Source organism: Nerophis ophidion, unplaced genomic scaffold (genome assembly GCF_033978795.1).
Source record: "Nerophis ophidion isolate RoL-2023_Sa unplaced genomic scaffold, RoL_Noph_v1.0 HiC_scaffold_83, whole genome shotgun sequence".
Classification (NCBI taxonomy): domain Eukaryota; kingdom Metazoa; phylum Chordata; class Actinopteri; order Syngnathiformes; family Syngnathidae; genus Nerophis; species Nerophis ophidion.
In genome coordinates, this window is record NW_026907005.1 from 11469 (window position 1) to 83557 (window position 72089).

General features: G+C 40.9%; 1 protein-coding gene across 6 annotated transcripts; it reads right to left on the reverse strand.

The window, feature by feature from the left end:
* Positions 1–32629: 32629 nt before the first annotated feature.
* LOC133547254 (zinc finger protein 239-like) lies at positions 32630–59252 on the reverse strand. 6 transcript variants are annotated; one of them, XM_061893020.1, is made up of 4 exons: positions 58808–59252; positions 57506–57592; positions 34210–34283; positions 32630–34094 (listed from the first exon to the last, which is right to left on the reverse strand). In XM_061893020.1, exon 4 carries the CDS (start codon positions 33832–33834, stop codon positions 32788–32790), a length of 1047 nt encoding a protein of 348 aa, XP_061749004.1. In that variant the 5' UTR covers positions 33835–34094; positions 34210–34283; positions 57506–57592; positions 58808–59252; the 3' UTR covers positions 32630–32787. The 6 variants fall into 5 exon arrangements, with proteins under 6 accessions (XP_061749004.1, XP_061749006.1, XP_061749002.1 ...); XM_061893018.1 differs by adding an exon at positions 34375–34473 and having other exon boundaries at positions 32630–34283; XM_061893021.1 differs by lacking the exon at positions 57506–57592.
* Positions 59253–72089: the final 12837 nt, after the last annotated feature.

Genomic DNA, 72089 nt, shown 5'->3' on the forward strand with positions numbered 1-72089 from the left:
CTAAAGGATAGTTCTAGAATGTGCAGTGTGTGTGAGGAAAGGTTCTCTAAAAACTCTCCAAATCTTGCAAACAAAAAATGATTTAGTTTAGGAGCCCCGAAGCCAAACATCAAATATTAAGTCTTGAAAATGTGAATGATTGTGCCCCTCGCCCCAGATTCACGTATCGCCACCAACATCACCAGCGGCGTCTATCATGACAGGAGGAACGTAAAAGTCTCAAGAAGCCATATTTGAAAGCCAAAAGGAAGTCGGCCATTTTGGTTTCCATCAGCCATGTTGAAGTCAAAAAGGGGTGGTACTTGAACAAACTCCTCCTCGGGACTTTGACCAAACTTTGACCTGATGGCTCGCCACACAACTTGACACATTTATAACTCGGCTCCACAAACTGAGATTGTACTCAGAGTTGGTACAAATGATGATGATGACACCCTGTCGTGCAGAATGGGTCAGTACCTGTTGGTACCCATTGGTGGTGGGCGGAGCCTGGCAGCCAAAACTGCCCCTCGCCATCAACCATCAAATTGTCTTTACTTCTCTTTAGATGATGGGATCTCATTGCAAACTGATATGAGACCTTTAATTCGGGGTCTGATCATGACTGGTCATTGATATCGACACAAACATCGCCCCTTGTGGTGGAAAATGATAACAGTCATAACTATCTTCCTGTTTTGTTTATTTATAGTGGGTCGAGATCATTGTCATTCTACATCCTGTACGCAAATACAAAATGACTTTTTCATACTTGGCACATTTTCTAAAAGAATCTTGTTAATATGCTCAATAAGGTTCTATTCAAATGTAATACAAGTAATACGTAAGACTTTATTTGCACACTTAAGTAGATAAGTTTTCAGGTGAAAAAGATGCCACCTCACTAAAAAGATTAATTGTTTAACTATTTATTTTCCATGCATTAATTTAGATCCAGAACACACATTGTTATATATCTTATTATATTATAATCATTACTATAATTGAATGTAAGTTTGTGTAAAATATTTTCACACAACAAAGTGTGAATACATGTTGTAAAGTGTGGGGTTGAGTTATAATTGATATAATACAATTAGGTATGGCAAATGCATTTTGTTTACTTGCCAACTATTCAAATTATATTTCATATACATATTTATATAATGTCATCTAATATGACTTCAACATTATTTATGTTAAAATAAGACTTTATTTGCTAACCAGTTCTACTTCTGAGTATTTATTTATTTTTTTCATTGAACAATTAAACACACATAAACAATGTTTGGACACATTAAGGTACTTTCAATACAATATAAGTCAGTGTTTTCAATATTTTACTCAGCAATATAAAAAACATCACATTAAATCCAATCCTCTTACAAACAAAACCCGTTAAAGAAAGTAAAAGTAAATATGAGAGACCATTCCAATAAGATTAAAATAAAATGTATATAATTAAATGATAAACTTTTGCTTGAATGTGCTTATTTAAAACGACGTAATATATTCCAATAAATGTAATAATGTAAGTGTTTTCTATTTTATACAAATCTTCTAAGACTGAATGAATAAATTGAAATCATTAACACAATGTGAGGATTTGGATTTCACTTTAAGAAAGAGACTTTTGTTTAAGAGAGCAAATGTTTCACACTTTTTAAAAATGGATATAAATTCACGACACGATCGATCCACGCATGCGTGAATATACGTCACTTCCTGTACTTTTTTACAAAGGAGGTCCTGCGTCGTCACTTTCTGTGATATTTCAATGTTTTATTAATTTTTCGTATAAAATAGATTAAGACTAAAAGGGTACAACAATAAAAACACGTGGAAGGGTAAATTTAAAAAAATCTGGCAGTAATATCGCTACAATTTCTAGCACTTTCACTCTTGTCGTTGCAATGAATGTCGCACGGGGGCGCCACTGAACCCCAACATTAAAGCTTTGTTTGATATACTTTGAATTTATTTTTGAAAAACAAGACACTCGTTTATATCACATTGTTTTTCAAATAAATATTACGTAAAAGAAAAGCATGGTAACAGTGACAGCAGGCAATATCTTATATAGAGCTACCTCTTCGTCCACTCAGCTGTGACGTCATTTCCAGCTTCCGGGTAAACGGAAGACAGCAGAACAGGAGGAGAAGGAGAAAGAAGTGTGCAGGACGCTAATAAGTCAGTCTTATTATTTGTTATCCAGTTTATAATATTTACGTCGTATAAAATACATATGGGATTCGTTTTTAAGGATAAAGTGGTCTCGATGCGCTAGAAGCACTGTGCCGCTTCTCGTGCTATCTTTGCTTGTTAGTTAGCTTAGCTGGCTAGTTAGCTTAGCTTGTTAGCTGCTAACAGAAGACACAGAAGTTATCAACACATCGCTAAGTAGAGATCAAGTGTGAGAGTAAAGTGTTGGGATTGTGTGAAAATGTGCCAAAGAAGGATAGCAAAGTATGAGGAGGAACTTTGTCCAACAAAAGAGGAGAAGGAGCGACAACATCAACTACTGGACGCTGTTTTCAAGAAACATCAAGTTGTGTTACACAGAACAGGTTTGTTGACTTCTTACTCTCACATCTTTATTAACACTATATTTCATTATTAACACTTTTCTGCAATATATTGTGTATAAGAAGTTGTGTTGTCTTGTGAGGATGATGCATTCCGTCTGCTACTTGCAACGTGGTCTTGCAACCACGTGGTTGTCTGTGTTCTGTTGAATGTAACTACTAAAGATGAGTTACATATCCCAGTCCATTTGTACAATAAACTGTCAGTGGTGGAACAAGTCAGAGTTGGGCTGTGGACGAGCTCCATGACATGGCCCCCTAAACCCAAATAATAAAGGTAATTCTACCATCATTTTATAACACACACATGCCTTTCTGGGTTTACCACCAACAATCTCTAAGCAGGTTTTAAAGGGGAACATTATCAGCAGACCTATGTAAGCGTCAATATATACCTTGATGGTGCAGAAAAAAGACCATATATTTTTTTAACCGATTTCCGAACTTTAAATGGGTGAATTTTGGCGAATTAAACGCCTTTCTGTGTATTGCTCTGGTGGCGATGATGTCAGAACTTGACGTCACCGAGGTAATACAGCCGCCATTTTCATTTTCAACACATTACACACACGGGTCTCAGCTCTGTTACTTTCCGTTTTTTCAACTTATTTTTGGAACCTTGGAGACATCATGCCTCGTCGGTGTGTTTTCGGAGGGTGTAACAACACTAATAGGGAGGGATTCAAGTTGCACCGAAGATGCGAAAGTGGCAAGAAATCTGCCGCCAGACCCCCATTGAATGTGCCGGAGTGTCTGCACATTTTACCGGCGATGCTAACGCAGCTAATCGGCCATGCTATGGCTATGAATAGCGTTAATAGCTATTCGCTCAATAGCTTCAGTTTCTTCTTCAATACTTTCATACTCCAACCGTCCTTTTCAATACATGCGTAATCTGTTGAATCGCTTAAGCCGCTGAAATCCGAGTCTGAATCCGAGCTAATGTCGCTATATCTTGCTGTGCTATTCGCCACTGTTTGTTTGTATTGGCAGCACTGTATGACGTCACAGGAAAATGGACCGTATCTTGGCAGCTAGTGGAAAAAAGGCACTTTAAAGCTTTTTTTAGGGATATTTCGGGACCGGTAAAATTTTGAAAAAAACTTCAAAAAATACAACAAGCCACTGGGAACTGATTTTTATTGTTTTTAACCCTTTTGAAATTGTGATAATGTTCCCCTTTAAAAAGTTTGTCAGCCATTTTTCTTTAAATTTGCATTTTCCCAACATGTATTTATTTTCTCACTTTCACCACAGCATCAACCCGTTCACAGGATGTAGAAAAATGATCAAAGGGGATCTGATTTGTTTTATTTTGCCTGTCATTCACAATCCATATGTAAGACAATAACATGTTTTTATTTTGTATGCATTCTAAGTCCTAAACAAACGTTAGCAAAATCTTGACCATCCTAATTTTACCATTTGAGTCAATGAGAGCGCCTCTATTCTGCTCACTAATAAGAATTAGTTGAGCAATATAATATACCCAGAAGTCATTTTTTTAATCGCTATCTCTTTAAAACATGCTGTAAAAATGCATATTCTCTGGAAATATGTCTTTTAATAGCCACAAACTGGAGGATGCATTTTTAATTTGGATACAATTTAAATAAATAGTGTATAAAGGTTTTATGGAATTTTCCAGGGTGTACCCCACCTTCTGCCCCCTTGTGAGTCCAAAAGGGACAAGCGATAGAAAATGGATGGATGGGTGGGAAAAAGGCACATCATCGACAGGCCTCAAAATTTTACTTTTTAAGGTCAAGACAAGTGTTGCCTTAAAGGAGGGTTCATATTTTAGGGCACCAAGGCAAATGTTATTTTCTTTCCAGTTTGTTAATTAAATGTAGAATTGCTCACATTTATTTGTGCAATAAATATTTAGACAATTTTGACCCTTACTTTGGATCAAAGCATAATAATTGTGTAAATGCATCAATAAGTTCATTACGCTTGTTTAAGGTGCTTTTTTTTTTAAAACCTTTATTTTGTTAGCGCAGTCAGACCTATTATTGTGAAGGGGGAAGTGTGTTGCTGTTCTCAGAACGATGTGTGGAGGCGACACTTGCGACTGCTGTCCTCTTTGTACATTATTCCAACATTGATGATGTCGTTCACAACAACACAAGCAGATGAGATGTGTTGTGGGTGTATGGATTTTCCTTGCCAGCTTTAGCTTCGTAGTTTTGTCGCTATTTCGAATGACCGTCTAAAAGGACGGGACAATTGGGTGTTTAAAGGATGAATGAGTGGTCCAGAACAAATTATCTTCCATCCATCCATCTTCTTCCGCTTATCCGAGGTCGGGTCTTGGGGGCAGCAGCCTAAGCAGGGAAGCCCAGACTTTCCTCTCCCAATCCACTTCGTCTAGCACTTCCCGGGGGATCCCAAAGCGTTCCCAGGCCAGCCGGGAGACATAGTCTTCCCAACGTGTCCTGGGTCTTCCCCGTGGCCTCGTACCGGTTGGACATGCCCTAAACACCTCCCTAGGGAGGCGTTCGGGTGGCATCCTGACCAGATGCCCGAACCACCTCATCTGGCTCCTCTCCATGTGGAGGAACAGCGGCTTTACTTTGAGTTCCTCCCGGATGACAGAGCTTCTCACCCTATCTCTAAGGGAGAGACCCGCCACATGGCAGAGGAAACTAATTTGGGCCGCTTGTACCCGTGATCTTGTCCTTTCGGTCATAACCCAAAGCTCATGACCATAGGTGAGGATGGGAACAAAGATCGACCGGTAAATTGAGAGATTTGCCTTCCGGCTCGGCTCCTTCTTCACCACAACGGATCGATACAGCGTCCGCATTACTGAAGACGCCCCACCGATCCGCCTGTCGATCTCACGATGCACTCTTCCCTCACTCGTGAACAATACTCCTAGGTACTTGAACTCCTCCACTTGGGGAAAAATCTCCTCCCCAACCCGGAGATGGCACTCCACCCTTTTCCGGACGAGAACCATGGACTTGGACTTGGAGGTGCTGATTCCCATCCCAGTCGCTTCACACTCTGCTGCAAACCGATCCAGTGAGAGCTGAAGATCTTGGCCAGATGAAGCCATCAGGACCACATTATCTGCAAAAAGCAGAGACCTAATCCTGCTGTCACCAAACCAGATCCCCTCAACACCCTGACTGCGCCTACAAATTCTATCCATAAAAGTTACGAACAGAATCGGTAACAAAGGGCAGCCTTGGCGGAGTCCAACCCTCACTGGAAACGGGACCGACTTACTGCCGGCAATGAGGACCAAGCTCTGATCATAGTGGGAGCGGACCGCCACAATCAGACTCTCTGAGCACTCCCCACAGGACTTCTCGGGGGACACGGTCGAATGCCTTCTCCAAGCCCACAAAACACATGTAGACTGGTTGGGCAAACTCCCATGCACCCTCAAGGACCCTGCCCAGAGTATAGACCTGGTCCACAGTTCCACGACCAGGACGAAAACCACACTGTTCCTCCTGAATCCGAGGTCCGACTATCTGGCCTAGGCTCCTCTCCAGTACACCTGATTAGACCTTACCGGCAAGGCATTATTTTCCCTAACAAATGTTGCTTCTCCTTAGAATGACAACATTGCTCTTACATTGATGTCAATTTCCCTGATATCGTGCAATAAAAAGCAGATTTTGTTATATTAGCCAGTTCTGTGACACCGGAAATTATTGTTGAAATAATCCATCCATCCATCCATCCATCCATTTCCTACCGCTTATTCCCTTTTGGGGTCGCGAGGGGCGCTGGCCCCTATCTCAGCTACAATCGGGCGGAAGGCGGCATACACCCTGGACAAGTCGTTACATCATCGCAGATTGTTGAAATAATATGCCTTTTTTGTGTTGAGTTAAGTGATTATTGATTGGATTATTACTTTGGGAAGGTCAGAGAAGAAGAGTTGTAAAAATGTTCTCACAGGTCATAAAAGTCTTCCTTTCTTCAGTTTTAAAAGTCTCACTGTCTCGATGGAGATCTCCCTTTATTACCTCCTGCTTCGATTGAAAGTCCAGTTTAGAAAATTGTTTTATTTTAGATATGTAATCCTCCATGTTAAAAGTGCAAGCGAGAGGAAAAAATAAACACACGCTGCTCACTCTTGCTGCTTGTTGTCACTTCTCCTGCAGCCGAGTAGTCGCAAGAGGGATCACTTGCGCCCTCTACCACCAGGAGGCGGGAATCATTTAATGACTCATATTTGACACACGCAGCTACGGTATATTAATAAAACATAGCTGCTTAGTGTTCTTTTTGGCGTATTCAATAGCTTGGACCTTAAATCCTACTGAATAGGTCTTAATCTTTTTCCCTTTATGCGATTTCATCCATCCATCCATCCATTTCCTACCGCTTATTCCCTTTCGGGGTCACGGGGGGCGCTGGCGCCTATCTCAGCTACAATCGGGCGGAAGGCAGGGTACACCCTGGACAAGTCGCCACCTCATCGCAGGGCCAACGCAGATAGACAGACAACATTCACACTCACATTCACACACTAGGGACCATTTAGTGTTGCCAATCAACCTATCCCCAGGTGCATGTCTTTGGAGGTGGGAGGAAGCCGGAGTACCCGGAGGGAACCCACGCATTCACGGGGAGAACATGCAAACTCCACACAGAAAGATCTCGAGCCTGGATTTGAACCCAGGACTGCAGGAACTTCGTATTGTGAGGCAGACGCACTAACCCCTCTGCCACCGTGAAACCCTTTATGCCATTTCAAATCATTGAAATCAGCATCCTCCATTTTGAAAATGATGACAGGTGAAGTGTCACTCGTGACGTGATGAGTTTGACCCGGCCGAAATTCTAGACATGCGCTAATAAAAATAATATTTTGCGAAACGAGTTTGACCCGGCGTTAATCCTGAGCCGGCGGTAATGCTAAGCATGCGCTAATTATTTTGCGAAACGAGTTTGACCCGGCAGTAATTCTAGGCAGGTGCATACTATATACCCGGCGGCAATTCAAGGGAATACGGTACGTCTGATACTGATTTTGATTGAATGTGTGGACTGCATGAATGATGCCTTCTCAGTTCTCACTCTAACGCAATTTGAGTGTCTGGAAACGCACTAAATTAATTTAATCCATCATTACTAATATTAATAAGGTAAACAGTTATCTTTTGAAGGTGTAGTCGGTAATCTGATTACTTCTTCCCGGTTTAACTGTGGTGACACTATCTAAATGAAAGTAAAACAGATGTCATCTTTCTTGGCCAACATGTTGACTGTGCTCATGCTTCTTTTATAACAGACATGTCTCTAAAGATGAATAGGAAAATGACTAATTATTGTCCACCAGCAGGGGGAGCTCATCACTAGTACTACTGTGTGGAGGCTGGCATGTGGTACATTATTTCCTGTGTGTGTATGACTTATTCAGAGGGACAACAGCACACTTTCATGTATGGCGTCTACCATTAAGGATTGCAGGAATGACTTTAGGATGTTTTTATATAAATAAGGTGGATTGGCCGTTGGCCTGGGAAGGCATTCCCCTGAAGGTATTTTTATGTGTCAGCTGGAAGTACCCTGACTGCTGTGAGGGGACACTGATGAGATTGTGAGATCATATGTTGGTGCAAGACAATGTCTCATGTGACTGAGCAAAGCTGGACTTTTCTAAAGAATGTTTGTTTTTCCTGTCCCACAGATCTCAATGAAGCACATCGTCCTCGTGAGCAGGAGGAGGAACGACAGTCCCCCCACATACACGAGGAAGAAGAGGTACCACATTCCCAACACATCAAAGAGGGAGGAGAGGAGCCACATCCCCCCCACATTAAAGAGGAAGACGAGACGCCACAGACCCATAATGTTAAACTGACCCTTCACATTAAAGGGCAAGCGGAGGACCCACTCATCTTACACATCAAAAAGGAAGAGGAGGACCTACTGACCCCTTACTTTAAGAAGCAAGAGAACCCGCTGACCCCCTATTTTAAAAAGGAAGTGGAGGACCCACTGACCCCCTGCTTTAAAGAGGAAGAGGAGGACCAAGAGCCGCCACACATTAAAGAGGAAGAGGAGGAAGAGGGCATCAGTCAGCCTAAATGGTTGGAGGAGTTCCCAGTGACTGTGAAGAGTGAAGATGATGGGGTCAAAGGTGAAAGTGAGGAGAGGGGAGGGGGGGAGCCTCCAAGCAGCAGCTCAACACAACACATGACAACAGAAGCTGATGGAGACCACTGTGGAGGATCACAAGCAGACAAGCTCTTAGCTCCACTATCAGATAGTGAGGACACAACGTCACACTCTCCTGACACTGATGATGAAGACTCTAAAGATGATAAGACATGTCACACTGACAACACTCACTTCACATCTTCTCTCTCTCACAAAACTTTTAAATATCCTAGTAAATTGAAAAGACACATGAGAACACACACTGGAGAAAAACCTTTTTCTTGTTCACTCTGCAGTAAAGGTTTTAGACAAAGTATCAATTTGAAAGTACACATGAGAACACACACTGGTGAAAAACGTTTTTCCTGTTCAACCTGTGGTAAAGGTTTTACACAAAGTCAGAGTTTGAAAAGACATATTAGAACACACACTAGAGAAAAACCTTTTTCTTGTTCACTCTGTAGTAAAGGTTTTACACAAAGTATCAATTTGAAGGTACACATGAGAACACACACCGGTGAAAAACCTTTTTCCTGTTCAATCTGTGGTAAAGGTTTTAGAGAAAGTCAACATTTGAAAAGACACATGAGAACACACACTGGTGAAAAACCTTTTTCCTGTTCTACCTGTGGTAAAGGTTTTGTTGAAAGTCAGAGTTTGAAAGTACACATGAGAACACACAATGGTGAAAAACCTTTTTCTTGTTCAATCTGTGGTAAAGGTTTTGCACAAAATCAGAGTTTGAAAAGACACATGTTTAATATGCGCCTACATTTATAGATAAAACATTTTATATTAATGCTTTTTTCAGTCAAGCACATGCATTAATATGCAACATTGTGTACTTTTGGACAGAACAATTTGAGTAAAAAAGTGAGAGTAAACAGTAAAATACATATTTTACATGCAATAAACATGTGTGTATGTATACACATACACACACACACTCATATATATATATATATATATATATATATATATATATATATATATATATATATATATATATATATATATATATACTGTATATTCATCATACAATTTTAGAACTATTTATATGAAATATTGAAATATTACATATTTGTATTTGTAATTGTTAATAATCCCATAGATTATCACCTTTATATGATATACATATGTACTGGTTCACATCTGAAATATCTTCTGGACCACTTCAGGAAGCATATTTTTGAATCATTTGTTGGGTCTCTATAATCTATTTTATTCATTATTGTTATTACTCTGTATTATGATGATTGTGTTGTGATTATTTTATATGTATGTCCCCAGACCTTTATGCAATATAAAAGTGAGAGAAAATGGCTGAGTTGTTTGTGGAAGGATGGCTTTGTTTTTACAAACTTACATTTGTGGATAAATCAAATAAATCCAGTATTGTGTTTTAAACTTTTTTTCAATGTTTTTTTTTTCTTTTTCAACATCCCCAAAACAACATCAATATCAGTCAAAGTTTGGAGTGTCAGACAAAAGCCAATATTGTACATCATCCCACAGAGATTTACTCTGCATACATTCTTAAAATAAACTGTTTATTGTGATTCACAGTCACAGAACCAACAAATATTGTCTTCAATTGCAAAACAACATCCAAAATATTTTAAGTGGTCAATTCCGTCTTGGAAAGAATGGAAACTTTAAGTCATGAGTATTTTTTTGTTCCAGATATAAAAAAAATAAGAAGAAGAAGAAATAGTAAAGAATTAAAAAAGATGCAGTAACTAGAATATTTTGAATGAAAGACTTTTTAAATGTTGTAATATTTTGTTTATTTGCAGGTCCTACTTAATGAAATCTTCAAATATTAACATATTTTTATCAGTCAATAAGTGCATCAGTGACCAAATGCCTTTTTCAAACCATTGCTGTACAAAGATGGATTTGTTTCTCATTTTAATATAAGAACAATTCCATAGTGGAGTATTGTGTGTGATGAAGTTGTGTTTGTAAATTAGTTTCCAGTACAACAACACTTGCTGGTAGGGATGGGTACTGTTCACTTCTAATTCCATGTTTTATGTGTTATATATGTCAATATATTGTGTGTTTGTATTTTGCCAACATGGTAGAATCACATGATAGGCAGGTTGTATCATGTTTTTCTGTCACCTTGAGGAAATGGCATAAAGAGGAAGATGACAATATAATGTCACTTGGACAATGATGTACAGAACAGAGGAGATTTAGTTCATTTTTATTTATTTTCTTAATTTCACAAAACCTCTCCATTACCCAGCTATGGATTTCTGGTAGCTGGTTAAAAAGAGATGGAAGGGGATAAGGAAGAGATGTATGAGGAAGGTATGGACATGGATAGGACTAGAGGGCAGAGAGGAAAGAAGGGGACAGGAGGTCATGAAGGAAAGTAGCGCACTAAAAGAGTAGAAAGGAGGAAAAATATAGTGGTGGACAATTGCAAGATTGAAGTCAGATCAAGACATGAAGGATATTAGTTTGATGACACAGGTTAAGGGATTAAAAAAGGACATTGGAGAGGTGGAGATGGCCAAAGTGCTAAAGAACGGAAGTATTTGGATTAAATGTAAAAATAAAGAGCAAAAGAACAAAAGCAATGCGATTGCAAAAGCTGTGCAATAAGATACTAAAGGAAATAATGGAAGTGGGAGAATGAAAGGGGGCAAGAGGAGTGGTGACAGGAATCCCAAGAGGAGAACATTTAGATGATCTGAAAAGAGAAATAAAAGGGGGAACTGTCACAATGATGAAAAGATTGATGGCATATAGAAACGGAAAAAAGATGGAGAGCGAATCTGTGCTACTGCAGTTTGTCCAGGAAGTCCTCCCAGAGAGAATCATGTTTTCTGGTTTTTAAGTTTTTAAATTGGAGCTTGCATGCCACCCCCAGTATGTCGTTTCCACCCCCAGTACGTTGTTTCAAGTGCCAACACTCTGGGCACATAGTAGTGTGTGTCATGCCAAGATGAGATGTGGAAGGTGTGGAGGGGAGCATGAATATGGACAATGTGGAAGTCATGAACAGATGAAGTGTTGTAACTGTGGGGGAATCACACAGCAGCTTATGTGGGCTGTGTCATTAGGAAACTGAAGTACAGCAAATGAGAGGAGCAAATGTAATAAACTGTACAGAACAGGCAAGAAATTAGACTGAGAAGATCAATATAATGGTGACTGGGAACAATTTAGGGAAATTTCAAACATGACATTAAATAAAGAGAATATAAATCAAGATATTGAGCAACTTAATACAGATATTACGGGGTGCATAATAGAAGCAGCCAAACAGAGCATACCAAGGAGTAGAATCGGGAGAAGAAGGACGATGGTGGACACAAGAGTGCACAGATGCAATACAAGAACGGAATAGAGCATTTAGAATATTGAGAAGAACACATCATTTCCAAGACATGATCCAATATAAAAGGCATCAAGCTAGAGTAAGGTATGTTATTAAAAAAACAAGAAAACACCATTGGAGAACTTTTTGTGAAACACTAAATAGAACTACTCCTTTAAGCCAAGTGTGGGGAATGATCAAGAGAATGTCAGGGCTCAGAAAAGAACATAAAAATCATGTGATGAAAGATGGAACGCGGTTTGTGGTAGAAAATAAAGAAAAAGCAGAACTTTTAGCAAAAACATTTGTTAAAGTGCACAGTAATGATCATTTGAGAAATGTAGAAAAACAAGAAGAGAAACAATTAGTTTAAATATTGGGGAAATGATGGAATATAAGGATACAAAATGGATATGACTATTTCTTTGAATTAAATGGTTCCAATATTGAAAAGGGTTAAAATACAACACACACACACACACACACACACACACACACACACACACAACCAACACTAGGAAAAGGCCAGGTGGTCAAAAACTTAGGTAGTATCGGCAAATAAGTGGTCTTGAAATGATATAACAGGAAATATGAAGAAGGAAAATGAGCATCTGAGTGGAAAACAGCTGTAATAATTCCAATATGCAAACCAGGGAAAGATCCGGAAGAGGCAGGAAATTATAGGCCGATAGCATTGACCTCAAATTTGGGCAAAGTAATGGAAAAAATGATTAATGAAAGATTAATATATTATTTAGAGTCAAAAGAAATGATAAAAAACTACCAAAGTGGTTTTGGCAAAGCAAGAAGCACAAATGACCCAGCAGTGCAGCTGGAAGAGGAAATTAGAAAGGGACAAATAAATAAAGAAAGTATAATTGCGGTATTTTTGGACATAGAGAAAGCGTATGATATGTTGTGGAAACAGGGGTTGCTGATGAAACTAAATAAGATTGGGATTAGAGGAAGAATGTACAGATGGATAAAAGACTTTTTAACAAGTAGAACATTATTAGTAAAAATAGAGAATGAATATAGCAGAGAATACAAAGTGGAAAATGGGACCCCACAAGGGAGTATAATAAGTCCAGTACTATTTTCCATCATGATAAATGAAGTTTTTAGTGAAGTGGAAGGGTTAGTGGAGGTGGCATTGTTTGTGATGATGGAGTGATGTGGAAGAGAGGTAGAAATACACATCATATAGAAAAGAAGATTCAAAAAGCGGTAAATCAAGTTGAGAATGGGGAACAGCTCGGGGTTTAAGATTCTCTGTTGGAAAGACAAAAGTCATATATTTTACGAAGAGGAAAGTACAAAACAAGCTCCAAATTAAAATATATGGAGAAAATATAGAAGAGGTACAAGTATTTAAATAAAATATTATAGAGTTGGGTTCCATCTCGGTCCACACTCCATATCAGAAGGTGGCGCTATTAAAGCAGAAAAGAAGAAGAAGCAGAGCAGTCCTGCCTTGTAACGTCAAGTGTGCTAACTGTCGTGAAAGCACAACGACACAGAAAGACGTGAGCAGGACGCTAATAAGTCACTATTATTATTTGTTCTCCAGTTTTAAATATTTACGTCATATAAAATACATCTTTGATTCTTTATTCAAGAATATATTTGTCTCGATGCGCTCGAAGCACTGTGCCGCTTCTCGTGCTAACTTTGCTTGTTAGTTAGCTTAGCTCGCTAGTTAGCTTAGCTTGTTAGCTGCTAACAGAAGACACAGAAGTTATCAACACATCGCTAAGTAGAGATCAAGTGTGAGAGTAAAGTGTTGTGATTGTGTGAAAATGTCTACATTACAAATGTTGAGAGCGTTGGTGGATCAGCGACTAACTGCTGCCGTTGAAGAAATATTTGTAGTGTTAGACAGAACGATAGCAGAATACCAGGCGGAACTTTCTAGAACAAAAGAGGAGAACAATCAACTACTGGACGCTGTTTTCACGAAACATCAAGTTGTGTTACACAAAACAGGTTTGTTTACTTATTGCTTTCAAATGTTTACTCATTTGATATTTGACTAATAAGAAGAAAATGATATTTGGAATATTTAATAGATGGCGGAGTAGAGCAAGTTGAAAACTGAAGCTCCCCTGTGCATGCTCTAAAAAAACTCTAAGCTACTTGGATTTCTGCCATAACTTTTTTTATCTTTTATGAACAACACTTTCCTCATTTTTCGCACACATGCTACAAATTTCAATGAAAAAGGCAACAATGGAATCAGGATCGTCCTCGTCTCAAACATCCGTCGTCACTGAGGCCTACCTTGAGACTCTACTCAGGAAATGTTTCAATGAGGCTGAGGTTAGATCCCAAAAGCGATTCCAGCGATTGGAGGATCAACTTGGGTCAATTCAAGATACTTTATCCAAGCACGCTGCCGACATAGAAACTGTCCGCAATGAAGTGTCTTCTATTGAAACACCAGTCCATAGCAATGAGGACACTATGCTCAAGTTCACCACAAGGCTCACACACATTGAGAAAAAAATGACAGATCTGGAGGACAGAAGCATTAGAATAATTGACATGAAGGAAGGCGAAGAAGGAAATAACACGCTGTCTTACCTGCCCGCCAACATCCCCAAGTGGTTCCCTGCCTTGGCTGCTCGTCCTCCGGAGCTCATGAGGGCCCCCCGCTCCAATCTGCCCGTCCCAGGACCATGATTGTCAGGTGTCTACGGTACATGGATAAGGACCGCATCCTCAACCAGGCTAGAAAAACATCCTCTTCAGCTCTCTAGGGAACTCTGTTGGCTTTGCCCCGGACTACAGTGACTACAGTGACTACAGTGATTACAGTGACTACAGTGACTACAGTGACCACAGTGATTACAGTGATTACAGTGACTACAGTGATTACAGTGACTACAGTGACTACAGTGATTACAGTGACTACAGTGACTACAGTGACTACAGTGATTACAGTGACTACAGTGATTACAGTGACTACAGTGACTACAGTGATTACAGTGACTACAGTGACTACAGTGACTACAGTGACTACTGTGACTACAGTGATTACAGTGACTACAGTGATTACAGTGACTACAGTGATTACAGTGACTACAGTGATTACAGTGACTACAGTGACTACAGTGACTACAGTGATTACAGTGACCACAGTGATTACAGTGATTACAGTGACTACAGTGATTACAGTGACTACAGTGACTACAGTGACCACAGTGATTACAGTGACTACAGTGATTACAGTGACTACAGTGACTACAGTGACTACAGTGATTACAGTGATTACAGTGACTACAGTGACTACAGTGACTACAGTGATTACAGCGACTACAGTGACTACAGTGATTACAGTGACTACAGTGACTACAGTGACTACAGTGACCACAGTGACCACAGTGACTACAGTGACTACAGTGACTACAGTGACTACAGTGACTACAGTGACTACAGTGATTACAGTGACTACAGCGACTACAGTGACTACAGTGACTACAGTGACTACAGTGACTACAGTGACTACAGCGACTACAGTGACTACAGTGACTACAGCGACTACAGTGATTACAGTGACTACAGTGATTACAGTGATCACAGTGACTACAGTGACTAGAGTGACTAGAGTGATTACAGTGATCACAGTGGCCACAGTGACTACAGTGACTACAGTGGTTACAGTGATTACAGTGACTACAGTGATTACAGTGACTGCAGTGACAGTGACTACAGTGATTACCTTTGAATACAGTGACTACAGTGACTACAGTGACTACAGTGATTACAGTGACTACAGTGACTACAGTGGCTACAGCGACTACAGCGATTACAGTGACTACAGTGATTACAGTGACTACAGTGACTACTGTGACTAGACTGACTAGAGTGACTACAGTGACTACAGTGATTAAAGCGATTACAGTGACTACAGTGATTACAGTGACTACAGTGACTACAGTGATTACAGTGATCACAGTGGCCACAGTGACTACAGTGACTACAGTGATTACAGTGATTACAGTGACTACAGTGATTACAGTGACTGCAGTGACAGTGACTACAGTGATTACCTTTGAATACAGTGACTACAGTGACTACAGTGACTACAGTGATTACAGTGACTACAGTGACTACAGTGATTGCAGTGATTACAGTGACTACAGCGATTGCAGTGACTACAGTGATTAAAGTGATTTCAGTGACTACAGTGATTACAGTGACTACAGTGATTAAAGTGATTACAGTGACTACAGTGACTACAGTGACTACAGTGATTACAGTGACTACAGTGACTACAGTGACTACAGTGACTACAGTGACTACAGTGACGCGACGGCCAAGCTGAGACGACCCTGCTCTCCACGATGTACAGTGCTCGAAAAGCTGTCTTTGAAGCCTTTCTCATCTATTGAGCAACTATCAAACTCTCCAAAGGCTCCCAACAACACTTTTTTGACAATCCAGCAGATTGGGGAATTAGTTAGGAAACTATTTTTGCATTTTGAAGTTGTTCTATATTTAATATGTGATACTTACTATGCCTCATACATATGTTATATATATATATATATATAAATATATATATATATATATATATATATGATATGTGTGTATATGTATGTTTATATATATATATATATATGATATGTGTGTATATGTATGTTTATATATATATATATATATGATATGTGTGTATATGTATGTTTATATATATATATATATGATATGTGTGTATATGTATGTTTATATATATATATATATATATATATATGATATGTGTGTATATGTATGTTTATATAAATATATATATATATATATGTATATATATCTTGATTGGATTATCCAGAGGATAGTGCTCGATACCGTGATAGAGCGCAATAATAATAAGTTAATAATCAGGTTTCTTGCAACAGTTACATTCCTAGGAATGTAATCAGGTTTCTTGCGACAGTTACATTCCTAGGAATGTAACTGTCGCAAGAAACCTGATTGCCCTCTCATCGGAGGGTGCTTACAAACATCAGTGGTTTACCAAGCAAAGGTAACACGCAAGGACATTAACACATCCGACACGTACGTAGGATTAACCGAAGGAGCGTTTAAAACCAGATGGAATATTCACAAGGCCTCCTTTAGAAACCAGACTTTGCGGAATTCTACAGCACTCAGCAAACACATTTGGAACCTCAAAGACAATAATGTTGAATATTCAACAACATGGCAAATTCTTGCATCCAGCACACCTTACAACAGTGGTAATAAAAGATGCAACCTATGCTTAAAAGAGAAACTGTTTATTATATATCATCCAGATCTATCATCCCTCAACAAGCGCAGTGAAATCATTTCAACATGCCGCCCCAGACGGAAACACCTCCTAGGTAACACATGAGCCAATCACCACACCCTACGCCTGCCTGTACCCACCCACTCTGTGCCCTATATAAACCATTGTATGTGAATGCTTCCATTAAAATCTCCTGATGATTGAGGGAACCCCTCATAAAACAGTTCTGTAGAGATGAAGTAGTCTTGTGATTTTTCCCACACCTACATATATATATAGCCAAGAGTCATATATTTTTCCGTGTTTATGTATTGCCTGCAATGTGTGAGTGTATGTTTCTGTGTGTGTGGATGAGATTTTGTTTATGTTTTTGTTTGAATGGTCCAGTTGTTGTGTGCATGTTTGTGTTGTGTGTCTGTGGCCCACAGTCCTTGACCACATGCCCTCTTCTCTTGTTCATGTTTCATGAACAAAGGAATCATTTATCTGACCTTGATCACACACCCTCTTCCTTTTTTCATGTTCCTGAAATAACTCGATATGTATAGTTCTGATAGTGAATTCCCCTCTGAAATAGAGGAGAATGAAGATTTGATGAACTCCCAAAATTTGGAATCAATCCATTTTTCTGACCACATCAACTGCAAATCACAAAGATTTATGAGAGGAATGGATCCAGATAGAAATGCTCCTCAAAACACCATCAATTATTGTTTATATTATACTGATGTCACATTTGATAAAACATTTATGCAAGATGATAACATATCTCTAGTACATTTTAATAGCAGGAGTCTATACTCTCATTTTGATGATATTCAGGACTACTTGAGTCAATTCAAATCTCCATTTAATATTATAGGTATTTCAGAGACATGGATGAATGAGAAGACATGTAATGAGTTTGAATTAAATGGGTATGAAATGTTTTGCACCAACCGTAAAACTAAGAGAGGAGGAGGTGTGGCTCTGTATGTGGACAAAAATATCAACTGTAGTATTGTAAATGATATGTGTTTAGCTGTTGAGGAACTCTTTGAATGCGTCACTGTGGAATTATCATTTTCAAATAGGAAACACATTATTGTAAGCTGCGTTTATAGAACACCAGAATCCGACTTGAAAATATTTAATGAATGGATGGAAAAATTATTAAAAAGGAACAAAAAATATATAGTATGCGGTGACTTAAATATTAACCTTTTGAATCCTAATAAACACAAACACAGCGCAGAATTTATTGACAGCATGTTCTGCATGGGCTTATTCCCACTGATTACACCAGCCACAGGAATCCCAACACACAGCACCACACTTATTGACAACATATTCTGTAACATTGTGGATCAGACTGTAACTGGAGGCTTGTTAGTGAGTGACCTCAGTCATCATTTACCAGTGTTCATGGTGTACAATAATAACTGCAAAACATCCAAACCTGGAATTAGTGAATATTATCAAAGAGCCACAACTGAACGATCATTACCAGCACTTAAAAATGATTTAGCGAAACAAAACTTGGATTCTGTTTTTCAAACGTCAGATATAAATGCAGCTTGTAATTTATTTCATGACATTTTTTTCTGACTTTATGATACACACTGCCCCATCAAAAAATGCACTATAATTAACTCCAAAAAAACTCCATGGATAACCAAAGGGATCGCGAACGCTTGCAAAAAGAACAATTATTTATGTAGGACTTTTCTATAGGCATCAAACCATAGAAACTGAAGAAAAGTACAAAACATATAAAAATAAATTAACTAGCATATTAAGAGCAAGCAGGAAAGAATACACCAGCAAACTATTAATCCAAAAGAAAAATGATATAAAAGGAATTTGGAAGGTATTAAATACAATTATTGGGCATTGTTCAAACAGTCCTTGTTATCCCGAGTTTTTTGTTGAGAACAACCAAATCATAAGTGACAAGAAGATGATTGCTGACGGCTTCAATATGTTTTTTGTTAATATTGGGCCTAAGCTGGCAAAAAAAATCCTAATTAATGATGAACAGCCCATGGAATTTATTGAAAAAAATCCATATTCGATGTTCCTTACTCCGACTGTCGAAAAGGAAGTCTTGGAGGTTATTCAGAAAAACAAGAACAAAACATCACGTGACATCTATGACCTCGACATGAGGACGGTCTGGAACGTAGCAGAAGAAATCATCAAACCATTCACACACATCTGCAATTTATCTTTTTGACTTGGACAATTTCCTTCACAAATGAAACTCTGAAAAGTCATCCCCATCGTCAAATCTGGAGACAAACACCACTTCACAAATTACCGGCCCGTCTCCCTTCTGCCACAGTTATCAAGAATATTGGAAAAATTATTCGATAATAGACTTTGTGGCTTCATTGAAAAGCACAAATTATTATCCGATTGTCAATATGAGTTCCGACAAAATAGCTCAACTTCATTAGCTCTAATTGACTTAATAGAGTACATTACTAATGGTATCGAGAAGAACAAATTTGTTATAGGAATTTTTATTGACCTGCAAAAGGCTTTCGATACCATTGACCACCAGATTTTGGTAAATAAACTGGAAAACTACGGCATAAGGGGATTGGCAGGGAAATGGCTGGAGAGCTACTTAAATGAGAGACAGCAGATTGTTCAGATGGACCAACATCAATCTACACTCATGAACATAACTGTGGAGTCCCCCAGGGGTCCATACTGGGACCCACACTATTCATTATATATATCAACAAAATATGTCAAGTATCAACACTGCTGGAGTTCATCCTCTTTGCTGACGATACAACAATTACATGTGCAGGTGACCACGTGAAGCAACTTCTGACTTCTGTAACTGAGGAGATGATGAAGCTAAAAACTTGGTTCAATACAAACAAATTGTCTCTGAATTTAAAGAAGACCAAAATAATGCTCTTTAGCAATTGCAAAAGTAATATACCAATTAGGATTGTTATTGATGATACACCAATAGAATATGTTCAACAACATTCTTTCTTAGGAGTAATAGTAGATGAAAATATCTCATGGAAACCTCATATAAGTTACCTGAGGGCAAAAGTTGCTAAATGTGTTGGAATGATGAGGAGATCATGTCATTTATTGAACACCAATGCTCTGCTGTTATTGTTTCATTCATTTATTATGTCATATTTAAAGTATTGTGTTGGAGTCTGGGGAAATTGTTATAAATCACATCTACAACCTTTAGTCACTCTGCAGAAAAAGGCCATCAGGATTGTGTCCAATGTTCACTACAGACATCAATCAAATCCACTATTTATGGACTTAAACTGAACCATGTGATCAACATTAAAACTGCTCAAATGATGTTTAGGGCATCCCAAAACTCTCTACCATCCAATTTACAGAACCTATTCCATGATGGAGATGATCACCATAGTTACAGTTTAAGAGGAAACAACTAATTATGTTTGCCTAAATGTAGAACCACTTTCAAATCAATGTGCATTTCAGAGTGTGGAGTCACTCTGTGGAACAACTTAGGGGACAACTTAAAAACGTGTTCTAGCATGATTCAATTTAAAACACTGTTTCAAAAAGAAGTACTGAAGAAGTGGGGCGGTACAGCTCGGTTGGTAGAGTGGCTGTAACAGCAACTTGAGGGTTGCAGCTTCGATCCCCGCTTCCGCCATCCTAGTCACTGCCGTTGTGTCCTTGGGCAAGACACTTTACCCACCTGCTCCCAGTGCCACCCACACTGGTTTAAATGTAACTTAGATATTGGGTTTCACTATGTAAAGCGCTTTGAGTCACTAGAGAAAAGCGCTATATGAATATAATTCTCTTCACAAGTACGAGGAGGAAAGAGAGTGATGCCCTCAGCACAGAGCCATGGGAGAGAGGTGTGTGTGTGTGTGTGTGTGTGTGTGTGTGTGTGTGTGTGTGTGTGTGTGTGCGTGCGTGCGTGCGTGCGTGCGTGCGTGCGTGTGTGTGTGCGTGCGTGCGTGCGTGCGTGCGTGTGTGCGTGCGTGCGTGCGTGCGTGCGTGCGTGCGTGCGTGCGTGCGTGCGTGCGTGCGTGCGTGCGTGTGTGTGTGTGTGTGTGTGTGTGTGTGTGTGTCTCATAGTATTGTTAGTGTACAGGAATTTATCTTGTTTTTGTTTATATAGTATTGTTCTTGTATTATATTGTTTATGTTAAATGTGGAATGAGTGAGAGGGGTTGGACTATTATAAGCATCTGCTTCATCCAAACCCTTTTTCAAGCCTTGCATAAATATCTCTGCCAAAATGTAAAAAAAAACAAAACTGTGTTTAGTTGTACTGTGCTGGTTTGAAATAAATATTTCAATTCAGTTCGAATATTTAATTTATACGCTAAACATGTATTTAATATTTGTACACTAAACAAGTTTTTAATATTCATATATTAAACATTTGTTTAATTAATACTTATACACTAAACATGTAAAGGAGGAATTGGAAGTCTGGGACACTAAATAAGGCACACTTGGAAGTAATGAAGTTCTTTGTGTGTGCAGTTGCAGCAGAAGTCCACAGGAGGGCGCATGTTCCCTCTTGATAAGTCTGGTCTCTCTCTCTCTCTCTCTCTCTCTCTCTCTCTCTCTCTCTCTATATATATATATATAAAAAAATAAAAAAATAAATATATATATATATATATATATATATATATATATATATATATATATATATACATACATATATTCATTTACCGGTCGATCTACGTTCCCATCCTCACCTATGGTCATGAGCTTTGGGTCATGACCGAAAGGATAAGATCACGGGTACAAGCGGCACAAATGAGTTTGGGTCTCTCCCTTAGAGATAGGGTGAGAAGCTCTGCCATCCGGGAGGAACTCAAAGTAAAGCCGCTGCTCCTCCACATGGAGAGGAGCCAGATGAGGTGGTTCGGGCATCTGGTCAGGATGCCACCCGAATGCCTCCCTAGGGAGGTGTTTAGGGCACGTCCAACCGGTAGGAGGCCACGGGGAAGACCCAGGACACGTTGGGAAGACTATGTCTCCCGGCTGGCCTGGGAACGCCTCGGGATCCCCCGGGAAGAGCTAGACGAAGTGGATAATCTCAGCTGGAACGAGTTATCTAATCACCTGTTCCTTTATTAGCAGCGCGGGAGACCGTGATCGGGAGACCGTGATCGGGAGGACAGACGACACAAAGGGGAGCGTGCTGAAAAGCCAGAACACAGAAGGTCTCGAAAAGAGACTTGCAAGAGGGGCTGCAAAGCCTAATTGATTTGTGTAAATATTAAAAGTTGTAAAAACCACTGAGTGAAGTGTGCGGAAGTCACTGATACGAAACCTGCTACAATATATATATATATATATATATATATATATATATATATATATCCCAAAGATGCGGCCAGCGGGCCAATTGCGGCACGCGAGACGTTATTTTGCGGCCCGCACTTGGATGTGAAAATGTAATGTATATGTGGCCCGCGAGTTTAATATGAACGGAACTTGACAGCGTCATACTTCCCAACGTTGCCAATTTTCACGGGAGTCCCCTTAATAACAGGGTACAGGATAGAGCTATTTGGACCAAAAAAGCGACGATTTCCCCATTAATTTGAGCGAGGATGAAAGATTCTAGAAAAAAAAAAAAAAAGGCGACGGCTCCAGGCGGCGTTTCAGATGTAATTAGACACATTTACTAGGAAAATTCTGGAAGATCCCTTATCTGCTTATTGTTTTAATAGTGTTTTAGTGAGCTTGTAAAGACATACGTGAAAGTCGGGTGGCTGCGGTGAACGCCAGTGTCTCTCAGAGAAGCCGATGGAGGAGCCAAGATCACAGCTGCCTTTTTGAGCTGCAGGAGGAGGTCCCGTAATCCACTGAAGCATCCGGTAAGAGTCGACTTAATATCACAATTTTCCCATCCAAAAACTTGCTGGTTGACGTAGAGAAACATGTTCGCTTGACCGCTCTGTGTTAAAGCTTCACAACAAAGAAACACCGGCTGTGTTTCGGTGCTAAAGGCAGCTGCAATCCACCGCTTTCCACCAACAGCATTCTTCTTTATAGTCTCCATTATTAATTGAACAAATTGCAAAAGATTCAGCAACACAGATGTCCAAAATACTGTGTAATCATGCGATGAAAAGAGACTACTTTTAGCCGTGTGTGGTGCTGGGCTAATATGTACGCTACAACCCAAGGCATCACAAACACGTGTCATCATACGTGTCATCATTCCGCGACTTTTACAACAAGAAACTCCGCGGGAAATTTAAAATTGCAATTTAGTAAACTAAAAAGGCCGTATTGGCATGTGTTGCAATGTTAATATTTCATCTTTGATATATTAACTATCAGACTGTGTGGTCGCTAGTAGTGGCTTCCAGTAGGCCTTTAATAAATCGGAAACTGATGACATAGTGCTGTATTCTACTTTTTTATCTCTTTTTTTCCAACCAAAAACTGCTTTGCTCTGATTAGAAGGGTACTTAAATTAAAAAAATGTTCACAGGGGGTACATCACTGAAAAAACGTTGAGAACCACTGTAGTGGAGGACGTTAAAGGCAGTGCAGTCACGGCAGCCAATAATACGGCGGGAAAGTGCATGTTAGATTTTTTAAGAAATCTTTTCTTTCGGCCCAGCCTCACCCAGTTTCTGCATCCAGTGGCCCCCAGGTAAATTGAGTTTGAGAACCCTATATTAAACAGTTGTTTAATTAATACTTATACACTAAACATGTAAAGGAGGAATTGGAAGTCTGGGACACTAAATAAGGCACACTTGGAAGTAATGAAGTTCTTTGTGTGTGCAGTTGCAGCAGAAGTCCACAGGAGGGCGCACGTTCCCTCTTAATAATTCTGGTCTCTCTTTCTCTCTCTCTCTCTCTCTCTCTCTCTCTTTCTCTATATATATATAATTTATACGCTAAACATGTATTTAATATTCATACAATAAACAACGTTTTAATATTCATATATTAAACAGTTGTTTAATTATTACTTATACACTAAACATGTAAAGCAGTGGTCCCCAACCACCGGGCCGTTGCCCGATTAGTACCGGGCCGCAGAAATTTTTTTATTCTTTTTTTTTTTTTTATTAAATCAACATAAAAAACACAATATACACTTACAATTAGTGCAGCAACCACAAAAAACCTCCCTTTTTCATGAAAAAACAAAAAGAAAGAAAAAAAAAAAAGGATTCCCAACCAGTGTTAATTTTGTTGAAGAAAAATTTCCGTCATAGTTATCGTCAACGACCTTTTTTTCCGACTAAAACAATACAATAACTAAATAAAAAATAATTTACGTGGACTAAGACGATGACGAGGGGTATTGACATATTCGTCAACGAATAAAACGAGACGAAAATGTCTGCCAGAGACAAGATCCAATCGGAACTCATTTCGTTAGGAAAAGGCGGGAGGAGTTGGGAAGAGAACCAATCAGAGCAACGTGGTAAGGAAGTTACGTAAACGTAGTTTGCGTTTGAGACTGACCCGGGAATGCGCTGCAGAAGACAACATGTCAACGCCGGGGAGGAAGAGGAGAGAGGACATATGGGGGAATGTTATATTTGACTTCAAAGATAACAAGACACAGTGTAAGAAATTCAGCGCAAGGATTACGGGGGAAAACACAACAAACTTGAAGCGACATTTACAGTCGAATCACCCCGAAATCCACACACAGGTAAGCATTTTCCACAACATACAACTCACTCGACGTTATCCCGTTTATTACACGGCTTACTCGTGAAATACTACATTTGAGACATGATTTTCATCCAATGTATGTTATAATGTGTGGTGCATTATAAAGACGACAAGAGTCCTGCTGTGGCTCAGTACCGTGTATTCAGGCTGCATGTAGGAAGTACAACTCAGGTAAACACACGTGACGCAGTGATATGTTATAGGTGCGGGCACCGGGGCTGCCACAGGGTGGCGCCGTATGTCAAGACAATCACCCTGTAACATCTCCCTTCCTTTAGTAAAGTATCCACACTGGAACAATGCTGCCTGTAACTCAACTGTAGACCATCAACATACTAGTAACCCCATATTCAACCTCAGATAGTGATACCTGGTTTAACATCCAATATCAGATATAGCAAAAGAGAACATAACATTACATAGTAGCAGGATAAGAGCACACCTGTCATCAAATCACACTCCATCAGAACATCACTTTTTATTTTTTATTTTTAAGGTGCAAACAGTCCATGTATGTTTATTCGAGTGCATGTCAGTGTGTGTGTGTGTGGGTGTGTGTATGCGTGTGTGTTCGAGTGTGAGTGTGTGTGTGTCACAGTCCAAGTCTGTCAGAAGGCCTAATCAGCCTCCCACTCCGGGAGAAAGTCCGGCCCTGAAGCACACGGCGCGGTGTGTCTCTGGCCTGCGGAGAAGACGGTGATGACCTTGGGGCCGGTGAAGACCTTGGAGACTCCCCAGCACCGCCAGCACTGTCTCTGTTGCCACTGCCACTCGCAGGCTGCTCTGGGGCCAATTCTGGTCGAGCCAGCGGTTGCTCAGGCATTGCCTCGGCCGGTCTAAGATCAATTCTGTTGCGTCGATATGTGGTCCCCTCTACGTCGACCAGATAGAACACCCCTCTCCTCCATCTGCCCGTCCTGTCTCCCGGGAGTGGCTTCATTCTGACAGGCTGGCTGACGTTCAGCTCCGGAAGATCCCTCGCCGATTTGTCATACACTAACTTCGCTGCCTGATGCTTCCCCCTCAGGTTTTCGGAAACCCCTGTGATGACCTGAAGTGCAAGGAGCTGGTCGGCCACCGGAAGAAGTGTTCTCAACCTTCGTGACATGAGACACTGTGCTGGGCTGCAATGTATGCCCTCAGTGGGCGTGTTTCGCCAATGCAGAATGGCCTTCCAGGGGTCCTCTTTGGCACGGTCCGCCTTTTTGCACAAGCCTTTCACAATCTTTACTGCAGACTCTGCTTTGCCATTAGCCTTTGGGTGCCGCGGTGAGGACATGACATGTTCGAAGCTCCACTCCCTTGCCAATGCCCGCAATTCACTGCAGGCAAACTAGCTTCCCCCATCCGTAATGGCTCTGTCCGGGACGCCATAACGTGCAAACTGTGCCTTGATTCGTCGGATTGTGGTGTCGGCCGACAAGTCAGGGAGCAGGTCTATCTCCCAGAAGTCGGAATAGTGGTCCACCACGAGCAAAAAGTTCTGTGCTGCATAGCTGTACAAATCCATGCTTACCAGCTGCCATGGACGTGTGGGGAGCGGGTGTGACATCATAGTCTCTTTTTGTTGTTCGTGCGCATACTCGTTACATACAGAACACTGCTGTACATAGTCTTTGACTTCCCCTTGCATGCCGGGCCAGTACAATCTATCGCGAGCATGTCTGTAACATGCTTCACCACCCACATGATCGTAGTGGATCCTCCTCAGCATTTCCGGACGTATGGCTTTCGGAATGATGACGCGCTGGCTCCTGAAAAGCACGCCATCCTGTGCGCTTATTTCATCTCTGATGGCCCAGTAGTCCCTGATGAGTACGGGGGCTTCCTCTTTGTGTTCTGGCCATCCCCGCAGTACGACTGCCTTGAGCGTTTGGAGACACACATCCTCCTCTGTGTGTGCTCGGATCTGTGCCAGGCGTTGGCTGCTGACATTGAGGTAGTCTGCCTGCTGAATGGCCGCTGCGTCACACTGCTCCTGTTGCATGCTGCAGACCATTTCTCGTCGGTACAGTGTGTCTGTTTTCCGTGGCGGGGTGGTGGCTCGACTAAGCGTGTCACTTATGTACATTTCAGGGCCTGGCTTGTACACCACCGTAAGGCAGTAATTCTGAAGTGTCAGGAGCATAGCTCGGTTGGTAGAGTGGCCGTGCCAGCAACTTGAGGGTTGCAGGTTCGATTCCCGCTTCCGCCATCCTAGTCACTGTCGTTGTGTCCTTGGGCAAGACACTTTACCCACCTGCTCCCAGTGCCACCCACACTGGTTTAAATGTAACTTAGATATTGGGTTTCACTCTGTAAAGCGCTTTGAGTCACTAGAGAAAAGCGCTATATGAATATAATTCACTTCACTTCACTGTAGGCGCTTGGGCGCGCTGAGGAGGGGCTTACTGAAGATGGACACTAAAGGCCGGTGGTCGGTCTCTGCTGTCACATCACCCCGTCCATATAGGTAGTAGTGGAAGCGTTGACAGGCGAACACGATGCTCAGGCACTCCTTTTCTATCTGTGCATAGTTTTGTTCCGTCTGGGTCAGGGCGCGGGAAGCAAAAGTGACAGGCTGCCCTTCCTGTAGCAGACAGCAGCCCAGGCCTGTCTGACTGGAGTCGCTCTGTATGGTGACTGGCTTGATGGCGTCATAATAGCGCAAGACCGGTACTGCTGTGACCAGTGTCTTCATTTCCTTCATGGCAGCATCATGTTTTGGCAGCCAGTGCCACGCCACGTCTTTGTCTAGCAGCCTCCTCAATGGTTCACATACCTCTGACAGGCGGGGCATGAATCTGGAAAGATAGTTCACAAAGCCAACACACCGCTGGACCCCTTTAGCGTCTGTGGGGTTTGGCATGTCCAGAACCGCCCTGATCTTCTCAGGGTCAGCCTTGAGGCCCTCGGCAGACAGTATGTGGCCGTGGAAGCGGACCTCCTTCACTCGGAACTGCAACTTTTTCAGGCTCAGCCTGAGCTTAACTTCTCTGCATCTGTCCATTAGGGAAATGAGGTTTGTGTCATGGTCGCGGTTGGCCTCCTCGTCCGTATCCCCGCAGCCAACTATGAGGATGTCATCGGCTATGGGCTCAATCCCAGTTAATCCAGCTAGGAGCTCATTTTGCTTTCTCTGGTACAGTTCCGGAGCAACTGACACACCAAAGGGAAGCCTCAGCCACCGTTTTCTGCCCCATGGTGTCCAGAATGTTGTCATCAGGCTGCTCTCCTCATCCAGTCGGCACTGCAGGAATGCATCACGCGCATCCACCAGCGTGAATATACGCGCCTTTGGCAGCTTGTACAACACATCATCTAAAGTGGGCATGAGGTAGTGGGACCGTTTCAGGGCTCGGTTGGGTGGCTTTGGGTCAATGCATAGTCTCAATTTATCAGTTTTTTTCACTATGACCAGATTGCTGATCCAGTCTGTGGGCTGTGTGACTGTGGTTAAATGTCCATCCTTTTCGTATTGATCGAGCTGTGCTTTAACAGCTGCCTTGAGGGCCACTGGAACATTCCTGGGGGCACACTGCACAGGCACCACACTGCTGTCCAGCTCAAAGTGAACATCACCAGGCAGGGACTCGACTGGGCTGGTGAACACGTCGTGGTATGTGTTGATGAGACGCTCTTTGGTCAGGTCTCCCATCCTGCAGTGTTCCACTTTATTTAGCTCCTCAGGAATGGTGAATCGTATCAGGCCTAGTCTCTCACATGTAACCCCGGAAAGCAAGGGCCTTTGGCCTGTATGCACAACCTCAAAGTCCAGCTTGTGTGTTCTGCCCCTAATGACACACTGTGTGCTGTACAACCCCAGCGAGTTCATCCACTCACTGTTGTACAGCCTTGTGGAGACAAGCAGCCGACGGGCTGACAGCGGGCTGAGAGGGACAGCCTTGGCCAAGAGGGAGGCGAGGAGAGGCGTGACGCACGCTGAGCAGCACGAGAGCGGCAATTTCAATCAGGTGCTTACAACACACACCGACCGGCTCACAATCTCTCCATCTGCGGCTAGATTATAAGAGAGGCAAAGCGGGCACGACGAGGGGGGAGAAGGAGGAGAAAGAACCAGCTGACGACACCGACCACGAGCACGACAACCAGGACCCGAGAGACGATGAGCCCCCGCCACAGACGCAAACCCTGGACACCGCAAGGTGCCCCGCGGCCAGAAGCAGGGAACGCCCGCACACTGCAAAGTGCCGCGACAAAAAAGCAAGAGGACAAAGTGATTGTTGAAATAATAAACACAAATCAGACCTGCTACGATGTGTCCTGTGTCCATCGTCACGACAACCCACACATGGACGGCAGGAAGTCTGTCACAAGCTTCAATCTGGTGAGACTCTTCTGAAGAGGCGTTCTGGGCGCCAGTCTCATCTTGTCCTTCATGCTAATCACATTGCAGGTGGCTCCCGAGTCGAGCTGGCACCTCTGGACCCCCCTGTTGCAGTGGCAGATTGACAAACCACTTTTTCCCTTGCGTGTTCACAGCTCCCAAGCTCTCTGCTGTGTACACATCTCTTTCATCACTGTCCTCCTGTTCCCCTGTTGACGGGTCATCCACAGCATTCAACTGGCGTGCGTGCTGACCCCCCTTCATGCATACTTTGGCGAAATGGTTGGCAGTGCCACAAGAGCAGCAAGATTTACCAAATGCAGGGCACTGGTCTCGCCCACGTGCGTGTCTTGTACCACAGTACTTGCATTCCACTGCGTCTCTCATTCTCTGGAGCTGTGCACTGGTGTTGGTGGGCTCAGATGACCTACCGGCAGACCTGCGTCCATATCTTTGCCCCCCCTGCGCGGCATTGATGCTCTCTCCAGGCCCAGAGTTGCCCAGTGACATTGTTTTTAATTTATTGTCCATGACCTCGGCTGCACGGCAGATCATGATTGCTTGATCCAATTTGAGATCATTTTCTCTTAGCAAACGACGTCTGGCGCCCTCATCAGCAATGCCAAGGACAAGCTTGTCCTTTATGAGTTCATCTTTTATAGCTCCATATTCACAAGAGGCAGCCTTTTCTCGCAGCCTTGTAACAAAAGCATCTATGGATTCTCCTTCCTCTTGCTTTAAGTTTCCAAAAACGTACCTCTCGAATGTGACATTCTTCGCGGGGGTAAAGTATCCCTCCAGTGCCTCCAGAATAGCATCGGCATCTTTCTGTTGGTCGACAGTGAGTCCCAGGTTGTATTTGTAAACATGGAGGCAGCCGTTCCCCATTAGCCGTCTCAGCGCCGCTGCTTGGACGGGCTTCTCCTTCTCGTTGAGCCCCGTCGCCAGCAGATAATCCTCAAACTATGCTCGGAAGTTATTCTGGTTGCCGTGAGTGTCTACAGCCATCTTCATGGGATCCGGAGGCGGGATGTTGGAAGACATTTTACCAACGCGGTGCTACAGCTAACAGGCTAACTGAGAACTGCTAAAACTCACCAAAACAAATAAATGCACACTGTCTCAACAACGGACAGAATGTGGGGCATAATCGGGTCCTGCTTGGACTTCTGACACCATGTTATAATGTGTGGTGCATTATAAAGACGACAAGAGTCCTGCTGTGGCTCAGTACCGTGTATTCAGGCTGCATGTAGGAAGTACAACTCAGGTAAACACACGTGACGCAGTGATATGTTATAGGTGCGGGCACCGTGGCTGCCACAGGGTGGCGCCGTATGTCAATACAATCACCCTGTAACATTGTGTGGACTAATGGAGGGGGTGTTTCCACAAGGCGTGTATGGAGGCCTATTTCATTCAGGGGAGGAGCCAGAAATGATGACATAAGAAGCCCTGTGAACCTGAATCAAAACAACAAACTTGAAGTCCATTTCATAAACGTTAGATTAGTAATTGTTAGTAACGTCAACAAAACTTTGATAGCACAAAGGTTGGTGCATTGGCCTTTTATTCTACAAGACGTGAGTTCCATTCTTGGCAACGTCAGTTCCCAATCGTGTTTATCAATGGAAAACAATACACTTATCAAAGTAAAGCTTTCCGTATTCATTATTTTTAAGCAGCTACCAGAAATCAGTAGCTGGATAAGGGAGAGGTTTTGTCAAAAAAAAAAATGACAACAAAAAAAAACAAATAGTCTAAAAGCAAAAATAAAAATGAACTAAATCTCCTCTGTTCTGTACATCATTGTCCAAGTGACATTATATTGTCATCTTCCTCTTTATGCCATTTCCTCAAGGTGACAGAAAAACATGATACAACCTGCCTATCATGTGATTCTACCATGTTGGCAAAATACAAACACACAATATATTGACATATATAACACATAAAACATGGAATTAGAAGTGAACAGTACCCATCCCTACCAGCAAGTGTTGTTGTACTGGAAACTAATTTACAAACACAACTTCATCACACACAATACTCCACTATGGAATTGTTCTTATATTAAAATGAGAAACAAATCCATCTTTGTACAGCAATGGTTTGAAAAAGGCATTTGGTCACTGATGCACTTATTGAGTTTTAAAAATATTTTAATATTTGAAGATTTAATTAAGTACGACCTGCAAATAAACAAAATATTACACAATTTAAAAAGGCTTTCATTCAAAATATTGTAGTTACTGCATCTTTTTTAATTCTTTACTAATTATTCTTATTTTCTCTGGAACAAAAAAAAACACATAACTTAAAAGTTTCCATTTTTTCTAAGGCAAAAAAGTTAATCTCAGAAAAAAAAGATGGGATTGACCATTTAAAATAATATTTTGGATGTTGTTTTGCAATTGACGACAACACTTGTTTGTTCTGTGATAGGGAAACAAAATAAACAGTTTATTTTAAGAATGTATGCAAAGTAAATCTCTGTGGGATGATGTACAATATTGGCTTTTGTCTGACACTCCAAACTTTGACTGATGTTGATGTTGTTTTGGGGATGTTGAAAAAGAAAAAAAACTACATAAAACATGTTTAAAACACAATACTGGATTTATTTGATGTATCCACAAATATAAGTTTGTAAAAAAAAACAACATCCTTTTACATTTATATTGCATAAAGGTCTGGGGACATACATATAAAACAATAGCAACACAATCATCATAATACAAAGTAATAAGGATAATGAATAAAATAGATTATAGAGACCCAACACATTTTAAAATTGTATAAAAGACAACTGTTCAGATGATGTGTAAAGTAAATAATAATATGCTTCCTGAAGTGGTCCAGAAGATGTTTCAGATGTGAACCAGTACATATGTATATCATATAAAGGTGATAATCTATGGGATTATTAACAATTACAAATACAAATATGTCACACTTCAATATTTCATATGAATCTGAAATTGCATGATGAATATATTTCAATATATATATATATATATATATGTGTGTGTGTGTGTGTGTCTTCTGTGTGTGTGTGCGTGTGTGTGGGTACATACACACAAAATGTTTTTTCCATGTAAAATAAGTCTTGTACTGTTTACTTTCACCTTTTTACTCAAATTGTTCTGTCCCTTTTTTAATAAAATTATACAATGTTGCATATTAAGGCATGTACTTGACTGAAAATAGCACTAATATAAAATATCTAATTTATAAATATAGAAGCATATTAAACAGATTGTTAGACAAACAACAATGTCACACATGTTATATGTGCTGATGTTGTTAGAAAGTCAAAATGAAAGTCTGGACAGTTTATTTCAAATCCTGCAGTTTCATTTGCTGCTGCTGTTCTCACCAGCACACTTGTGTTTCTTACACTGGTACTTAGAAGACAATCTTTCACCACACACACTGCAACTCAACACTTTCTCTCCTGGGTGTCTTCTCATGTGTCTTACAAGCTTTGATCGGTCACAAAAGCTTCTGTTGCAGATTGAACAGAATGTGATTTTTTACCAGTGTGTGTTCTAGTGTGTCTTACAAGGTTTGATCGTTGAAAAAAGCTTCTGTTGCAGATTAAACAGGAATGTGATTTTTCACCAGTGTGTGTTCCCTTGTGTCTTACAAGCTTTGATCGGTCACAAAAGCTTCTGTTGCAGATTGAACAGGAATGTGATTTTTCACCAGTGTGTGTTTTAATGTGTCTTTTCAAATGTTGACTTTGTGCAAAACCTTTACCACAGATTGAACAGGAGAAAGGTTTTTCACCAGTGTGTGTTCTCATGTGTTCTTTCAAACATTGACTTTGTGTAAAACCTTTACCACAGGTTGAACAGGAAAAAGGTTTTTCACCATTGTGTGTTCTCATGTGTATTTTCAAACCCTGACTTTTAACAAAACCTTTACCACATATTGAACAGGGAAACAGGTTTTCTCCAGTGTGTGTTCTCATGTGTCTTTTCAAACTCTGATTTTGTGCAAAACCTTTACCACAAATTGAACAAGAAAAAGGTTTTTCACCATTGTGTGTTCTCATGTGTACTTTCAAACTCTGACTTTCAACAAAACCTTTACCACAGATTGAACAGATAAAAGGTTTTTCACCAGCGTGTGTTCTCATGTGTCTTTTCAAATGTTGACTTTCTCTAAAACCTTTCCCGCAGATTGAACAGGAAAAAGGTTTTTCACCGGTGTGTGTTCTCATGTGTACCTTCAAATTCTGACGTTGTGTAAAACCTTTACTACAGAGTGAACAAGAAAAAGGTTTTTCTCCAGTGTGTGTTCTCATGTGTCTTTTCAGATAACTATGGTATTTAAAGGTTTTGTGAGAGTGAGAAGATGTGAAGTGAGTGTTGTCAGTGTGACATGTCTTATCATCTTTAGAGTCTTCATCATCAGTGTCAGGAGAGTGTGACGTTGTGTCCTCACTATCTGATAGTGGAGCTAAGAGCTTGTCTGCTTGTGATCCTCCACAGTGGTCTCCATCAGCTTCTGTTGTCATGTGTTGTGTTGAGCTGCTGCTTGGAGGCTCCCCCCCTCCCCTCTCCTCACTTTCACCTTTCACCTCATCATCTTCACTCTTCACAGGGACACCAGTCACTGGGAACTCCTCCAACCATTTAGGCTGACTGATGCCCTCTTCCTCCTCTTCCTCTTTAATGTGCGGCGCCTCTTGGTCCTCCTCTTCCTGTTTAAAGTAGGGGGTCAGTGGGTCCTCCTCTTCCTTTTTGATGTGTAAGATCAGTGGGTCCTCCACTTGCCCTTTAATGTGAAGGGTCAGTTTAACATTATGGGTCTGTGGCGCCTCATGTTCCTCTTTAATGTGGGGGGGCTGTGGCTCCTCTCCTCCCTCTTTGATGTGTTGGGAATGTGGTACCTTTTCTTCATCGTGTATGTGGGGGGACTGTGGTTCCTCCTCCTGCTCACGAGGACGATGTGCTTCATTGAGGTCTGCGGGACAGGAGAAAACAAACATTCTTTAGAAAAGTCTAGCTTTGCTCAGTCACACGAGATATTGTCCTGCACCAACATATGATCTCACAATGTCATCAGTTTCCCCTCACAGCAGTCAGGGTACTTCCAGCTGACACATGAAGAAGACCTTCAGGGGAATGTCTTCCCAGGCCAACATCCAATCCACCTTATTCATATAAAAACAGTCTAAAAGTCATTCCTGCAATCCTTAATGGTAGACACCATACGTGAAAGTGTGCTGTTCTCCCTCTGAATAAGTCATACACACACAGGAAATAATGTACCACATGCCAGCCTCCACGCAGTAGTACTAGTGATGAGCTCCCCCTGCTGGTGAACAATAATTACTGTCAATTTCACATTCATCTTTAGAGACATGTCTGTTATAAAAGAAGCATGAGCACAGTCAACATGTTGGCCAAGAAAGATGACATCTGTTTTGCTTTCATTTAGATAGTGTCACCACAGTTAAACTGGGAAGAAGTAATCAGATTACCGACTACACCTTCAAAAGATAACTTGTTTACCTTATTAATATTAGTAATAATGGATTAAAAATAATTTAGTGCATTTCTAGACACTCAAATTGCGTTAGAGTGAGAACTGAAAAGGCATCATTCATGCAGTCCACACATTCAATCAAAATCAGAATCAGACAGACCGTATTTCCTTGAATTGCCGCCGGGTATATAGCATGTGCCTGCCTAGAATTACTGCCGGGTCAAACTCGTTTCGCAAACTAATTAGCGCATGCTTAGCATTACCGCCGGCTCAGGATTAATGCCGGGTCAAACTCGTTTCGCCAAATAATTAGCATATAGCTACAATTCCCGCCGGGTCAAACTCGTCACGTCACGAGTGACACTTCACCTGTCATCATTTTCGAAATGGAGGAGGCTGATTTCAATAATTTGAAATCGCATAAAGGGAAGAAGATTAAGAGCTATTCAGTAGGATTTAAGGTCCAAGCTATTGAATATGCTAAAAAGAACAGTAAGCAGCTATGTTTTATTAATATACCGTAGCTGCGTGTGTCAATTATGAGTCATTAAATGACTCCCGCCTCCTGGTGGTAGAGGGCGCTAGTGATCCTTCTTGTGACTACTCGGCTGCAGAAGAAGTGACAACAAACAGCAAGAGTGAGCAGCGTGTGTTTATTTTTTCCTCTTGCTTGCACTTTTAACATGGAGGATTACATATATCTAAAAGAAAACATTTTTCTAAACTGGACTTTCAATCGAAGCAGGAGGTAATAAAGGGAGATCTCCATCGAGACAGAGAGACTTTTAAAACTGAAGAAAGATAAGGAAGACTTCTATAAACAAGTTATCGATGCTTTTGATCAGAAGGAGCTGCGCATGGACTTTATTTATAAGTAAAGGTAAGACCATAGTAAAGTTTTTTTTCTTAAATGTGCTTTTCATGATGGTATATATGGTTTAATAATAATAATAATTAATGATAATAATAGCAATAATAATAATAAGTAGATGAGGCAATTGTTCAAGGAATTGCGTGTGAATGCTCCAATGTTGGAATTGAACTGAAATGCTGACAGAATGTAGTGTGAATGTAAGAATAGTTTGAATGTTGGAATGGTTTAAATGTTGAAGAGTTTGAATTTCAAGGAAAACCGGAATTTGGTTTGGAACTTGGGAAAGTGTGAGTTTGAATGTCCAGGATGAGTGGAATGTGTTGATGTTGGAATGGTTTGAATAGGTTGAAAAATGTGGGGATGGTGCAACTTGGACACATGTCACTCCGGTGGGTGTACGCATGTGTGGAAGGTACGTATCCATCCATCCATCCATTTTCTACCGCTTATTCCCTTTCGGGGTCACGGGGGGCGCTGGCGCCTATCCCAGCTACAATCGGGCGGAAGGCAGGGTACACCCTGGACAAGTCGCCACCTCATCGCAGGGCCAACACAGATAGACAGACAACATTCACACTCACATTCACACATTAGGGCCAATTTAATGTTGCCAATCAACCTATCCCCAGAAAACTCCCCCACAAGCATGTTTGTGTGATTGACAGAAATATTTCAAGTCAATGTCCAGAGGTATTAAAACATTAGTCAATCAATCAGACAAACGGTCAATGAACTTTGCAGTCATGGATACACTGTGTGTTTATTTTCTCCGGCTGCGGCTCTCAAACTGCATACAAAAGGCCTTCTTTTGTTCGTTTGGTCCCAAAGCGTAAAAAAGCGCTGCCTCAATTCTGCAAAAATAAAGCCGGTCTGGGGGCCCAAACGTCTCCACTCCAACACGCATGAGCAGCTAACTTGGCTAACATTAGCAGGTCTGGTGATGCACCGCACGTGACCTACGGTGGCCTAGGATGGACAAACCAGACAATTCTCACAAGACCACAACTCTTCTTCTCTCAACTTCCCAAAGTAATAATCTAGTCTAGGGGATTGAACTCACAACCTTTGTATTTAACACTTCCGGTTCCGGGTCAACGTGAATGACTGCTCGCTGACTGCCCGCTGACTGCTCTTGTTGCAAAAAAGCTAAGTATCGTTCTATCTGTGTGATTTTAACTTTTTTGCAGCTTTATTTACAACTTCACGAACATATTTAATAGTTCAATTTAACTTGCAAATCACCCGATCTCTGTCTCACCACTCCGCCCTCAGCTAGCTAGCTGCTAAGCTAACGAGGCTAGCGGAGAAAGGCAGCGCGGGTCTGAAGGAAGATTCTCCCCCGCCACCGTGACCTTCACTTCCCGAAGACAGCTGGCACTCCACTCGGCGACGGAAAGTTTCTGTGAGTATGGCTTCCTGCGCTTCGTGCACTTTACTCATGGATAGGTTGGCTTTGCTAGAGAGCCGTGTCCGCCAGTTAGAGCAGTGTAATTTCGTAACTTTAGATGTAGCGGACACATCTGCTAGCGTTAGCTGTAGCGAGCTAACTAGCCCAGCTTGTAGCAGCCCTAAGCGGCCTACAAGCTACGGTGTACCGGTTGAGACGCATAATAGATTTAGCCCTTTAGCTAGTCCTACACCCCAGTCTACCGGGCACCACACTTTAGTCATAGGGGACTCCATCACCCGAAACATAAAGCTTAGCAAACCAGCCACAATTAAGTGTATTCCCGGGGGCAGAGCACCTGACATTGAAGCTAATCTTAGGGAGCTAACTCGCAACAGGTCTAGTAAACACGTACGGCAGGCTAACCGCACCACTAGTTATGCGAACATAGATATACACGTTGGCTCCAATGACGTTAGGATGAGACAATCAGATATTACAAAGAGAAACATAGCCAGGGCTTGTAATCTCGCCAGAAAGATGTCCAGGCATCGAGTAATTGTCTCTGGCCCCCTGCCTGGGAGAGGCAATGATGAGAGATATAGCAGATTAGTCTCTCTTAACAGGTGGCTGGATAGCTTCTGCAGACAACAGGGATTTACGTTTATTGATAATTGGCCCTCTTTCTGGGGCAAACCTGGCTTGCTGAGGAGAGACGGCCTTCACCCTAACCAGGAAGGCGCTATCCTCTTGTCTCGGAACATAGACTTCGCATTGAGCCACATTTGACTAACTGCACTAGAGCAAGCCCGGTCACAGGCAATTACAGAGCCTGCTAGCCTGGGTATGGAGTCAGTTAAGTTAGAACTAGCCAGCGCCAGGCTGGATGATCCCTGTACACATAGCAATTTTCGTAGAATAACACACAACTCACAAAATGTTTTTTCTGCTGTGTCTATGACTACGTCAGAGTTAGACATGCGTTCTACTGAGGTGGCAAATTATGATGCGTTCAGTTTATCGCAGCACCAAGTAGACAATCTGAAAATTCCCGTCATATCAATTCCTAGATATGATCGTAATTATTTTAAGTACACTGCGCATAATAAACGCAACATTATTAATATTGCTACTACGGGTAATTTTATCAACAACTCCTTAAAACAGCCCACTACCTATAATATGGGCTTTCTAAACATCAGATCTTTGTCTCCCAAAACGTTATTAGTTAATGAGGTCATTAGAGACAACAACCTTAACGTCATCGGTCTTAGCGAAACCTGGCTTAAACCAGACAAATTTTTTGCGATAAATGAGGCATCCCCTCCTAACTATACGAATGCGCATATTGCCCGTCCCCTTAAAAGGGGAGGGGGGGGCGGGGGGGTCGCACTAATATACAACGAAAACTTTAACTTTAGTCCTAACTTAAATAATAAATATAAATCTTTTGAGGTGCTTTCTATGAAGTCTGCCACACCTCTGCCTCTGTGTCTGGCCGTTATCTACCGCCCCCCAGGGCCATATTCGGACTTTATTAGTGAATTCTCAGAGTTTGTTGCTGATCTAGTGACGCACGCCGATAATATAATTATAATGGGGGACTTTAATATCCATATGAATACCCCATCGGACCCACCGTGCGTGGCGCTCCAGACTATAATTGATAGCTGTGGTCTTACACAAATAATAAATGAACCGACGCATCGCAGCGGTAATACGATAGACCTAGTGCTTGTCAGAGGTATCACCGTTTCCAAAGTTATGATACTCCCGTATACTAAAGTAATGTCCGATCATTACCTTATAAAATTCGAAGTTCAGACTCATGTTCGGCAAGCTAATAATAATAAAAACTGCTATAGCAGCCGCAACATTAATGCTGCCACAATGACGACTCTTGCTGACCTACTGCCCTCGGTAATGGCACCGTTCCCAAAGTATGTGGGCTCTATTGATAACCTCACTAACAACTTTAACGACGCCCTGCGCGAAATCATTGATAGTATAGCACCGCTGAAGTTAAAAAAGGCTCCAAAAAGGCGTACGCCATGGTTTACTGAAGAAACTAGAGCTCAGAAATTATTATGTAGAAAGCTGGAACGCAAATGGCGCACGACTAAACTTGAGGTGCACCATCAAGCCTGGAGTGATAGTTTAATAACTTATAAACGCATGCTTACCTTAGCTAAAACTAATTATTACTCAAATCTCATCCGCATTAATAAAAACGATCCAAAATTTTTGTTTAGTACAGTAGCATCGCTAACCCAACAAGGGACTCCTTCCAGTAGCTCCACCCATTCGGCAGATGACTTTATGAAGTTCTTTAAAAAGAAAATTGAACTTATTAGAAAGGAGATTAAAGACAATGCGTCCCAGCTACAACTGGGTTATAGTAACACAGATACGACTGTATATACGGCGGATACAGCAAATATCCAAAATAGTTTCTCTCGTTTTGATGAAATAACATTAGAAGAATTGTTACAACGTGTAAATGGAATAAAACAAACAACATGTTTACTTGACCCACTTCCTGGGAAACTGATCAAGGAGCTCTTTGTATTATTAGGTCCATCAGTGCTAAATATTATAAACTTATCACTTTCCTCGGGCACTGTTCCCCTAGCATTCAAAAAAGCGGTTATTCATCCTCTCCTTAAAAGACCTAACCTCGATTCTGACCTCATGGTAAACTACCGACCGGTGTCTCACCTTCCCTTTATTTTGAAAATCCTCGAAAAAATTGTTGCAGAGCAGCTAAATGAACACTTAGCGTTTAACAATCTATGTGAAACCTTTCAATCCGGTTTCAGGGCAAATCACTCGACTGAGACAGCCCTCGCAAAATTGACTAATGATCTATTGCTAACGATGGACTCTGATGCGTCATCTATGTTGCTGGTCCTCGATCTTAGCGCTGCTTTCGATACCGTCGATCATAATATTTTATTAGAGCGTATCAAAACATGAATTGGTATGTCAGACTCAGCCCTGTCTTGGTTTAACTCTTATCTTACTGATAGGATGCAGTGCGTCTCCCATAACAGTGTGACCTCGGACTATGTTAAGGTAACGTGTGGAGTTCCCCAGGGTTCGGTCCTTGGCCCTGTACTCTTCAGCATCTACATGCTGCCGCTAGGTGACGTCATACGCAAATACGGTATTAGCTTCCACTGCTATGCTGATGACACCCAACTCTACATGCCCCTAAAGCTGACCAACACGCCGGACTGTAGTCAGTTGGAAGCGTGTCTTAATGAAATTAAACAATGGATGTCCGCTAACTTTTTGCAACTTAACGCCAAAAAAACGGAAATGCTGATTATCGGTCCTGCTAGACACCGACCTCCATTTAATAATACAACTTTAACATTTGACAACCAAATAATAAAACAAGGTGACTCTGTAAAAAATCTGGGTATTATTTTCGACCAAACTCTCTCCTTTGAGTCACACATTAAAAGCGTTAAGAAAACGGCCTTCTTTCATCTACGTAATATCGCTAAAATTCGCTCCATTCTGTCCACTAAAGACGCTGAGATCATTATCCATGCGTTTGTTACGTCTCGTCTCGATTACTGTAACGTATTATTTTGGGGTCTCCCCATGTCTAGCATTTAAAGATTACAGTTGGTACAAAATGCGGCTGCTAGACTTTTGACAAGAACAAGAAAGTTTGATCACATTACGCCTGTACTGTATATACCTTTATATACATATATACATACATATATACCTATACTGTATATACCTTTATATACATATATACATACTTATATATACCTATACTGGCTCACCTGCACTGGCTTCCTGTGCACTTAAGATGTGACTTTAAGGTTTTATTAATTACGTATAAAATACTACACGGTCTAGCTCCAGCCTATCTTGCCGATTGTATTGTACCATATGTCCCGGCAAGAAATCTGCGTTCAAAAGACTCCGGCTTATTAGTGATTCCTAGAGCCCAAAAAAAGTCTGCGGGCTATAGAGCGTTTTCCGTTTGGGCTCCAGTACTCTGGAATGCCCTCCCGGTAACAGTTTGGGATGCTACCTCAGTAGAAGCATTTAAGTCTCACCTTAAAACTCATCTGTATACTCTGGCCTTTAAATAGACCTCCTTTTTAGACCAGTTGATCTGCCGCTTCTTTTCTTTCTCCTATGTCCCCCCCTCCCTTGTGGAGGGGGTCCGGTCCGATGACCATGGATGAAGTACTGGCTGTCCAGAGTCGAGACCCAGGATGGACCGCTCGTCGGGACCCAGGATGGACCGCTCGCCTGTATCGATTGGGGACATCTATACGCTGCTGACCCGCCTCCGCTTGAGATGGTCTCCTGTGGACGGTACTCTCGCTGCTGTCTTGGATCCGCTTTGAACTGAACTCTCGCGGCTGTGTTGGATCCGCTTTGAACTGAACTCTCGCGGCTGTGTTGGAGCCACTATGGATTGAACTTTCACAGTATAATGTTGGACCCGCTCGACATCCATTGCTTTCGGTCCCCTAGAGGGGGGGGTAGCCCACATCTGAGGTCCTCTCCAAGGTTTCTCATAGTCAGCATTGTCACTGGCGTCCCACTGGATGTGAATTCCCCCTGCCCACTGGGTGTGAGTTTTCCTTGCCCTTTTGTGGGTTCTTCCGAGGATGTTGTAGTCGTAATGATTTGTGCAGTCCTTTGAGACATTTGTGATTTGGGGCTATATAAATAAACATTGATTGATTGATAGTCAATAATCACTGAACTCAAAAAAGATAAGGCATATTATTTTAACAATGACTTTGTTCCAAGATGGCGCCCCGCGTGGCTGACGTCTTTGCGTCGTCCTCCCGACAAAAATTACGTTTTTTTATTTAATATACAAACCCCGTTTCCATATGAGTTAGGAAATTGTGTGAGATGTAAATATAAACAGAATACAATGATTTGCAAATCCTTTTCAACCCATATTCAGTTGAATATGCTACAAAGACAAGATATTTCAATCAATCAATCAATCAATGTTTACTTATATAGACCTAAATCACTAGTGTCTCAAAGGGCTGCACAAACCACCACGACATCCTCGGTAGGCCCACATAAGGGCAAGGAAAACTCACATCCAGTGGGACATTGGTGACAATAATGACCCAGTGGGACGTCGGTGACAATAATGACTATGAGAACCTTAGAGAGGAGGAAAGCAATGGATGTCGAGCGGGTCTAACATGATACTGTGAAAGTTCAATCCACAATGGATCCAACACAGTCGCGAGAGTCCAGTCCAAAGCGGATCCAACACAGCAGCGAGAGTCCCGTTCACAGCGGAGCCAGCAGGAAACCATCCCAAACGGAGGCGGATCAGCAGCGCAGAGATGTCCCCAGCCGATACACAGGCAAGCAGTACATGGCCACCGGATCGGACCGGACCCCCTCCACAAGGGAGAGTGGGAAATAGAAGAAAAAGAAAAACGGCAGATCAACTGGTCTAAAAAGGGAGTCTATTTAAAGGCTAGAGTATACAAATGAGTTTTAAGGTGAGACTTAAATGCTTCTACTGAGGTGGTATCTCGAACTGTTAGCGGGAGGGCATTCCAGAGTACTGGAGCCCGAACGGAAAATGCTCTATAGCCCGCAGACTTTTTTGGGGCTTTGGGAATCACTAATAAGCCGGAGTCCTTTGAACGCAGATTTCTTGCCGGGACATATGGTACAATACAATCGGCAAGATAGGATGGAGCTAGACCGTGTAGTATTTTATACGTAAGTAGTAAAACCTTAAAGTCACATCTTAAGTGCACAGGAAACCAATGCAGGTGAGCCAGTACAGGTATATATATATGTATATATGTATATAAAGGTATATACAGTATAGGTATATATGTATGTATATATGTATATAAAGGTATATACAGTATAGGTATATATGTATGTATATATGTATATAAAGGTATATACAGTACAGGCGTACTGTGATCAAACTTTCTTGTTCTTGTCAAAAGTCTAGCAGCCGCATTTTGTACCAACTGTAATCTTTTAATGCTAGACATGGGGAGACCCGAAAATAATACGTTACAGTAGTCGAGGCGAGACGTAACAAACGCATGGATAATGATCTCAGCATCTTTAGTGGACAGAATGGAGCGAATTTTAGCGATATTACGGAGATGAAAGAAGGCCGTTTTAGTAACGCTTTTAATGTGTGCCTCAAAGGAGAGAGTTGGGTCGAAGATAATACCCAGATTCTTTACCGTGTCGCCTTGTTTAATTGTTTGGTTGTCAAATGTTAGAGTTGTATTTTTAAATAGAGTTCGGTGTCTAGCAGGACCGATAATCAGCATTTCCGTTTTTTTGGCGTTGAGTTGCAAAAAGTTAGCGGACATCCATTGTTTAATTTCATTAAGACAAGCCTCCAGCTGACTACAATCCGGCGTGTTGGTCAGCTTTAGGGGCATGTAGAGTTGGGTGTCATCAGCATAACAGTGAAAGCTAACACCGTATTTGCGTATGATGTCACCTAGCGGCAGCATGTAGATGCTGAAGAGTGCAGGGCCAAGGACCGAACCCTGGGGAACTCCACACGTTACCTTAACGTAGTCCGAGGTCACATTGTTATGGGAGACACACTGCATCCTATCAGTAAGATAAGAGTTAAACCAAGACAGGGCTAAGTCTGACATACCAATTCGTGTTTTGATACGTTCTAATAAAATATTATGATCGACGGTATCAAAAGCAGCGCTAAGATCGGCTTTTCAACTTTGCGCCAATAACAATCCGGATGGTTATTTTCCTCTTTTTTCCGGAGGACACCACATCCACAGTTTCCAAATATAATTTGAAATGTGGACTCGTCAGACCACAGTACACTTTTCCACTTTGCATCAGTCCATCTCAAATGAGCTCGGGCCCAGCGACGCTGGCGGCATTCCTTGGTGTTGTTGATAAATGGGTTTTGCTTTGCAAAGTAGAGTCAGTGGCCTAGTGGTTAGAGTGTCCGCCCTGAGATCGTTAGGTTGTGAGTTCAAACCCCGGCCGAGTCGTACCAAAGACTATAAAAAAAATGGGACCCATTGCCTCCCTGCTTGGCGCTCAGCATCAAGGGTCGGAATTGGGGGTTAAATCAACATAAATGATTCCCGGGCGCAGCACCGCTGCTGCCCACTGATCCCATCACTTCCTAGGGGGTGATCAAGGGGGTGGGTCAAATGCAGAGGACAAATTTCACCACATTTAGTGTGTGTCTGACAATCAATGGTACTCTAACTTTTTAACTTAACTTTAACTTGCACTTACAGATGTAACAACCGACTGTAGTTACTGACAGTGGTTTTATGAAGTGTTCCTGAGCCCATGTGGCGATATCCTTTACACAGTGATGTCGGTTTTTGATGCAGTACCGCCTGAGGGATCAAAGGTCCATAATATCATCGCTTACGCGATTCTCTGAACCTTTTGATGATTTTACGGACCGTAGATGGTAAAGTCCCTAAATTTCTTGCAATAGCTCATTGAGAAATGTTGTTCTAAAACTGTTCGACAATTTGCTTACAAATTGGTGACCCTCGCCCCATCCTTGTTTGTGAATTACCTAACATTTCATGGAAGCTGCTTTTATACCAAATCATGGCACCTACCTGTTCCCAATTAGCCTGCACACCTGTGGGATGTTCCAAATAAGTTTTTGATGAGCATTCCTCCACTTAATCAGTATTTATTTCCACCTTTCCCAACTTATTTGTCACGTGTTGCTGGCATCTAATTCTAAAGTTACCAACAGTAACAATGCCTCCTAGGAAGGCACAGGTTGACGAGCTGGAAGAAATAAAACTCTCGCTTAACTTTATGTCTGAAGAGTTGTCCAGAGTGGCAAACCAACAAACTGCACTTACTCAACTAGTGGAGGAAGTTAGAGAGCTAAAAAAAATAATTGTAGAAAAAGACAAATCAATTAAAATATTGGAAAGACGTGTTGATGAACTTGAACAATACACAAGAATGGATGATGTGATTGTCAGTGGCTTGAACACCAAACACCGCTCATATGCTCGAGCAACTGCAGGTGAACAGAATGGTGGGGATGAGTCCACGACGGAGCTAGAAAACCTGGAGCAACAGGTCCTGCAGTTTTTTCAGTCTAAGAACATTGAGATAGACAGTAATGCTATCCCTGCCTGTCATACCCTCCCTCGAAGGGATAACTTGGCAAAACAAGCAATTATTATAAGGTTTACGAACAGGAAAGTAAAAACTGATCTTTTGAGACAGTCTAAAAAGTTAAGAGGTACGGCAGTGTACATTAATGAGCACTTAACAAAAAAAAAACTCGGACATAGCAAGACAGGCTAGGGCCCTAAAGAAACAAGGGAAAATTCAGTCCACGTGGACACGGAATTGCAAAGTCTGGATAAAACTACAGGGCACGCCTGAAGAAGCAAAGGTTCTAGTAATCAGAGAAATGGGGGAGCTTGAAAAGTACAAATGATGAAACCAGAAATCATGTTGCCAACTTGGTAATTGAATGTTAATATAACAGCAAATGAATGAGTGAAATATGAACTTTGCACTATGTTTGAAAACGATATAGACCCTGAAAAAACTGTCTTCAATGGCATAGCAATGAATTGCAAATATTATACAGATGAACAATATAATGACAGTATACAATTAAGTAACCAATTAACAATTATACATATTAATAGTAGAAGTCTGTCTGCAAACTTTCACCATATAAAGGAATATTTAAGTCAATTTGTAAAACCTTTTAGCATTATATAGCAATATCAGAAACTTGGATAACTCAAGAAATAAGTGTAGATTTTGGTCTGAATGGATATGAATTTGTGCATTTGGATAGAATAGATAAAAAGGGAGGAGGAGTAGCACTCTATATTGATAAAAATCTAAACTTTATTAAAGTTGAAAATATGACATCTATCATTGAACAAGTAATGGAATGTATAACGGTAGAGATTATAAGAGAAGGAAGAAAAATTATCCTAGTTAGTTTTATATATAGAACTCCGGGATCCGAAATAGAAACCTTCACCAAAGCTATGGAAGGATTATTTTATAAATTGAATAACAAAGAAATATTTATTAGTGGAGACTTTAACATTGACTTAATACATACAAGTAGCAATAGAGAAACAGCTGAATTTATAGACACAATACACAGTATGAGTTTGATATCTTTGATAAATAAAGCAACAAGAATCACATCACATAGTGCCACCCTAATTGACAATATATTTACCAATATATTGGATGACAACCTAATATGTGGAATCTTGATAAATGATATAAGTGATCATCTCCCAGTCTTTGTGGTCTACAACTGTGCCAGTAAAATTAAAATCAGGAATGAATGTGAAACTGTCTATAAAAGAATCATAACAGAGAAAACGCTCAACAAATTCAGGAATGAACTACAAAAGCAAAATTGGAATACTACTTATGATAAAAAAGAAGTTAATACAGCTTATGAAGAATTCTTAAACACATTTAAAATACTATATGATGGAAATTGTCCAGTAGTAAATTATAAAAGGAAGTCAAAGTACGGCCAGTTGAAACCGTGGATGACTACCTTAATGAAAACCTTAAATATGTGTTATTTGCGGATGACACCAATGTACTCTGTTCTGATGTGGACTTGCAGCAGCTCCTGAGGACCGTCACCATGGAGATGTGTAAACTAAAAAAAAGGTTTGATGCCAATAAATTATCATTAAACCTAAATAAAACTAACTTTATGTTATTTGGAAATAAGAGAAATGATATAGATGTAAAATTATATATAGACAATGTTAGTATAGAAAGAGTAAACAAAATCAAATTTTTGGGTGTGATCTTGGACCACAGGATCTGCTGGAAGTCACACATTACATACATCAAAGGGAAGTTGGCCAGAAGTATTGCTGTCCTGGGTAAAACAAGGCACATTCTTCATCAAAAAACATTACACACTCTTTATTGTACACTTGTTTTACCATATTTGAGTTACTGTCTAGAAGTTTGGGGAAATACATACAGGACGGACATCCAACCACTATTCATAATGCAAAAAAGGGCCATCAGACTGATACATAACACAGGACCCCGAGAACACACTAATGGATTATTTATAAAAACATTTGATTTAAAACTACCAGATCTCATCCAACTCAAGACTGCCCAAATGATTTATAAAGCAAGTAAAGATTCACTTCCAACAGGGTTACAGAGAAGATTTTTACAAAGAGAAGGGAATTATAATTTAAGAGGAGAACTACTTTTTAAGATCCAATATTGTAGAACAACGCAGAAACGAATGAGTATAACAATAGCAGGGGTTAAAATATGGAACTGTTTAAAGGATGAAATAAAACACAGCACCAACGTAAACCAGTTTAAAAAGCTTTTTAAATCATTTATCATTAGTAAATATAAGAAAGAAGAGCAAACATTGTTTTAGAAAGACAATAATATATGATATGTATATAAATACAATTTATGATTTCATAATTATACATATAGGTTATATTAAAATGTGTATATTACCACTTTACATGGAATTTAAATAGATTGTGTATATATAATATATATATATATATATATATATATATATATGTATATATATAAGTGTACAAATGTATATGTTTGATTTAAATGTTAAACTGTGTATATGAGACGTGTGCTACATATATGTTGCTTATATATTGTTTAAAAAAAAAAGTAATATAAGTGAAGCATGTTTTAGATTTTATATATTTTGAACCTTGTTCTTGTTGTGATGGGGTAGGTTTATATAAGCGTTGCTTCAACCTACACCCTTTCGGCTCAATCATTGCTCATATGAGTGTTTTGTTTTTTTTTTCTTTTTTTGTTGTTGTTCTTTGTTTTATGTGAAGACTGCCGAAATAAATAAATAAAAATAAAAAAAATTAAATAAAAAAAGTTAATGATTATTTGAGAAAAAAAAAATAGTCAGTTTGAACATCAAATATGTTGTCTTTTTAGCATATTCAACTGAATATGGGTTGAAAATGATTTGCAAATCATTGTATTCCGTTTATATTTACATCTAACACAATTTCCCAACTCATATGGAAACGGGGTTTGTAATTTGCATCCTAAATGTAAAGTTTTTGCATGCAACAGTGAGATATAACAGAGATGCACTTCTGGACATCGGAAAAGCTCACCACGAGCTCACTTCTAGTCTGACGGACTTCAACTTTCTGCTACGACGAGAGCCAGCTAACCACAAAACAACCACAACAAGACAGCGGGGCTACATGCTAGGCTAAATGCTAGAGCTACACAACCACCACTACCTAGCCTGCTGCTAGCTGACGTGCGCTCACTCGACAACAAGCTGGATGAGCTGAGAACCAGGACTACATCCCAAAGTGAACTGAGAGAAGGCTGTGCTCTTATTTACGCGGAAACCTGGCTTTCGGACAGCATCCCAGACTCTGCTATCCAGCTACCAACGCACTCAGTTTACCGTGGAGACCGGACAAAGGCTTCAAGAAAGGCGGAGGCGGGGTCTGTGTTTACGTGAGTAACAGCTGGTGCTCGGACGTACAGGTGGTTGAAAGACACTGCTCGGACAACATTGAGTTGTTGATGGTGAAATGCAGACCTTTTTACCTGCCAAGGGAGTTCAGTGCAGTGTTTATACTGTCTGTTTACATCCCGCCACGGGCGGACTCCACTACAGCGCTAAAGCTGCTGCATGACGTCATCAGTAAACAAGAGACCGCACACCCTGATGGTGCGTTCACGATAGCTGGGGATTTTAACAACCGCAACCTAAAGAGTGTCCTCCCTAAATACCATTAATATGAGGACTCTCATACAAGGGGAAAAAAACTCTCTGGACCAAGTATACTGCAATGGGAGTGGAGTCTACAAATGGTAAATTGGTAAATGGGTTGTACTTGTATAGCGCTTTTCTACCCCTTTTTAAGGAGCCCAAAGCGCTTTGACAGTATTTCCACATTCGCCCAATCACACACACATTCACACACTGATGGTGGGAGCTGCCATGCAAGGCGTTCACAAGGACCCATCAGGAGCAAGGACACAAAGGACGTGACTAGGATGATGGATGGCGGGGATTGAACCAGTAACCCTCAGATTACTGGCAAAGCCACTCTACCAACTTCGCCACGCCGTACCCAGACCACACTTTGGACTATCTGATCACATTTCAGCTTTTCTATGTGCAGCGTACAGACAGCGCCTCAAGCAAGCCCCCCCAGTGAAAAAAACTGTTCAAGTTTGGAATGAAGACACTGAACTAGTGCTTCAGGACTGCTTTGGGAGTACAGACTGGGACATGTTCAAAACTGCTGCTCAGAGGGAGGATGGTACTGTGGACGGAGGAATATGCTTCCAGTGTAACTGGCTACATCAGCACATGCGTGGAAAACATTGTTCCCACGAAGCAATACAAGATATACCCAAACTAAAAAACCCTGGATTAACTGTGATGTTCGGTCTAAGCTACATTACCGCTCCACTGCATTTGTCTCAGGCAACGCTGAGGACTAGAATGAGGCCAGATATGACCTGTGTAAATCCATCAGCGAAGCCAAGAGACAATACAGACTAAAGCTAGAGGGATTCTACTCCACCACAGATTCCCGGCGGATGTGGCAAGGCCTGCAACACATCACAGACTACAAGCAGGGGAGCAGGGGGGTCACAAACTGCCAACGCTCACTGCCAGATGAGCTGAATGAGTTTTACTCCCGCTTCGAGGTCCTCAACACCAACCAACAGAGAGGGGTTCTGAGCGCACGCAGTACCCACCGCTCACTGTGACAACAACAGAAGTACGTACAGTTTTGAGGAGTACAAACCCACGGAAGACAGACGGCCCAGACAATATCCCTAGCCAGGCCCTCAGAGTCTTTCCATCAGAGCTGGCTAATGTACTTGCTGACATATACAACTTGTCACTAGCACAAGCTGTTGTGCCCACCTGCTTCAAGACCACCGCCATCAGGCCCCTGTGCCAGGCTAATATTCATTGACTACAGCGCTGCTTTTAACACGGTCATCCAACAAAAACTCAGTGCTAAACTTCTCACTGTTGGTCTGACACCAGCTCTCTGTGACTGGGTCCTGACATTTCTCACAAACCGTCCCCAGTCAGTCAGAATCGGCAACCAGACATCAGACACAAAGGTTCTAAGCACAGGGACGCCCCAAAGCTGCGTGCTGAGCCCCCTAGTGTACACCCTCTTCACACACGACTGTGTGGCCTTCCAGAACAACACCACTATCATCAAGTTTGCAGATGATACTACGGTCGTCGGACTGATCACCAGGGGAGCTGAGGCAGCGTACAGGAGGGAGTTAGCGGAATTGGTGGATTGGTGTCAGGATAATAATCCCTCCTTGAACACAGACAAGACCAAGGAGATGATTACTGACCCACGGAGAAGGAGTGCACAGTACCCACCTCTGTACATAGGAGGGACAGAGTTGGAAAGGGTGAGAACCTTTAAATTCCTCGGGACTTACCTCAGCGAGGACCTCACCTGGGGACACAACACCCAACAAACATTAAAGAAAGCCCAGCAGCGACTGTACTTCCTAAGAAGGCTGAGAAAATTTGGAATGCCACCCAAAATTCTCAGCAACTTCTATAGAAGTACGTTTGAGAGTGTCCTTACCAGCTCAATCCCGGTCTGGTATGGAAACTGCACTGCTAAGGACAGGAAGGCACTCCAGCGAGTGATTAAAACTGCTCAGTACATATCAGGAGCAGCCTTCCCCTCACTACAGGACATGTAGTCTACCAGGGCCACCAGGAGAGCACACAACATCATCAAGGACAGTACACAGTCTTTTCAGCCTCCTACCATCAGGCAGACCATACAGGAGCCTGAAATCCAGGACTACCAGATTGACAAACAGTTTCTACCCACAGGCTATCAGGCTTGTGAATGCTAGCTACCCCCCCCCCCCCCACCTCTGTTTTACTTTTATCTTTTGAACAACAGACAGTTACCATGACCACCCCCGAACTGTGAACCATCACTGTAGACACTTTTCACCTCTGTTCACTAAAGACACTTTAACTGCTGCTGTGACCCAAGGTCACCTCCATATTTATACTGTTGACTGTCAATCAGAATGTGCAATAATGTTATGTTACTTACTGTGCCTTGTATATAACATTTTTATTTTGACTTTTTTTATTTTTAGCTCAGTACCGTGTGACTTGTTGAAGGGTGGACTAGCAAAGTAAGATTTTCATTGTGCGGCAAACTGTCTGTTTAACTGTGCATAAGACAATAAAAAAATCTTGAATTTTGAATCTCTGCGCTTGCTAGGCTTGACTATCGGCTGTCCTTTTTCTTGGATGTTTCTTAAAGTGATAGTACTGCAAACACAGTCCCTTTTTTCAGAAACAGAGGGGGGAGATTGATCATGGGGGAAAAGGGAAAAGGTACTTGCTGACTTGCGTTGACAATTACAGTGGTTGGCCGGAAGAAACTCCAACCTCAAAGGAGGATGCAAAATCAGTAATTAAATAGCCTGTGAATGACCTAATACCCCGACATTGTTTCCCCAAAAAGATTAGGTCAGACAAAGGTACCCATATTAAAAATGCTCACTTAGTCTTGGTCGAAAAGGTCCTATAGAACACAGATTCAGCTCGGTTTACCATCCTCAGTCCCAAGGTAAGGTTGAGAGAATGAACCAAAGCATCAAAACAAATTGGCTAAAATCTGTGCACAGACTAAATTGAATTAGATTGACATGTTGCCATTAGCGTTAATGATCATTCGAATGTCCGTGAATAAAACTGTTTTTTTCGCCCTTTGAATTTTTCACCCTATGAACTGCATACAGATCAGCCCTTCCCAGGACCAGCAGCTCCCTTGGAAGGAGGAATCAGCGTGAGACCCATCCATCGTCTTCCGTTTATCCGAGGTCGGGTCGCGGGGGCAGCAGCCTAAGCAGGGAAGTCCAGACTTCCCTCTCCCCAGCCACTTCGTCCAACTCTTCCCGGGGGATCCCGAGGCGTTCCCAAGCTAGACGGGAGACAGTCTTCCCAACGTGTCCTGGGTCTTCCCTGTGGCCTCCTACCGGTTGGACGTGCCCTAAACACCTCCCTAGGGAGGCATTCGGGTGGCATCCTGACCAGATGCCTGAAACACCTCTCCTCTCTGAGCTGCCACCTTACCGTGGTAGAGGAGTTTAAGTGTCCCAATGATCCTTGGAGCTATATTGTCCAGGGGCTTTCATGCCGCCTGGTAAGGTTTCCCAAGACAAACAGGTCCTGGGTGAGGGATCAGACAAAGAGCAGCTTGAAGACTTCTATGGATACACAACAAAATGGACTCAGATTTCCTCCTCGCCCGGACGCAGGTCACCGGGGCCCCCCTCTAGAGCCAGGCCTGGAGTTGGGGCACAATGCCGAGCACAGCCCGAAGAGGCAACGTGGGTCATCCCTCCAATGGGCTCACCACTCATAGGAGGGGCCATAGAGGTTGGGTGCATTGTGAGCTGGGCGAAAGCCAAAGTCAGGGCACTTGGCGGTCCGATCCTCGGCTACATAAGCTAGCTCAGCGTGAGACCAAAATAGTATTTTTACAAAATGCAGAATTTGTGTGTCAGTTCTTCTGTACAGATTTGAGGATGACACACCGCCACTCCAAATTCCCTTCCGCCCGTTGAGTGGGTCAGGGTCAAGGTCATCAAGCGCAAGTGGACGGAGCTCAGGTGGACTGGTCCCTTCAAGGTCGTGGAACGGACGGCCCCACGCCCTTCGACTAGCTGGTAAAGGGGACACCTGGTACCACCTCCCCCTCTGCACTCCGGCTGAGGAACCTGCCAAAGAAGGGGCCCGGAAGACGACGCTGAGAGAGATCTCCCTCCGTTGAGCTGCCGTCTACCGTCGTGTGGATCTTCCAGACTTGCTCAACTGCTATATTGTATATCATTGCTTGAGACCAGTCCATATGCTAATTGTTTCTTATTTTCTCTTGCTTGTTCTCCGCATAGCTTTTTGCATCTTTGAAACAAGTGAAAAATTTGATGTTGATCGCCGTTTCGTTACCTAAATTACCTTGATTTGTATAGACCAAAGGCTGGATGTTAGACCCAGCAGTATTCCCTGAGGGACTGGTGTTTGGGCATGTTCTACTGTCCTTGTCCCTCCTTCTTGACGACAGTGACTGACAAATGTCTTGGAACATATGGCGGACTTGAAATAGACTGGGTTAAGGGAGACAGCAAGACTTACTTTTTTTACCTGTGCAGTGTGATTAATTGCGGGGGACGTAATAGCAATTACCGTGGTTGTGACCTCTATCTTTGTTATACTAACTACATCACCACCGAAGATCTGGTAACTTTGACCATAAGAGCGGGCGCAGGCAACCTGTGGCTCAGGTGGATGACTAGCCTGGACAAGAGCTAAGATCTAGGTGACTGTATTGCTTGTTCTGCTGGACTTCCCTTTCCCCACATTTATCCCGCCCCTTTTAAGTTGGCTGTAACAAATGGCTCAAACTGTCTTATTTCCTTGTTTTCTGAACCCACGCCGCCAGGTTGTGATTTGTTGGCTAGTGTGTACCCCTCTGTTGACAATTCCACCCGACTTCTTCCTTTTGTAGCCCAAAAGCTGAATTACACGTTTTTAATTCACAGGACCGTCTGCGTCCCCCAACAAATTGAGTGACATTGACTTTTCCTGGTGCACAAGTCTGTTAGATGGCTCAAAAACAGGGCCTTGGGCACGGGCTGACTTAATTTGGTATTGTGGGGAGCACAAATTGTGGTGTAAATCCTGTGAAGGTGCCAAGAACCTTCCTATAATTAGTGCTATTTTTCCTGTGACTGCTACTAAAAATGTAGAACTTATTAACTATGTTTTTTATAATCTGTTGAGACAGACCAACCTGACTCGGGACGCTGTTGAGGGACTTGCTGAACAACTTGCCCCGATGACTCAGTCCAGGGGGCCTTAGAAGGCCTCCGAGCCCTGTCTAAAGAACTTACTGAAGTTTCTGAACCCTTTAAAGATTGGCTCCACAACACCTTTGGCAGGTAGTCTGACCTAATTAAGTCTGCCCTGGTCTCCGTTGGAGATTTCTTGGCTGTTATAGACTCATGCGGATGCTCTATCACCCCTTGTGCCAGGTCTCTATGCACCCGCATCATTGTTAGAGCTGTCGAAGCTCAACCCCACCCTGTTTCTGAGATTGATATGTCACTGAAGGGATCAAGCACAGTATTGACTTTCGAGGACTGTTAATTTCCTTCCCTGACCATGACGACATTGACGTGGACTCCCTCCATCTATCTCCCATGATTGTTTATTGCTAGCTTGCTCAAAAAGCAAAACAGCACCTACTTTAATGTAGAGCGTGCTTTAGAAGTGTTGCACTAGTGATACAGATCTTTTGGAGAAGATCTGAAGGGGGATTGTGGAGAATATATATTTATATATGCAAGAGTTACTCCTTTATATTCATAGTCATATTTGAAAACAGCTGGTGTTTTTCTATTTGTTCTCTTTCAGTTTGTCCGCAAGTAAACTGTGTGTGTTAACCTTGAAGCTTTGGAATGTGGGGAGTTGGAGTACTCCCTAAATATCTTATCTTTAGTCGAACAATGAACCTGTATGTCTCATCTGGGGAAGGTGGGGGCTGTTTGCGGGTTCAAGAAGTAGTCTCTTCCCGTTTGAATGTTAGAACAACTTAGGAAGCCGGTATGAATAATATTCCAATTCTGTTTTGATGATCCTTCTTACTCAGCATATATGTCATCAAAAGAACATGGGATTGACCAGTAACTTAAATTCCCTTGGAGGAACATCTGGTCTGACGCAACAGTACCTACTGTACTGTATACTTGTTGAAATACCCTTTTTAGAGCAAATATCTACCCAAATGGCCACTTTGTTGCTGCCAAAAATGTATTTTAAGTAATATTTTGATATTGACAGATCTCTTCTCTGTATATTTTACCAGAATACTCTTATGGGCATTACATATATATAAATCCAGTACCTACTGTACTGTTTACTTGTAGAAATACCCTTTACAAAGCTAAAACATACCAAAACAACCACTTTGCTGCTGCCAAAAATTGATTTCAAGTAATATTTTGATATTGACAAATCTCATCTCTGCTTATTTTACTAGAATACCCTTATGGGCATTACATATATCAAAATCAAGTACCTACTCTACTGTTTACATGTTGAAATACCCTTTTTAGAGCAAATATCTACCCACTTTGTTGCTGACAAAAATTGATTTCAAGTAATAATTTGATATTGACACATCTTATCTCTGTATATTCTACTGGAATACCCTTATGGGCATTACACATATATAAATCTAGTACCTACTGTACTGTTTACTTGTTGAAATACCCTTTTCAGAGCTAAACGCTAAACAAATTGCCACTTTGCTGCTACCAAAAATTGATTCCAGATAATATTAATAATAATAACAAAATTGTCAGAATAATTGTATAAAAGTTATCACACAATTTGTGTTACATTGAGTTCAGGTCCCCTGCGAGAAGACAAAAGCTGTTTTTCATCTTATCAAGCAAAAGACATGTAAAACTCTACTGTGTGCGATTGGATGGGACATGGGGGTGTCGGTTTCTTTGATCTATAGACAGCAAAAGGAAGACCTTGTTTATCCAAGATCGACAAAGTGGAGGGAGCAGACCTGACGCAGTTCCACCTTTTCTTTGAACTGTTTACGACCGAGGGGAAAAGCTGTTTACGACCTCCCTCCCTTTAAAAACAGCTGCAGCTATGTAATCAGAAAAGGCCCAAATAAAAGAGGACGCGTGGAACTCCCTCGTCAGAGCGTGGTGGGAAACTGTACGAAGTTGCAGCCCAGACGTTTCTCCTCATGAGCTAAATTGAATCCTGTCTGTGTTTGATTTCTTTGCTTCTTGTCTTGTCTAATAGATGTCATCGGTGTTTGAACCTGACAAAAATGTCAAAACATTTCTCTAAAACACAATATTATACATTCTGAAAATGTAAACGATAGCAAAAATATACCTACACATTTCAGAAAATTTCACTCGCAAACCCATCCATCCATCCATTTACTACCGCTTATTCCCTTTGTGGTCACGGGGCGCGCTGGTGCCTATCTCAGCTACAATCGGGCGGAGAGCGGGGTACACCCTGGACACGTCGCCATCTCATCGCAGTCACTACCAAACACTTTGTTTAAAAGAGTTTTACTGCTTTTTTAGCCCTTTGAGACACTTGTGATTTAGGGCTATATAAATAAAAATTGATTGATTAATTGATACTGTACCAAAATTCTAAATAACTAAAGAAAACTGTAACTGAATGTCTTAGTGTGATGTCATTCTGTGACAGACAAATGGTACACAGTTTCCACATGGTGAGGACATTGATGGTCAGACTCACTGTCCTACGGATTACCTCAACTTCTGCCTAGACGTGATCTGCCCTGCTAAGATTGTTCAGTGCTACCCTAATGACAAACTCTGGGTAACACAGGAGGTTCAAGCTGTGCTCAACAAGAAGAAAAGCTGCCTTCAAGAGTGGAGACAGGGAGGCAATGAGAGCAGCACAGCGGGAGAAGAAAGGACGCGTGAGGAAGGCTAAGGAAGGCTAAGGACAGCTACAGGAAGAAGCTGGAGCAGAACACATGATGGAGGTCTGGGAAGGTGTGAAAACCATCACAGGCCACAAGACAAAGACCAGAGCAGTAGGGGGGACAATAGAGAGGGCCAATGAGATGAATAACTTCTTCAACCAGTTCAACCAGCACGTGTCCCCCCACCCCCCACTCCTCATTGCATCCACCCCCTCTTCTTTGCCCCGCAAGCCATGGCTGCACCCCCCTCCTCCTCCTCCACCAGACATTAGTCATCTCTGTGGACCAGGTCAGAGGTCAACTGAGGAAGCTGCATCCTAGAAACTATCTGGTGCGCACCAGAATCTATCCGGTGTGCACTGCGTATTATTGAAAGGCCTACTGAAATGAGATTTTCTTATCTAAACGGAGATAGCAGGTCCATTCTAGTCATACTTGATCATATTGCTATATTTTTGCTGAAAGGATTTAGTAGAGAACATCGACGATAAAGTTTGCAACTTTTGGTCGGTAATAGAAAAGCCTTGCCTTTACCGAAAGTAGCATATGATGTGCGCGTGACGTCACTGGTTGTAGGGCTTCTTACATTGTTTATAATCATAGCAAACAGCAGCAAGAGATATTCAAACCGAGAAAGCGACGATTTCCCCATTAATTTGAGCGAGGATGAAAGATTCGTGGATGAGGAAAGCGACAGTGAAGCTCTAGAAGAAAAAAAAAAGACGAGGGCAGTGGTAGCGATTCAGATGTTATTAGACACATTTACTAGGATAATTCTGGAAAATCCTTTATCTGCTTATTGTGTTAGTAGTGTTTTAGTGAGATTATATAGTCGTACCTGAAAGTCGGAGGGGTGTGGTGACCGCCAGTGTCTCTGAGGGAAGCCATGGAGGAGTCAAGAAAGTCACAGCTGCCTCTTTGACAGCTGCAGGAAGAACCACACAAGCTCCGCTCATGTTTACGATAAGAGCCGACTTATTACCACAATTTTCTCACCGAAACTTGCCGGTTGATATGTGGTAGAGAAACATGTTTGCTTGACCCCTCTGTTCCATATTAAAGCTTCACAACAAACAAAGAAACACCGGCTGTGTTTGTGTTGCTAAAGGCAGCTGCAATCCACCGCATTTCACCAACAGCATTCTTCTTTATAGTCTCCATTATTCATTGAACAAATTGCAAAGGATTCAGCAACACAGATGTCCAGAATACTGTGTAATTATGCGATTAAATTGGACGACATTTAGCTGTGAGTGGTGCTGGAATAAAATGTCCGCTACCACCAATAACGTCACAAGCACGCGTCAACATAAGCGTCATCATTCTGCAACGTTTTCAACAGGACACTTCGCGGGAAATTTAAAATTGCAATTTAGTCATTGATGTATAAACTATCAGACTGCGTGGTCGGTTCTAGTGGCTTTCAGTAGGCCTTTAAGTACAGTCTTTTATTTTCCTACATGCAAACAGTGTTATTGTTCAAACTGTGTGTGATGCAACAGTATTTAAAATGATTTAATATACTTGTTAAATAATGTGTCTTCCTTGTTTTTAATGAATAATTAAGGCCTACTATGCTACTGTATTTTAATGCTGTTCATGATGGTGCTACTTGGAAATCCAAGTATTTTCTGAGGTGGTACTTGGTGAAAAAAGTTTGACAACTACTGAAGTAGTGAAGTTGTAAACTACACTGGCAGACACCATTTTGTTATACCCAAACAGCGTCTGCTCATACATCGCGCTTCCAACGAGATCCCGTTCTTTCCCCCCGAGTTAGAAAGTTCCAGAACTGTTCACGTTATACCATCTCATCTAATTGTGGAACATGTGAATGTTTGAAGTGGAACTAAATGTGATCTCTGAAAGGGGTACACATTATTTCCAAAGCAGGGCCCCCATCCACATATACAATACTACTACATATCTGATGAAAAATAACATTATTTTTGTTTTTTTTAATTGTAAGTGTGCCAAATCACCTCTATTTGAACATTATCTAATGGAAATGACTGCTGTCTGATAATCACATCAATAACACAAAAACAATCATGTGTCTGAGTACACCTATTGATAAATTATTAATCAAACACGTCATGTTTAAAGTTAGTAAAGATGTGAGAGTAAGAAGTAAACAAACCTGTTCTGTGTAAAACAACTTGAGGTTTCTTGAAAACAGCCTCCAGTAGTTGACGTAGTCTCATGTTGTCATCTTTTGTCCGAGAAAGTTCCTCCTCGTACTCTGCTATGGTTCTTTCACACATTTTCACACAATCACAACACTTTACACTCACACTTGATCTTAACTAAGCGATGTGTTGATCAAATCCGCGTCTCTTTGTTAGCGGCTAACAAGCTAAGCTAACTAGCATGCTAGGCTAACTAGCGCGCTCAAACAAGGAGCAATCTAAGCGGGCCTAATAATGTCCAAAGTTGAGTGAGACGAGTGGAGTTGATGCTGACACGGAGGATGAATAAAGTGTAGTTAGTAGATGTGCCGAGGCTTAGAAGCGTGTGTGGAGTAAAGGAGGACTTTGCTGCGAAGAACATATCCTCCACGCATGCGTCACTTAGGGGCGGGGCCAAAGAGTCATGGCTGTGATGTTTTGAGCTAGGGAGTATAAGAACTACACTACCCAGCATGCAGCAGTAGTGACGAGCATGCGCGGTAGCCCTGTGAAGTGGTGTATGTCGCCATGCGGACAGCTAGAATGTGGTTATGAGTACCAGAGGTGGGTAGTAACGCGCTACATTTGCTTCGTTACATCTACTTGAGTAACTATTGGGATGAATTGTACTTCTAAGAGTAGTATTCATGCAACATACTTTTACTTGAGTATATTTATAGGGAAGAAACGCTACTTTTTCAGACACACATTCAAAGTAGGATATGCATGCCTGCGTTTTACCAATCAAAAGCCGTCACTGGTGACGTTGGACCAATCAAACAGAGCCAGGCGGTCACGTGACCGTCCACCTGGAACCCGACTTAAACAAGTTGAAAAACTTATTGGGGTGTTACCATTTAGTGGTCAATTGTACGGAATATGTACTGTACTGTGCAATCTACTAATAAAAGTATCAATCAATCAATCGAAAGTGTAAAGGAAAAAAGACACTTTTATTTCAACCATATTTCCTGTCCAAAGCCTAAAGACTGATCGCACAGTTCCTGTCTTCACAATAAAAGTGCCGCTCCATCGCGCCTGCGCTAACAAAATAAGAGTCTCCAAAAGCCAGCGCAAACAAGCTAGCAAGCTACGGAGTTTGCCGCCAAAGTAACAACCAACCTCAAAGACATGCACCTGGGGATAGGTTGATTGGCAACACTAAATGGTCCCTAGTGTGTGAATGTTGTCTGTCTATCTGTGTTGGCCCTGTGATGAGGTGGCGACTTGTTCAGGGTGTACTCCGCCTTCCGCCCGATTGGAGCTGAGATAGGCACCAGCGCCCCCCGCGACCCCAAAGGGAATAAGCGGTAGAAAATGGATGGATACTGTATATATAAATGTATGTATGTATATATGTATATATATATATATATATATATATATATATATATATATATATATATATATATATATATATACATATACATATATATATATATATATATATATATATATATATACATGTATATATATATATATATATACTGTATATATATATAAATATATATATATGTATATGTATATATATATATAAAAATTATACGTGTCTTTGTGTATGTTTATATATTTACATGCACTGTATATGTATATATGAGGTAGATCACCTCGACTTGGTCATTAATTGAGTAATTGATTGAGGATGAAAAACTTATTGGGGTGTTACCATTTAGTGGTCAATTGTACGGAATATGTACTGTACTGTGCAATCTACTAATACAGGTTTCGATCAATCAATGCCTACTGAGCCTATGGTGCTATATTGTGGCTCAATGTGCCATATTTTTTTTATTTTAATGTATTATTATTTAACATATATTATCGTTTTAGTTGCTTAAGAGATATTCCTGTCTCTGAATTTGCTCTTTGCTATTTTTATGTTTTTGTGCATTATTTTTTGCCGTAGTCATTAAACAAACAGGTTACTCTTCAGTTACTCAGTACTTGAGTAGTTTTTTCACAACATACTTTTTACTTTTACTCAAGTAAATATTTGGGTGACTACTCCTTACTTTTACTTGAGTAATACATCTCTAAAGTAACAGTACTCTTACCTGAGTACAATTTCTGGCTACTCTACCCACCTCTGCCTATGATGAAAATTACAGACCTCTGTCATCATTTTAAGTGGGAGAACTTGCACACTCGGTGGCTGACTAAATACTTTTTTGCCCCACTTAAGTGTTTTCTTTGAGTTGAGGTCACATGACCAAAAAGTTGTTGATTAAAAGAAAAAAGGAAAAACTGGAAAATGTAACACATGAGTCGGCTTTAGCAGTGATGAACAAACAATATGAAAGTAGGTTTGAGGTTCTAGGTCACATGACTGAAGCTACTGACAATTGAAATGTTCTTAGTGAGCCAATGACAAGTACTTTATTGACGGTCCCTTAAACTAAAGCACTTGTCAGCAGGGACTGACAGACGTGGCATGAGTTTTCAGTGCCGGGAACAAACAGTCAGCCTGGCTGGATGTTGAATATCTGTTGAATATCCAACTTCTGAACTCATTTGACCTCTGTTCGGCATTTGGAGATCACTCCAGCAGCACTGAGAGAGGACTCCGCCTAACTACCTTTAGGTAAATGTTGCAATCGTTAATACCAACAAAGAAATTCACAGAAAAAATGTTACAACGTAGGTAAAGTAAGGCTCCACTTTTCCAAAAGTCATGGTAGCTTGATGCTAATATACATTGGCTTTGCTATTGACATGCTACTGATTAGCATTAGCAATTTCTCATGATCTTAACCCCCCACCAAATGAGTTGATTAAAACTATGACTAAGACGAATGTTAGAATCAAACAGCTGGTGCGTAATAAATCCAATATTTACAGTATGAACACTTTTTTGGGCGCAAAAAAGAAACACTATGAATTTACACTACTGCCATCTAGTGTATTGGACTTGCAACTGTAAATAAAATTACTTGTAAATGATCATTTGGTAATAATTCAAGAAGATAAAACAAAAGGACAACAATATACAGTATCATTTTAAATGTTGCAATAATGATTGAGATTTATTATCACAAACACAATTATCACCACGCACAAAAGCACCAAAAGTGGTACCGTTGAGAACAGGTATTGATTTCGGGGTACCGGAATCTGAGCCGTATCGGTTGAAATGTGAACAGTACCCATCCCTACCAGCAAGTGTTGTTGTACTGGAAACTAATTTACAAACACAACTTCATCACACACAATACTCCACTATGGAATTGTTCTTATATTAAAATGAGAAACAAATCCATCTTTGTACAGCAATGGTTTGAAAAAGGCATTTGGTCACTGATGCACTTATTGACTGATAAAAGTATTTTATTATTTGAAGACATCAAGTACAACCTGCAAATAGAAAAATATGCAAAAATATATATATTTATATAAAGGCTTTTGTTCAAAATATTCTAATTACAGCATTGTATGGTGTTTAATTATTTGCTGTTTCTTCTTTACTGTATTTTCTCTGAAACCAAAAAATACTCATAACTTCAAAGTTTCCATTCATCCGAAGGCAAATGAGTTAATTTAAGAAAAAAAAGACGGAATTGACAACTTAAAATTTTTTTTAGGATTTTGTTTTGCAATTGAAGACAACACTTGTTCGTTCTGTGAGAGGGAAACACAATAAACGGTTTATTTTATGAATGTATGCAGAGTAAATCTCTGTGGGATGATGTACAATATTGGCTTTTGTCTGACACTCCAAACTTTGATTGATATTGATATTGTTTTGGGGATGTTAAAAAAGAAAACGTAAACTTTTTTAAAACACAATGATGGGGATTTTTTTGTTTTACCCACAAATGTAAGTTTGGAAACACAAAACCATCCTTTCACAAACATTTCAGTCATTTTCTCTCACTTTTTTATTGCATAAAGGTCTGGGGACATACATATAAAACAATCATCATATTACAAAAGAGAGTAATATAAATAATTAATAAAATGGATTAAAGACCCAACAAATGATTCATAAAGTCACACATTTTAAAATTGTATAAAAGACAACTGTTCAAATGATGTATAAAGTAAATAATAATATGCTTCCTGAAGTGGTCCAGAAGATGTTTCAGATGTGAACCAGTACATATGTATATCATATAAAGGTGATAATCTATGGGATGATTAATAATTAGAAATAAAAGTATGTAATACTTCAATATTTCAAACACCTATAAAAAACACTATTATGCGTAAGTCTAATATTGTATGATGAATATATACACACATACAATGTTTATTTAAAAACATGTCCTGTACTGTTCACTCTCACCTTTTCAATCAAATTGTTCTGTCCAATTTTTAATAAAAGTACACAATGTTGCATATTAATGCATGTACTTGCCTGACAAAAGCACATAAATGTCACACGTTTTATGTGCTTTTGTTGTTTCTCTCTCTGGCACTCATGGAGGGTGGACGCTCCCCTTTCATCTCCTGCTTGCTTCTTTGTTTTGTCTTAACTTTCTTGTTGCCTCTTTTTGCACTGCTCTCCAAATCTAAACATTGGAACTATTTAACTGGCCTCAACAAAATTGACAAGATCTTGGGTTTGGGGGAACCTGCTGTCGGGACGAAGCGGTTGTTGCTGGACACATGAGGGACTCTTGGGAGAAGGAGGGGGGCCGCGTGCCTGGCGACCCTTTTCTGTCGAGGACGTGAAGATATCCACCTATTCGGAATTATGACAACAGGACATCTGCTAATTGGAGTAAGCGTTGCTCTGGTTTGTCGACAAATTGGAAGTTGCTGGCAGTCTTCAAAGTACCCCAAAGCTGCCACAAATGATTGGAGGATGCGGGAAGAACTGTGGATTACATCGGACTGTCCACCCCGCAGATTTTGAGGACCAGTCATAGACAATTTAGAGTGAAAATCAAATTTTATTTTCACTCGCATACAAATCATTCTAACTTGGATTGTTTCCTTGGTTTTGAGATTCTCCCGAAGGACAGCGCAGCGAAGACACAACAAACTCCCTTTTTGTCTCTCATGGACACACACCTGTTGTTGTGGACTTTGGACAAGACAGTACAAATCATCAAGGCCGCGGAACAAAGACACACTGCGGGCTTACACACACACACACACACATACATCCACAAAAAAATATACGCCACACATACCCCCCACACCCCCCAACCCACCGCCATCGACGCAACGGTGATGAATGGATGGTCAGCGCCTGAGAGCTGCGGCCTACCACCATGACCTTGAACTACCTTCTCTCTGTTGCTAGATATCTCGAGATGTTTGTTGTGATATGTATATGTGCTTTGCTATGGAGGTTTTTTTCCACTCCAGACTGGGCCCCCTTAGGAGCCCAGTCTGGATTGTATTTTTTTACTCATCCTTCCCCAGCGTTTACCTTTTTCCCATCTTTTAAGGGGCGCCTAATGGCGACCCATCAACGTTCTTGTTCTGTAACCCTGTACACTGTTTGTTTGTCTAATTTTGAGCAGGTTTGTGCTGAAAACAAAGTTTAGTTGTACTTGTGCAATGACAATAAAGACATATCCTTTCCTATCCTTTCCTATCTTATCCTATCCTATCCTATCCTGTTAGAAAGTCAAAATGAAAGTCTTGACGGTTTATTTCAAATCCTGCAGTTTCATTTGCTGCTGCTGTTCTCACCAGCACACTTGTGTTTCTTACACTGGTACTTAGAAGACAATCTTTCACCACACACACTGCAACTCAACACTTTCTCTCCTGGGTGTCTTCTCATGTGTGCTAAAAGGTTTGATCGGTCACAAAAGCTTTTGTTGCAGATTGAACAAGAATGCGATTTTTCACCAGTGTGTGTTCTCATGTGTACTTTCAAACTGTTACTTAGTACAAAACCTTTACTACAGATTGAACAGGAAAAAGGTTTTTCGCCAGTGTGTGTTCTCATGTGTACTTTCAAATATTGACTTTGTGTAAAACCTTTGCCACAGGTTAAAGAGGAAAAATGTTTTTCTCCAGTGTGTGTTCTCATGTGCACTTTCAAATATTGACTTTGTGTAAAACCTTTACCACAGATTGAACAAGAGAAAGGTTTTTCTCCAGTGTGTGTTCTCATGTGTTTTACCAAACTTGAACTTTGTGCAAAACCTTTACCACAGAGTGAACAGATAAAAGTTTTTTCTCCAGTGTGTGTTCTCATGTGTGATTTTAGACGACAATGGTATTTAAAAGTTTTGTGAGAGTGAGAAGATGTGAAGTGAGTGTTGTCAGTGTGACATGTCTTATCATCTTTAGAGTCTTCATCATCAGTGTCAGGAGAGTGTGACGTTGTGTCCTCACTATCTGATAGTGGAGCTAAGAGCTTGTCTGCTTGTGATCCTCCACAGTGGTCTCCATCAGCTTCTGTTGTCATGTGTTGTGTTGAGCTGCTGCTTGGAGGCTCCCCCCCTCCCCTCTCCTCACTTTCACCTTTCACCTCATCATCTTCACTCTTCACAGGGACACCAGTCACTGGGAACTCCACCAGTCCTTCAACATGCTCTCCCACCTGACTGATGCTGTGTTCCTCCTCTTCCTCTTTAATGTGGGGCATCAGTGAGTCTTCCTCTTCCTTTTTACAGGGAAGGGTCTGTGAAGGATCCTCCTTCACCATCCTGAAGCTATACTCCTTTTTTCAGGCAGACATTGTTCTCCACAGACGTCTGCAGGACACAAAATGACAAACATGTTTGAGAAATGTCCAGTTTTGCTCAGTCACATGAGACTTTCAGTAAGTTTACATGTACTTAAAATAACAAGTTATTATATGAATTGGCCTGAAAACAAACACATTGCTCTTTACAACATTATTCACAGGAATAGAAGACCACTTTTTACGAGGGGTGGAAAATATGGCCTAAAATCTATATTGCCATATATACCAATCTCTCTGAGTGCAGCTGGGATAGGCTCCAGCGCCCCCTGTGATGTTAATGTCAGTTACTGATGTATAAACTTGGAGAAAAGATGAGGTTGTTTACAGTGTAAATCTGTATTCTGTATTGTTGTCTCAGCTATGCCGCCATCTTGTGGTCGAGTTCGCTCACTGCGAGGGCTGTGGGTTGAAAGTGTATTTCCTTTTGCTTCGTGCCTTGAACTCAAAGTAATGTTTCGTCATTGATCTCGCCAAGCAACGTGTGTAAGTGAAACCGGGGATTCCCATTGGATGTGGAACGGCGCCCCCATAGCGACAAACTTGTTCCGTTTTTTGTTTTCAAGTCAATGTGTCAGTTTCCACCACCTGGCTTCTATATTTAGTGGTCGACACAACAAAGTGGTTCAATTGAGCTAAAATCTGCTCGTGTGGGACAGGAAGTCATGCATAAACACAAATTAAATGATCCAGTTTACTTTCAAAGTAGAATATTCTGTTTAAGGCGGATGGTATTTTACACTTTGAAAAGTCCTAATGGACATGAAGTCAACTTGTCAAAAGGTTGTCAGACCTAATTTCACCTTCTTGACACAAATGGATGAAAACATTCTGATTCTAAAAGGCCCAAGATTAAAGAATCATAAAACAGGCATATCCTGGGCAGCTATACGGAGGTCTGTACTACAGCGTTGTATTAAAATGACTATTTCCATCTCCAACATGAAAGCGAGTGTCGCTAACACTACTGCACACAGGAAATCATGTGGAGGAGAATTGCAAGTAGTTGAAACAAAGATTGTGAATGACTGACAAGAGGCCCACTTTGTTCATGTAAGTCTACTGTGGAATAAACATACTCAGGTGCTGAGAGTGATGCACAAAGTAAGACCTCTTAGTCCAGTTTAAAATCCACAGACCAAGAAGGACACACTTGGATATAGCAATATATTGATGAGGGCAATAATTAAGTTATTAGGTTTATTTTCATTTATATCGGTCCCGGCCTTCGATTGTGTGAATATTTTAATGCCTCTGGAATTCGTATTTAATTCTTTTTAATACCACTTAAGGCCTTAATTTAGGCAAAGTCCATTCAATTAATTTTAATGCTTTTTAATGACGCACAGAAACCCTGCTAAAGCTCTTAAATTTAAACAAATGTGGACTGATCCATACAAAAATCAACAATAACAATACCAAGCATAATATCAATATAAGGTAATTACAGCAGTTTGATCGATATTTTGTATTATATATATTTTGTTGAGTTTTTTTACTGTTTACAAACTCAGTAAAAGGGAAGACTTTAAGGGCATAAACCTAATGATTTAATTCAGAGCCATATTTAAATATTCAATTGATATTCTAACACCAGCATCCTGTGTTTTTGTCTGATTATGATTGCCAACAAAAATGTAATCATTCAATTATCCTGATGACTTTAAATACCAGTATCCGCATTGGTACGACCGATACTGCCCTGAAACTATTTGGTACTGGATCGATACCAACATTTGTAGTATCAGCCAAAACTAAAGTATCAAACAACAAAGACAGTGATTATTACATTTGAACAAAAGAGAAGACTAAGTGATTACTACATTTTAACAGAAGTGTAGATAGAAACACGTTACATTAGAATGTTCCTAAATAAAAATATTCTTCATGGAATTATTGAGACATTTCTAGGATGTATTTACGATTTTTACGAGATTTTGATAGAATTTAATACAGTCTAAGGCAACTCGACAGTTTCAGGTTCGATCCTAGTCACTGCCGTTGTGTCCTTGAGCAAGGTACTTTACCCACCTGCTCCCAGTGCCACCCACACTGCTTTGAATGTAACTTAGATCATGGGTTTCAATATGTAAAGCGCTCTGAGTCACTAGAGAAACGCGCTAAATAAATATACTTCACTTCATATAAAAGGAAACCACACTTTTGTAATTTATTTTGCCTATCAAGAACACATATTTTTCTTTTTTATGCATTCTAAAAAGTAATAAATGCGATCACAATCTGTTTACAATAGAGGCTACTAGAGTCGCACTATTCTGCCTAAAAATAACTTGAAAAGCATCCAAACACCTCCATTAAGGTTTTATGTACATGCAGTAGGTATATATGTCATTTAGTAACAGGTACTTTTTTAAAAAGATGGAATATTTACGTATGTTTGCTTATTAGCGCATTACTTTCAAAAAAGCATCACTACATGTGCTTTTTTTTTTCAACATCACTAAATATTACACACTGCAGACTTCATGAGAGCCAACAAATATAATAAAACATCACTTACTGTACAATGTCTGCTGTCACTATGATGCAGACTGATAGAATCTTGTTATATTCCCGTTTACATGAAGAAAGACTCATAATCGTCGCACGATATGGGGGGTGAAGCCAAGCCTCTTTTCGGGCCTAAATTGGCTGTCAAAGGGAATCAACTTGTCAGAGTACGTCCTCATCCTTCTACTACCCAGGTGAGAGGCCACTTATAATAACAATATCACTAATACTTGGTTGGTATTCAAGCCACAAAATGCAAATGTAGTATTGTTGGTGCTTTTTGGATGGTTATAGAGGACCTCTCATTGGCTCCATTGCATGTGGACTTTTATTTACATTTATGAGTTACAATGTGATTTAAAAATATATATATCAATAGTCATGTATTTCATAATGATTGTGAAGAATAGAAAAAATTCCCCCAAAAAGTGCAGTTGTCCTCTAAATTCAAACGATTAGATTTAAAGGCCTACAGAAATGAGATTTTATTTAAACGGGGATAGCAGGTCCATTCTGTGTGTCATACTTGATCATTCACGATATTGCCATATTTTTGCTGAAAGGATTTAGTAGAGAACATCCACGATAAAGTTCGCAACTTTTGGTCGCTAACAGAAAAGCCCCGCCTTTACAGGAAGTCGTAGACGATGACATCACCCGTGTGATGGCTCCTCACATATTCACATTGTTTTTAATGGGAGCCTCCAACAAAAACAGCTATTCGGACCGAGAAAACGACAATTTCCCCATTAATTTGAGCGCGGATGAAAGATTCGTGTTTGAGGATATTGATAGCGACGGACTAGAAAAAAAACAAACACGATTGCATTGGGACGGATTCTGATGTTTTTAGACACATTTACTAAGATAATTCTGGGAAATCCCTTATCTTTCTATTGTGTTGCTAGTGTTTTAGTGAGTTTAATAGTACCTGATAGTCGGAGGTGTGTCTCCACGGGTGTCTTGACGCCAGTGTCTCAGGGGAGTCGACGGCAGCTTTATGGATGGCACAAGCTCAGCTTTTCTCCGGTAAGAAGCGACGTTTTAACCACAATTATCTCACCGAACCTGCTGGTTGACGTGTGGTCGTGATTCATGTTCTCTTGACCGCGCTCTGATCCATAGGAAAGTTTCACCTCCAGGAATTTTAAACAAGGAATCACTGTGTGTTTGTGTGGCTAAAGGCTAAAGCTTCCCAACTCCATCTTTCTACTTTGACTCCTGCAATATTAATTGAACAAATTGCAAAAGATTCAGCAACACAGACGTCCAAAATACTGTGTAATTATGCCGTTAAAGCAGACGACTTTTAGCTGTGTGTGTGTGCAGCGCTCATACTTCCTAAAAACCCGTGACGTCTTGCGTAGACGTCATCGTAACACAACGTTTTTAAGACGAAACTCCCGGGAAATTTAAAATTGCAATTTAGTAAACTAAAGCGGCCGTATTGGCATGTGTTGCAATGTTAATATTTCATCATTGATATATAAACTATCAGACTGCGTGGTCGCTAGTAGTGGCTTTCAGTAGGCCTTTAGGAACCAGTACTAAAAAAAAATGGTACTTGGTATACAGCTCTTATCTTCACCACTAAACCTTTGAAATATGCTGACATATGTGCTGCTAAAGGTAAATAAACAGTAGCCATATTGAATGTTTGCCTTCATTTGACCAGGTGAGGTAAGGAGGACGGCCTCTAGGTCACATGGTTACACCCCAGCAATTACACTGTTGATGATTGATGAGCAATCATATTTAAATGGTGGTGTTAAAAAGCAAATATATCTCCATCTTTAGTGATAAATGTGGCCCCCGGATGAACATGTGTCACAAACATTGTATTAGATGATATGTGGATGTTGTGCTTACTTGGACTGTGATGAAGCTGTGAGGACTCAGGTGGTTTGTCTTCATGCTCTTCAGTCTTCACAGAGACAACAGTCAGTGGAAACTTGCTGACATCAGCCTCCTCCTGCCCTACAGGACACTCTCCCTCCTGACTCATCCACACTTCCTCCTCTTCCTCTTTAATGTGGGGGGGCTGTGGATCCTCCTGCTGCTGAAGGGGACGTTCTTCTTGACGAGCGTTCATCTGTTGGACGTCCGCAAGACAACACAAACAAACTTCAGCTCAGATGTGTCAAATGTTGTTTAGTCTATCAAATATAATATTTTCCAAGTGGACTGACACCACTCTGTGGTGATGTTCTTCTACACATGGAATAATCATCAGTTATTGATTATTATGAATTGTGTTATTGATCCTGTTTTCTGCATTTACATTAATTATTGATTAAAAAGTAACAACTTATAGAAAACCTCCTGCTGGGATTTTAATACCGTCATGACTGCATGAAGTCAGTCTGCACGTATAAAAGTGTCATTGTGCTGCAGCATCAAGTGACGCCAACTGGCTCCTCCCACTACCAACCTACCAGCCAACCTTGACGTGCACCTCCAAAATAGTCCCACCTCACGTCAACGGTGACCAGGACTACAGAGCTGTGGTCGGTTGGCTTTACTTTTACACACAATATCCTCTCCTTGTTCTCCATTACCTCCCTGCTTGGCACTCAGCATCAAGGGTTGGAATTGGGGGTTAAATCACCAAAAATGATTCCCGGGCGCAGCACTGCTGCTGCCCACTGCTCCCCTCACCTCTCAGGGGGTGATCAAGGGGATGGGTCAAATGCAGAGGACACATTTCACCACACCTAGTGTGTGTGTGACAATCATTGCTACTTTAACTTTCTTCTGCGAAAGCAACATTTTTAACCCAACAGAAAACAAACAGAAGTGCAGCGAAGCACGTGGAACAAGTGCCAGTGAGTATGTATATATAAATATATACATATACACATACATATATATACATATACACATACATATATATATATATATATATATATATATATATATATATATATATAAATGTATAAATATAAACAAATATTTAGAATATTTGGGTACCTCATGTTTCGACTACAAACAAAATATTGATGCAAATTCATTTTGTCTGCAGTATATTAAAGCTATTTTTTAATATTTAACATTTATTTAATTAAATATTTTAGTCCGACTGAATAAGCATTAATCGCTTACAATTGTGCAAATAGTGTATTCGTAATAACAAACACCAGTTGATTTAATTTCCATGATATGTCCACCAAATGCAGCTGAGATAGGCTCCAACACCCCCTGTCCCCCCTCGCAACCTCAAATAGGGACAAGCGGTAGAACAATGGATGGATGGATGTTATCAAGGTAATAGAAGTGCGTGCAAACATCATTTGTATTTATTGCTAATAAAGTTGACACCAACATAAAGCAGACCACTGCAATAATACATTATATTACACTGTCATTACAATAACAATAATATTTTTTTTCATCCTGTAAAGCATCTTTGAGTACACTGAAAAGTGCTATACCAAATAAAATGTATTATTATTATTATTATACCATGTGACTTATTCCAGACTCAAATTACGAGACGTTCGTTTCTTTCTAGTAACAAATATTTAATGATGTTAAGCGTGACTGTAATATACAACAGAAACAGTTAAAGTATTAAATAAGTCAATATAATTCTCATAGAGAACATATAAAATACACTCCTAAAAAAAACAAAAAAAAAACAGTTAAAGTATTAAATAAGTCAATATAATTCTCATAGAGAACATATAAAATACACTCCTCAAAAAAAAAACGCTCGCATTTGCTACAAAGGCCTGCTAGCGGGCTAAAGCTAGCACGTTAGCTTCGAACAACATATGAGGTAAATAAGATAAATAATATGAAAATATATCATGTATATTACCTCATAAGCCGCGTGTACAAGAGAGGAGTGGAATATATTCTTCCTATTGTTACACCAGCAACTCTTTTTTGTCTTCTGTGGCCGGGCGAAGGAAGTGTGCACCACTCACTATTGTCCCAGTGAAACACGTGTTTGAAGGAAGTGTGCACCACTCACTAGTGTCCCAGTGAAACACGTGTTTGAAGGAAGTGTGCACCACTCACTATTGTCCCAGTGAAACACGTGTTTGAAGGAAGTGTGCACCACTCACTATTGTCCCGGTGAAACACGTGTT

Coding starts and splice junctions, on each gene's coding strand:
- LOC133547254 (XM_061893016.1), bottom strand. CDS start 58,931: ATGTGTGAAAGAACCATAGCAGAGTACGAGGAGGAACTTTCTCGGACA. Junction 57,593..58,807: donor AGTTGTTTTACACAGAACAG/GTTTGTTTACTT, acceptor TTCTTCCTGCAG/CTGTCAAAGAGGCAGCTGTG. Junction 34,284..57,505: donor CACACCCCTCCGACTTTCAG/GTACGACTATAT, acceptor CCTGTCCCGCAG/ACCTCAATGAAGCACATCGT.